Genomic DNA, 72089 nt, shown 5'->3' with positions numbered 1-72089 from the left:
GAATGGTGCTGTTTTAAACAAGCTTTTTTTTCTTTTTTTTTTACCACATTAACATGTATAGGTACTATTTTGAAGGGCTGAAGGTCTACCGGGTTTCCGTGGAGTTGGTGAAGCCTGCTTAAAATGGCATATGTGACATACAATACCATAACAAAGGACAAAGCTAGTCTACAATTGGGTCACCTCTCCCCCCTAAAACCTCACTCCCATTCTGGGTCACCACACCACTGCACCTGACTTGATTTAAACCCGTCCCCTCAGGTATGAGAGGTGAGTGCGCTAGCAAGGAGGCTAAAATGAATGGGTGCTAGAGTCACTGGTGCATCCTGGCACTGGTGAATGAGTGTGAGCTCACTGCTTGTCAAACCCTTGATCTTGGTGTTGGTGACACCTTGCTCTGCCAGTTGAGCCACAGGAGTGCTAGATGTCAGCAATCTGCAGAGCATGTCCAAGCCAGATCAGGGCCAGATCTAGGACTGGTTCATCCTCACCTGTGTAATAAACATGAGGCCCAGCAGGAGTCCAGGCAGGCAGACCAAAGCCACCAGCAGCTCCTTACGTCTGAGAGCCGAGGGAAGTTTCGGGCCCAGACTGTCCACAGCACAGGTCACCACCACCTGTAAGTGAGGAAACTGCCAAGACAACACAGTCTCAACACACACACAAACACACACACACACAATCCTTCTCCCTTTCCTTGTTCTTATCTGTCATTCTGTGTGTTTGTGTGTGTGCGTGAGTGTGTGTGCGTGCGTCGTACAGATAAGCAGCAACGATTGCAGCCCAGTGTCCAGTTCTTAACAGACGCAAAACACCATACATAAAAGTCCCAAACAATCATCCATGACATAGTACACTTGACACATGCGTGTATTTCTCTCTCTCTCTCTCTCTCTCTCTCTCTCGCTCTCTCGCTCTCTCTCGCTCTCTCTCTCTCTCACCTGGCTCCCCAGGGCAAGGAAGAAGAGCATAAGAAAGAAGAGAAAAGCCCAAAGCTGGGAAGCAGGCATGATGGCGAGGATCTCTGGATACACCACAAACGCCAGGCCAGGCCCTGTGATGGACAGCACATATCAGAATGCACACACTACAAACACAAGGTCCGGGCATCTCTGGGTAAACTACAATTGACAGGACATGCCCTGAAATGGACAGGACAGGAGATTTCAGATTTGAATTCGTAGGTTAGGCCATTATGATCTCTGGGTTAATTGCAAACACCGATCTAAGTACTGTGATGGACAGGAGATATTAGACACATACTTCAAATTGGCAGAACAGGTCCTGAGATGGAAAGGAGATATCAGAATGCACACACAACAAACACCAGTTCAGACTGTTGCGATGAATAGACGTTTGGGTTAACTACAAACACCAGGCCAGGATCATTTCACGTGCCAAGGCTGGTAAACTGAAACTACAAAGGTGTAGCCAAGCCTTTTTTGTCATTCAGATGGTGGAACAACAGAGAATATGTAGGCAACGTCTGGTGCTGAAAGCACTGCTTAGAGCAAGAGGGTTTCAGCCAGTCTCGATAGTCTATTACCTCACCTCCCAAGCTGTACAGAATCAGACTCATTGACTTTACCCCCGACTGCGAGCTCGTCCACAGGAAGGTCCCGTATGTGGGCCAAGTAGCCCATGGCGGAGAAGATGACGAAACCAGCAAAGACACTGGTGGCTGAGTTAGCCAGACAGACAATAACAGAGTCCCTGCAAGGAAAATCAATACATGGCAGATAAGGCAACAGCAGGAGAAGAGACCATTATTAGCTGTGAGCATATGCATGAAGTATACCTCAGTATATTATTGAATTTGTTGTAGCTAGCAAGGGATGTCATTACTCCAAAGCCAACTCCAGCAGAGAAGAGAACTTGAGAGGCAGCATCAATCCAAACCTGGCAGTGAGAGAGTTTGTATTGTGTGTGTTACTCCTCGATGTGTAATATTATAAATGAAGAACAATTGAGTCTGTATTTTATAAGATGCAGTCATTGAAAACTGTTAACATGTTAAAACAAGGCAATTGTAAGTTGCTTTTGATAAAATCGTCTGCCAAAATGAGTCAGTTTACCTGAATCTCCCCAAGTTTGTGCCACTTGGGGGTGAGGAAGAAGAGGATGCCCTCGGTGGCCCCGGGGAGGCGCACGTTGTTGATAAGCAGAACCAAGAGCACAGCATACGGAAATAAAGTTGTGAAGTATACCACCTGTGAACACAGAGAGACCGCAGAGACGCCACGTCAGGGCCAGACACAGGACAAGGCTGGGCAAGACTAGCTGCTACTGTTCTTTGTGGTAATTAAATGTGATTGGAGAGATATTTCTGCATGTTTACTCAAAATGGTGAAGGGTAAAGGTCCTGAAATAGTAATTTTGTCCTTTGTTGTGACTGTCAGAGCTTCACCTATTTACTGACTCATTATTGACCACAAAGACTCATTCATGCGGGGACTGTTTTTCATATAGCTAATGTGCTCTTGACAAAGACTATGAATGAATATAGTACACATAGTTCTAACCTTTCCAGTGAATCGTATTCCCTTGAAGATGCAGAGGTACTCAATAGCCCAGGCCAATACAAGTAGACCAGCTAGCTCCCAGCATATGTTCCCCACAACATTGATCCCTTCACTGATATCCAAGAGTCTGTGGCTAGAAAAGAGAAGGATTCAACACCATCTTTATATTATTTATCTCCTGTCTGTGACTGTAAGCTTAATGAGGACATTTGTGTTTATGAAAGTTGGTGCAATTTATCATCCTCGACTCTACTGGAATGGCCACAGTAATCCCGTTTATATCACAGCTAACTTGCCAAAGTAATTAATACATATGCTGTAAATGATGTTTAATGTAAACTTATGTTATTAGAAATCATAACTTAATACAGTGCAGAACTATTGTTTTATCTTTTGTTGACCTTGATGAAATATCATTACTAATCTCAACAGTTATATTATTATTCTAAATCATAAGAAAGTTTATACTTTTAATTTTGGTACTTAAGTAGAATATTCAGCCTTAAATCTGCTTCACAGAAAAGGAGAACATGAGCACATGTACAAAACAAATCAAGCTTTATTTAATCGAACTCGCCCAAAAACAAGTCAGAAGCCTGCCAAGTAGCCTACGTCTTTCAACCAGTAGACATTAATAGCACTTTCATAAGAATGCATAGTATAGTTATCAATCTTCATTGTAATTATAGCACACCAACAGGGACGTGCAGTCATAGGAGGCAGGGGAGGCAGAGCCTCACCTGTCATTTTGAAAAGTAAAAAAAAAAAAAAAAATTGATATTTATATATATATACAGTACTGTGCAAAAGTTTTAGGCAGGTGTGAAAAAATGCTGTAAACTAAGAATGCTTTCAAAAATGGAAGTGTTAACAGTTTATTTTCATCAATTCTTCATAAATTAACAAAATGCAGTGAAGGAACAGAAGAAAATTCTAAATTAAATCAATATTTGGTGTGACCACCCTTTGCCTTCAAAATAGCATCAATTCTTCCAGATACACTTGCGCAGTTTTTGAAGGAACACGGCTGGTAAATTGTTCCAAACATCTTAGAGAACTAACCACAGATCTTCTGTGGATGTAGGCTTCCTAAAATTCTTCTGTCTCTTCATGTAAACCCAGACAGACTCGATGATGTAGAGATTAGGGCTCTGTGGGGGTCATACCATCACTTGCAGGACTTTCTGTTCTTCTTTAAGCTGAAGATAGTTGTTAATGACATTGGCTGTATGTTTGGGGTTATGTTCCTGCTGCAGAATACATTTGGTGCCAATCATACGCCTCCCTGATGGTATTGCATGATGGATTAGTATCTGCCTGTATTTCTCAGCATTGAGGACACCATTCATCCTGACCAAATCTCCAACTCCACTTGCAGAAATGCAGCCCCAAACTGGAAAGGAACCTCTACCATGCTTCACTGTTGCCTGCAGACTCTCATTATTGTACCTCTCTCCAGCCTCCAGCGAACAAACTGCCTTCTTCTACAGCCAAATATTTCTAATTTTGACTCATCAGTCCAGAGCACCTTCTGCCATGTTTCTGCACCCTAGTTTCTATGTTTACGTGCTTAGTTCAGTCACTTGGCCTTGTTTCCTTGTCGGGGTAGAGCTTTTTGGCTGCAACTCTTCCATGAAGACCACTTCTGGCCAGACTTCCCTGGACAGTAAATGTCTGTACCTGGGTACCACTGGTTTCTGCCAGTTCTGAGCTGATGCCACTGCTTGAAATCTTCCGATTTCGAAGGTAAATAAGCTTGATGTGTTTTTCATCAGCTGCATTAAGTTTCCTTGGCTGAACACTGCGTCTACGATCCTCAACGTCTTCTTCAAAAGAGCTGGAACTGCACATTTTGAAACCCCTGTCTGCTTTGAAATCTTTGTCTGGGAGAGACCCTGCTGATGCAGTATAACTACGTTGTGTCTTGTTGCTGAGCTCAGTCTTACCATGTAAATGGATAAAAAATAAACATTTATTGTTTACATTTTTCAAAGCATTCTTAGTTCATAGCATTTTTTCACACCTGCCTAAAACTTTTGCACAGTACTGTATATAAATATATTATATATTTTTTAAATAAAAAAAATACATCGGTTGCTTGGTGCCCCTTGAGTCTTGGTGCCCCTGGGCAGTTGCCCAGTTGCCCATATGGTTAATCCGGCCATGCCTAGACTCAAACTGTGGCGATCTTACTCAAAGAACTGCTGGCTTGGGGAGCGCAGATGAGTGGTGTTGCTGTGGGCGCTAATCGAGCAGTTTTCCGGAATGTTCCAGGTGTTGTTGCAGGACTTCCAGGGCAGTGGGTTACTGAACGAGTGGAGCATGTAGAACAGGATCCAGGTCACGATGGTGTTGGTGTAGGTGCAGGTCAGGTATGATATTACCACGGGGGCGATGCCCACACCTGCGTGTAGAAACATTCACATGGTGAAGGTCTCATTCTAAGACATGAAAAATGACAGCAAAACCACTGATCATTCTTATAAAACAATTGGGTTCTATCGCGTAATTTAGCTGTTTCTGAGAGACGTTCCATGCTATAGGTTATTCATCAACATACCAACAGTTATGGGACTTTTCACAGCTAATAATAAATCACTCCGCGATGAAAACATTTGCGTTGATGATAACCGTTAATGCAAAATTCTTAAAATTCCAAACCAAGACGTTGACAATGGAACTATTTTTTGTTGCCACTTGGCCTGCGGCCTCGGTGGCTACGGTCGAACACCACCCGTGGGATTATCCCTTACCTAGCCTACTCCCACTCGTGCTATATTGCTTAATTATTTCTATGGCTTAATTATACGAGAGTGAAAAACAGATCACCCTAACATGACTGTTAAAGTAAAACTGGAGTAAAAGTTTCTGGAGCCGCCAGATAGGGGGCTACTTTCTGCTGGACTATTCAGTAACTTATTTACGGTCTTGCTTTGTCTTGTGTTGCACTTGTTTGATGTTTGACTGTGTAAGGAAAGTTGTTGACTCGCTAGTTTGTCAAACAAAGTGAGCACATTTCAACAAGTTAGCCACTAGCTGACATCTCGTTAGCGATGTTAGCAAGCTTGTTATAACAAGCTTGGACATTGATGCTAGTAATAAGTGCTCTCGTGTTGGCTCGTTTGTAATGTAATTGAGATAGCTATGTTGGTTGGCCTGCCAACAACTTTCCCAACATAGTCAAACATCAAGCAAGTGCAACACAAGACAAAGCAAGACAGCAAGAAAGTAGCCCCCTACCCTACCTGGTGGCTCCAGAAACTCCATAGTGTTTCTTGCTCATATTGAAGCTAAAGCAGTGTTTCAGTTTTGCATTTTCAGTGACCCACTATTTCCCACTCCCTTAATTCCCATATGAACTCATTCATTCTGTCATCCAGTGTGTGTGAACCTGTCTGTTACTCGTGCAGGGCAGCAGTGGCAATTGGTCTGTGGCCTGGCTCCAGGACTGCCCACCTTTCATGATGGGACATATCTGAGCAAACGCCTGCATAGGTCCCTTCTGTGTGTACTGGCCTACAACGTTCTCCAGAAACACCATTGGTATGGCACACAGGAACAGCATGATGAAGTATGGGATTAGAAAAGCACCTGGAGGAATCACAGACCCTTTTTTACAGAACAGCAAATTCTGCTAACATCTAAGCAATTCAGTTTAACCAATGTCTAAAACAGAAGCACCTGGGGGAAGAGAAGAGACTGCATCTTTTCACAGAGTTTCAAATTAGCTTATTTCCAGGAGATACTTTCCATATTTGATCTCAATATAGGTAAACACATATAGATTCTTACTAATAATGAGCAATTCAGTTTAACCAATGTCTGAGACAGAAGCACCTGGGAGAAAAGAAGAGACTGAATCTTTTCACAGAGCTTCAAATTAGCTTATTTCCAGGAGATAATTTCCATATTTGATCTCAATATAGATAGATAGATAAAGATTCTTACTCTGAAGAATAATGTACCGCTTAAGTACCCAAAGTAAGTTTCAGGTGAGGTAAGAAATGAAATTAGCTCCACAAATGTTCTCTTAGCTTCTTACCTCCTCCATTCCTGTAACAAATGTAAGGGAAACGCCACACGTTTCCGCTGCCGACCGCATATCCCACCGATGCCAGGATAAACTCTGCGCGGTGAGCCCAAACTCCTCTGAGTTCGGACGGATCTTTTTCCATGCTTAGGGGCAGGCTAGCAGTCGCATCCATGATTTAGCTCCTGTGGAATATTTTTATATGAGTTGTATGAAGCAATGTCTCGAGGAGTTTTAGTATGGTTAAATAGAACAAGTTTGACAGCATTTCTGCTCTCTCCGTAGTTCGGCAGGACTGACTACAAGCTGAGACCTGTATGCATGCGTCATACTCCAATATACCTGTTTGCGTCAAGCTCAGGTCCACCACTTTGTGGAAGTGATGACCATGTTTGGTTGGGAACCTACTGGCTCAGGAGTCAGTTAGTTTAGGTAAGATGTTGACGTCAATGTCCTCTTGCCCCCATTTAGACGTACGCATTGGCGAGGTGCTGGCGCCTTGCTTGGTAGACACTGGGTCCATGGTGTCCACCAGTGTTGAGTCTTTCTTTTTTAAAAGCATTTGGCGCCACTGGGTCAGGATCGTTGTAGGCCTTGCCACTTGCTACAGCCCTGCGCAGCCAACGGGCCTGCTATCCCCTATGTTGAGTACATAGAGTTAGATGCGGAGCTTGGTGACCAGGCTGTGTCAAACTGTGGGATCCTGGTCGTAAAGGCCCCCCAGGTCACGATTCCTGGTGTGCAAGGAATGAGTGTCCTTAGCAGGTGCTACCAGGGAGCTCTTTTTGGACAACACGACCCGTCACTTTTCTTTTAACAGCCCTTGATATCAATGGCCCCTACTCCCATCATTCAGGCATGTCAACAGTGTCGTCATGCTGAGACACAGCTGCAGGAGGGGTTGCAATGCGGCCCTGCTTCTCGTTCTGTCTTCGTGGTTTCGACCATGTAGTATGCCCTGGTGTGTTTATGACCTTGAGGGATCCATCGTCGGGGCAACGATGAAAGAGTGAGGGGTAGAATGTAGCAGTACGGATTTAAGTTGACGTCAATGCGCCGTCTGTTAACTTTTCCCTGTCTACCTAATTTTCCAGTAATTAGGTGGCACTCTTGTCAGTCTATACAGTCCCTATAAATCAACAACGAGGTGCAAACTGGGCATGCGTAATACTCCACGGTACCTGTTTGCGTCAAGCTCAGGTCCACCGGTTTGTGGTAGGTATGACCATGTCTGGTTGGGTCCTCCTCATTCCCAGCCTTGCACTGTCCCCGGTTTCACTCCCGGAATTGGCTTGTGCGTTATTTGTGCACTACGTGCAGGTATGTTTGGGTCCTTGCTTGGAATGAAAGATTACTTGGTTTAGTTAGCTACTCACCCACACTATACTTTTGTATGCAGCTAGCGGACGCATAGTAGCTGCTGCCCGTGTCGTCCTGTGTTCCGTGCTCTCATAGGCTTTGTAGGCTGTATTATTATTAGCTTTGTGTGGCGGTAACATTCTTCATCTCTCCCATAGGAATTGGCCTGGGTGGGTTGACGCCGCTGCTGTTTTGCTGGGAGTGTTTTGCTGCTAGCTTCCCTGTTTTGCTTACAGTGATTGAAACGTTTCGTCTCCCTTCACGTCTCGTCTCCCTTCCACGCAGCTGCAGTTTGATAGAGCTGCTCCTGCGTTGTGTTAATGTTGTTTGTTTCATATTGCTTTTCTGTTTATTTGTATCCATCTCCGGGTGGTTACCGTTGTTTTTTTTCGGTTTGTTACGTGTTCAATGTTCTGTTGGCTTTTCTGGGTGCCCGAGGTTAGGTAGTTCATCCTTCTCCACCCTAGCGGTTGTAATATCTCCCGTGTGGGTGATCTTGAGCTCATTTTGGTGTGTGTGTATGTGTGGATTCACCCCTTTATGTGCATTTGGTGTGAGCAGTGCACGGTTGCTGTGTCCCCCCTTGAGAAAAAACCCTGCTTCCTAAACTCCTGCCTGACTGGTAAGCCTCAGTCCAGTGTCTGTCTGTGTTGTGTTCATTAGTGTGCTTGCCCGAAGGGAAGCACAGTATTGTTATCGTCAAGTTTTCTTTATTTATTAGTGTGCTTGCCCGAAGGGAAGCACAGTATTGTTATCGTCAAGTTTTCTTTCTTTATTTATTAGTGTGCTTGCCCGAAGGGAAGCACAGTATTGTTATCGTCAAGTTTTCTTTATTTATTTATTTATTCTCCCCGTTTTTCTTGCAGCTAACTACTCCTCGCCCGATTGAGATAGAGACGCCATTCAAACACCGAAACGTCTGGCCCGATCCGGTGCAACCTGCTATATCTTTTCGTGGCGGTACTCCTTGCCACTCCTTTTTTATTCCTCTTTTTCATCACCTTTTTCTCTCATTCACTAACATGGTGGAAGGTTGAGCCATTGTGACGTCACCCACTCTAGTTGAGATTGGAGAAGGCGAAGCTCTCGGCCGCTCTGTATTCTCCTGTAACGGCCGTTGACGGCCAGCGACGACCAGCATACAATCATGGATGTAAACACTGGAAATGCTGTTGCTGAACTTCATCTACACACCTGATTTAATTCTTTAAGCCTTATTGAACATATTTTTATCTTAAAAGCTATATATTTGTATTTAACTATTTTGAGAAATGATCACGTTATTACGTGATGTGCCTTCGCTGCAGAACAGGATGGTATAAGAGAAAGAGAGCGGAGATTCTCCTAACTAGCTGGCTAAGGTAGCCATCCCATTTAAGCTATTCATATTACCGCTAAGCTATTTGTGACATTGGTAATTATACAGAATAATTTGTTACATTTTGATGGATTGTAACAATTAAGTAAGTAAGTAAGAAGAAATATAACATCATTTAATTAGTTCAAGGGGTTTTTAGTCACACACACACAGCAAACGTGTAAAGATGAGTTAGAAGGGGAGGGTCATTAGACAGCCTTCTGATTGGTTGGAGTTAGATTACAGGGGGTCATTTTATTGGGTGAGGAGTTCAACCACTCCTGAGGAAGATGGGAGTGTCTGTTTATGTTTTTAAATATGAGCCCGCGAACGCAGCTCTGCAGAATTGCTGCCGGTGGTTTTTCTCTAATTGTGGCTTAAAGATCTGCAATTAAATCGCACTGAAACCAGCATTTGTAATCCATCTTCTTATTGTGAATTAGTTTATAATACTAAGAATTGGCCACAAAATATTGGTGACCCCGACGTGATAGCAAAAAGATTGAAAACTGTGAGTTTCAGCCTTGATTCAACTTTGTCCGAGAGGCCTCGTATAAAAAAGTAAGTGAATTCTGCTTATTAATGGATGTAAGTTGAGTCGGAACTGAACTCTCTTCTGTTAGTCTTTGCTAAAACGAACACAGATTGGATTGTAGATGGGAAGTTTCAGTGGGGTTGTAGTTTTTTTATTCTTGGGTTTCTTTTGTTTGACGGTAAAAAAGGGAAAGTAATAGGCCTACAGCCACGGAGGCTGGTAGTAAGTCCTAAGCCAGGAAGGCTAAATCTCACGGGAGATAGGATTTTTTATTATCTAAGCGTTGTGTGAGTGTGTGACTGCGAGGGTTGAAAAAGGAACGTTTGTTTGGGATTTGTGTGATAGGGATATTTCACTGTTATGAGATAACTAAAGATCTCTGTAAAAAGCAGTGCTTAAAACTCAGCATATAGGAATTGCTGCAATAGTGTGCACGTGGGTGAATGAATGTATGTAGGCTATGTATTCCTAAACAGCAGTTAAATCGAACAAAGATGGGTTGAATGATACATCTTTGGGAAAGTTTATCTGGTAATTATATTAATATCACATCGCCATATTTTGCATTCAGCTTGATAAACTTACTGATGTGATTCAGGAGCCAAGTCATTTTGAATTGTTATTAGAATATCTGACCACATACGAACGCAGTGCGATTCTCTGTCCACTTTGACTATAGTGGTTGTGATACTTACTGGTTAAAGGGATTTTAAATTGTGCTGTTATCCTTATTGAAAGTATAGTATACAATTCGGATGAATTTGTTTCATTGTAATAAGAGGAATTGTGGGTTCCGTTGTTTCATGAGATAGAGGAGTTTGAATTTGTGGTATTAAAACACGAGAGACGTACTGTTTAACGTGTTTATTATTCTAATACATTGATATTAGTACCGGCGACGCATATTGACACTTTGTAGACACGAAGGAGATTTGTGTGTTGTTGGAAATAACAATACTAGGCTGGCTGTTATTTGTCTGTGAGGAGGTAAGCATTTTGTACACACGTGGGGTTAAAAACGGAGACTCGACTTGTAATGTTGGCTGAAGGCTTGATTTAGATTGGAATACTGTGAATAGTGTGGTTGGATTATTATTAGGAGATGTGGTAACTATATGTACTTTAAAAACGAAAGTTCATAGTTATATAAACTTTGTAGTTGGAGAATATATATTATTGCGAAGTGGGGTGTATTTGCATTTCTTTGTTGTCCACGTGGAGGTGTGTTGTATACTCCTTTGTTTAGGAAAGGTGGGATTTTGAATCCAAGGAAGCATTTCTTTGTGAGCCTGTGTTTCTGTAAGGGGGAAGGTGGTTCCTCAGATCTCACGTGCAGTTGTTAAAAGTTCAATTGATAGTTTTATTTTGAGATGGCTTCAGTGGAAGTAAAACATACGCCTTTAGAGGTAGTAATTGAATTATATCCATTAGATGGAAAGTTGGTAAGGCATCACTGTAAAAAATGGTCAAAGAGAACTGATAACCACAGCATTTCATGGCCTGATCAGGGTTAATTTGATATAAAGCTTTTAACTCAGATGGAGGGTAAAATCTTGGATTACAAAATTAAGGATAAAAGTAGAAAGAGGAAAATGAAAAGACAGAAGGAGTTATATACTTTAACATTGTTTATGACAGTTGCTAAAGAAAAGGAAATTAAGCACAGGCAAGATTTATCACAATCTACAGAAGGGACTGAAAGAGCTGAAGGTGATATGGGGGCTGGAGAAGAGTGGATGACCCGGGAATTGTTTGATCTGGAGGAATGCGTGAGCAAGACAGAGGACAGTTTGCCAGGCCACATGTCTGAGAGGAGTGAAAATGTTAATTTAGCAGTGGGGGTAGTTCCTCTGTTATCAGAAGATGTGAAGGGAGATGAGGATGATGGTCAGTTAACAGCAGGGGCACAGGAGATGCTTAGAATGGAATTGCATTTGGAGAAACAAAGAGCCGAAATGAGGAAGATCAAACACAAGGTTAAACAGTTAGAACATTTGGTGATGGAGAAGGAGAAGGAAGAGAGGGAGAGAGATTGTATGAAGTCACCAGTCAGGAAAGTGGATTTGATTATGCCTTTAATTACAAAGGGAACTGGTTCTCAATACCAGCCATTCGGGCACACAGATTTGGACGGTTTACTATTACGGCTTCCTACTTTACAAGAGGGAGCGGGGATGTGGATAAGAAAGTTTGAAGCGGAGATGATTGGGAAGCGTTTAGCTATAGGAGACATTAAGATGTTACTAAATCAGATTCTCAATAAAAAGACGGCTACCGAGGTGTTGGATAGAGTGGGACTAGGAAGCATTATGGGGGACTCACTGGTGAATGAGGCATCATTCGATAATTACAGAAACAATGTGTGGAGAGCTCTGAGAGTGGCGTACCCGAATAAGTTGTCTCTGTCAAGTTTGTCTATTAACAGGTTAAGATCAGATGAAACTCCCGCTGCATTTTTGGAAGGGGCTGAGGCGTACTGGCGTGTGCAAATGGAGACAGACGTACATATTGATAAGGGGATGCAGCAATTAATGAGGAAGGCCATTATTGAAGCACTTCCAGTGTTGGTGAGAGAAAAACTGGAGAAAAACGATCGGATTGCAATTATGTCAAAGGCTGAATTTAGAGATACTGTTACTCATTTTGTTAATGCACAGAGGAAGATTGATGCTGAGTTGAAAAAACAAGCTGGTGAAAGACAGAGGAAGTGGGTTCAGAACCAGTTGAAAGAGGAGGAAGGGATAAAAAAGGGTCAAGTACAGGCACTGCGAATAGGCATATTTGCCCAGGCACAGCGGACAACACCATTTTCACAAATAGTACATGATCCATCACCGCAAATACATAGGCAGCCATATTGGGAACGGCCACCTCAGCCTCATCTTAAGTGGGGAGATAGTCAGGTAAGACACAGAGGGGGTGGAGCAGGCAGCAGCAGCAGGCCAGGCATTGGAATGGGACAGAGAAAAAGAGATGAGCCCCGGAAGTGTTGGGTTTGTGGCCAAATGGGACATATTTCTAGACATTGTGTTAACAGACAGGAGGTGGGAGAACATAGAGACATTAAGCCACAGGTGGGTAAACCCGGTGGTTTTGGCTCCATGTATTAAGGGTCATTGTTAAATTCAGGTTTAATTCAGTTTGATGGGAGAGAGAAACAACACCAGGTTATTGATTTGAAAGAACCCATTTCATCTCAAGTTAAACAGATGTATTGGATAGGTTTATTTGGCTTAGAATGGGAAGAAAGGATTTGGAATGAGTGGGGACCTGTTATTTATAAGTGGCATGGGAGTCTCAGAAATCATTGTGTTCAAATACATTGTGCTGTTATGGTAAAAGATGTTATTGGTACAGGAGGGAATGATGAGTGCGATGAGAAATGGAGAGAGGCATTATATGGAAGGACGGTGGTTTGGCTAAAGGTTAAGTGTATAGTTGTGGGACCTGAAGGCGTGGCAGCATTGGTAAGATTGGACCCATCGTTGTACACTTTAGCCCGTGATGTTGGAAACATAACACCACACGTTACACTTAAAGTGGGTCTTGGGTTTAAGGAGAGCGATGTTGGTAAAATGATGATGAGAGCCATTGCCAGCATGTGGCTGCCTTTGAATGGATTAGGAAAAGGTGACGTGAAAGTGTCACAGGATAACACCTTAATGCAAATCAGACATTCAGGTCGCTTAACGGGGGAGCCTCAAGGAGTCAGAGTGATTGAGTGAGAGAGTCTGGGGAGTAATATACAATGAGTGAACTTTGCAGGAATCCATACTGTTTATATGATGGTCATGAAGGAATAGTTTTAGTTATTAAAATGTTAATTACATGGGTGTTGATTGAGGATTGTAGATTGGTAGAATGAAATTAGGGGTTTATCTTATTGGTATAGTGATTGGAATTGGATTATGAATAGGACTTAGTGGGAATAAAAAATAAATAATTGAATAATTGGATAAAGTATGGCTATATGAATATTGGATAATGAATTATAAGGGTTGGTGATTGCTCCTTGCTAGTGGTATGTTTTGAGTTTCACACATGGGATTATTAACAGTTTAAGAATATGAAATTAGGTTTACTGGGGAAATACATGTTAATGATGAAAGGCATATTGGGTTGAAAAATGAATTTTATATTGGATAAATGCTGGAAGTTGGATAGTTGCAGCTAGAATACAAGAATGTGATTCTAATTACAATATAAATATTGTGGTATATAGTTAGTTAGGTTAGGGGTTCTGGTTTAAAACTGTTTGATAATGATCTGTGTTGAAATCTCTTTGTTGCAGGCCAAACAGCAGGAGAGAGAGTGAAGGAGATTAGAATATGCGAGGGCATCGGGGGTTGTAGTAGAACGCTGTGGAACTGGTTGATGAGACAGAAGGGTTTATTTATAAGCAAGGATAGGAATTATATGAATTATGCTATGGTGTAAGAAGTTGATGTTAGAATATGAACTAGGAATAAAAGATGTAATAAATAAGGGGGTAACACATAAGATAAATCCTGAAATAACATTAAGAACAGGGAAATTAGATGTGCATTTAAAGATAGAAGAAAGTGGACAATGGGTAGACAAAGAAAGTAAGAATGAGAGGGTAATGTAAAGTAAGAATGGGAAGGTAAATGGAAAGTTAAAAGAGATATAGAGAAAGAGGAATAGGAGATGTAATGTTTCGCTTAGTTTTCACATACAGATGAGAGGAGTGACAGAGAGAGAAGCTGTGCGCAAGCACAGTGGAACCTGGAACCAGGTTGCGGGATGGATTGAAAATATTTAAGGTTGTTGTGAGGAAATATGTATGTGAAAATAACAGTGATTTTAAGTGTCTTACAGGATTGGTGAAAAGAATCTCAAGAAAGTGGAGAGACATGGTTTGTGTTTTCGTTGGTTGATGGGAAGTAGGGAAGAAATGGTTTGATTATTGATCCAGGTGTGAGTGGGGTACTTTAGTATTCGAGCCTACCAACGTCAGCCTTTGTAATTATAATGTAACTAAGGGGGGTGTGCCTTCATGCTTTGAAAGGCCATGTGTGCATGTTGTCTTGCTAAAACAGTGTCCTCAACAATTCAGTTATAGCCAAGCTTAGTAGTAAATTATATTCTGTACATATGTGATGACATTAGGTCAGGGGAATAGACCAAACATATTTCAAAAGGGTTAAAATGCAGGCGTGTTAAAATATGGAGTTGCTATTGTGGCCACATGGCAACTTCATACATGTTATCTGCCTTGTCTATTTACACACTTTTAGTTTTAAGTGTGTCAGGGGGGAGGATACAGAAAATTAGATTTATGGGTTTTTGGTCATTCATGTATGGGAAGTAAAATTTTGCATAATGCTACGGTTGTAGCATCTATATTGATGAATAAAGGAGTAAAGATCGACCTTGGGGCATGTTATGGGGTGTGAGTACAGGTAATACTCACATGTACAGGTAGTGTACTATATATGATAAGGTATAACTAACATAGACATTGCAGTAGAGTGATGGATATATTTATATGATGGGTAAAGGTATGTCTGATGACAGAACTGAAGCCAAGAGATGGTAAGTGTCATGAGCTGTGGGAGAGAAACTGTAGCTGAACTGATGGTAGTTTATTTGAGGAACTGAAGTTATGGTGAGTAGAGAATAATTATGGATAAGATGAAATGGTTTATAGTTATATGTAAGGTAACTAGGTAAACTACTGGGAAGTTTTTAAGTCTACAAGGAGCAGTCATGCTGGGACACGAGAGTTAATTGAAGGAGCATGTGAGTGGAAAAACTGAATGTTTGTCAGCTGCATATAACAGAGGTGTGAATGGAGAGGAAATGCAGCTGGAAGTGTGAATGTCAAGGAAGGAATGGGGGTGTGAGTGTGCGAAGGGAGTTACTGAAGAATGGTTCAGCACACTTGCAGGTAAGTATATGTTTTATGTGGAATCTTTGTTTGTGGAATCTTTGTTTTATTCAAGCAGTTTGGGAATAGTATAGTATAGCAATAATACATTTATGGGAAATAGGCAGTAAAGTAATGCAAGCTCTGGATATTGTACAACACACTTTTGAAGTATGTCTAGGAAATATGTGAAAATAATGTGTATAGATTGTTTTTAATCTTCGAAATTATGTATACACAGGTGGACGCATATGGACTGGTCCAGTCGGGAGACTGTTTATGGGTTAGGGTTCTTAAAACCGTGGAGCCTCCAGCCAATAGGGCTGGGAGGTAGAAGGATTAATTGTGTTGTACTGTGTCAACTGTTTTGCAGGGCGTAGGATCACTAGGCGGTGGGACGACCACGATTCAAAGGAGCTGATGCTCTATTGGGAACCATTTGGATGCAACTCGACCTGGCTGAGAGGTTGCCAAGGTCATGGATATGCTGCAGAGGATGGATGTGTCCCATCCTTGAGGGAAGGAGCCTGATGGGACATCTTCAGAGAGTGCTCTCTGGCGGAATCAGATGGAAGGCCTCATCAGTGGAACTTGAAGGAGATGCTTGTTGTGGGACATCTACAACAATTATACAACGGCGCAGAACATACATACATATTAGGACGGATCATCTGCATAATATTGCATTCACAACTGGAGCTGAATTGTTTATTCCTATATGTTTTTAAGTTTTGTTTGTATTGGTTTAATGAAGGATATTCTATAGACTTCGTGATACTGGTGTAGTTTTTTTCTGTTTGGTTTTCAGAAAAGTAGCAGAGAGAGGACAAGGAACGCAAGGGAGCCAGTGACATGATGCAAGGACCAGGCCATCATCATCATCGCCGTTGAGATTCATCTTACCGGTTGGACGGCAGTGACAGCAAGACATGAATGGGACTTTCATGTTATACACAACTGTATCAGAAATGAGAATAAGAGATGCATGATGTCACTCACAGCTCGCGAAAAGGGGTGTCGTCGTACGAAGACGAGGCAGCAAGAGAATTTCCCCAAGATATAAATTTGAAGATTGAAGAAAAAGGGGTTTTCGCTCTTGCCTGTGAGGTCAAGGAAATGCCATCTAGGATGTCAAGAATACCAGAAAGGACATTCATACACATAAGGACTGTTTCAAAGGCACAACACTGCATACATGACTGGATGTTTATTGTTTTGTATTGTATGTTTTTATGTGAACGTATATTGCCCACCTGAGACTGTAAACATTACTGTGTGCTCATTTAGGACTGCCCTAATGAGACCGATGTTTTGTATGGTGGTAATTATGGACTGTTTAAAATAATGCTAAAAATGGGTTTTGATTAATAGGAGTTAAAAGGTAATTGTTTCATAATATAGGGGATTGATAGTGTGTATTTGATAGAGTAATGGGGATATTGTTTAGTGTGTCTGGTCAGACACAAAGGGGGGAATTATGATGGATTGTAACAATTAAGTAAGTAAGTAAGAAGAAATATAACATCATTTAATTAGTTCAAGGGGTTTTTAGTCACACACACACAGCAAACGTGTAAAGATGAGTTAGAAGGGGAGGGTCATTAGACAGCCTTCTGATTGGTTGGAGTTAGATTACAGGGGGTCATTTTATTGGGTGAGGAGTTCAACCACTCCTGAGGAAGATGGGAGTGTCTGTTTATGTTTTTAAATATGAGCCCGCGAACGCAGCTCTGCAGAATTGCTGCCGGTGGTTTTTCTCTAATTGTGGCTTAAAGATCTGCAATTAAATCGCACTGAAACCAGCATTTGTAATCCATCTTCTTATTGTGAATTAGTTTATAATACTAAGAATTGGCCACAAAAATTTCACTCTCAATATTTCCTGCTACAAACTGCTTAGTATTCCACTTTGTAGCCTTCTCTAATCACTCGATTACCTCAGCCAGCCAGATCGGCAAAATGACAGCACCGAAACGTCCACGTATGTTTACCCTGAAGGGAGCAGTAGTGCTTTGCCAAATTGAGCCAGAGATTTTCGAGTCGAATGACAACGAAACTAATGTAAGTTGTAAAATGAATGTTGATGGATAACAACCTAAATCTGAGCCATAGTTGCCAACTCTGGCATCTACAACATTTCTGATTAGCTACGCTAATTTGACTCACAGAGCCTAGTTTGTGTTGATGTGCCGGTCAGTGTCTTTCAATAGAGAGTTAGCCTACACATAGCCTCTTACTCTATTAAACATTAAAGCAAATATGGCGATTATTATTTACCTTATCTGCTGGTAACCATAGAAGATCGTGAAGTAGGCCTACTAGTGATTTGAGTCCAAGCCCATATGTATTGTAGATGAGGTAATCCACTTGGTGCTAGCAAGCACATCAAAACTCCAGTCAAAACGATGGTCTGTCGACAACGCAGATTTCGCTAGGATGTTTATCCTACTTGTAACTTGTTGGTTGCTAGAAAGCTCTCTGAACATATGACCGGTCTTACTATACTGTTAGTACACAGAGTATTCCTATTTTATGGACTGCATGGCTTATGAACAAAGCTCATGTAAAGTGACATTTCTAGTAACGTAATCTTGGAATGTAGCCTGGCTCGCGTCGCTGTCATTCTTCCACACTGTCAGTGGACGAGCGTTGGCTCACTGTAGATTCACTTTGTTTGCGTTATTTCAGTTCAGTATTTATTTATATATTTAATTTTGCAATTAGGCTATATAGGCTGTCAAAAAGGTGTTGTATCGCTATGGCAGGGTTACATGAAGTAAATATGAATGTAATAGGCTACTTTGTGCTACTGAATAATGCAGCTGAGATAATAAAGTCTTTGGAAGATGTTTTGTGTCATGTCTATAGGTTTATGTCTGTAAATGTGAAATGGTTAGTAATAGTATTGTAGTGTGCTCAGTTTTCGAAAACTAGACTGAAACTAAGAAGGATAACTATGACTAAATGTGACTAAAACTAATATGCATTTTTGTCTTAAGACTGAATCTAAAATAGCTGCCAAAATGAACACTGATAGGGGACCCCTTAATCTGCAATGCATGGTTGCTAGCTCTAATCAGATGTACTACCGTAACGTAATACTAGCATCAATGTCCAAGAGTGTTAAAACAACCTTGCTAACATCGCTAACGGGATGTCTTGCTAGCGGGTGTTCATGACAAACTCAAGCCAACAAGATTCCTGAAACACAAGACAAGACAGACGTCCTCTTTTACCCTCACATGTCCTCCTTTCGAGACCTAAACGCGTCTGGGTAAAAGAGGAGAAAACAAATACATTCCCGTCCCCGTCAATCAACCGTAGCAAATGGCAATAATATGTTATAGGCGCAGCGTCGCTAAAGACAGTAGGCTAGCCCCTACACTTTGCCTATGTAACAGCAGTTCTAAGTTAACTGCAAAACATAAAACAGCCGAAGATAGCACTTACCTTTACTGGAGGTCGTACGTGTTAAGTTTAAAATCTCTAGCGAAACCGTTAGCTTACGCAAGCCACCTCCACACATCGTATCCAAGCTGTTATTGAATTAATTTAAACTGCAAGTTCAACCTCAACTTATCTGTCTGCAATACCGCTCTCGGCCTCTATGCAACTCGCCGCTCTCACACCTGGCAGGCATAGACAGTAGAGGAGAAGAAAACGCGTTAAGACGCAACACTGGGTATCGGTTTTTGGTATCGGTAATTTAAAACGAGTACGAGTACGAGTATTTTAACGAAGTATCGACCCGATACCCGATACTGGTATCGGTATCGATGCATCCCTAATATAAACCTAATTCCCAGTGACGTGCCACACCCAGTGCAATACTCCCCCTAGTGGCTAAAATAAGTAACACTAAAATAAACCTAACTAAAAGGTGGATAGAAATGGCTCCTACACACACCTTTCATTTTTTAGAGAAATGCTTTCTTTACTTTTATTATTTTCTACGTGGTAAATAACACTTTTTTTTGTTTAGTACATCATTCCATATATGTTATTTAATAGTTTAAATGTCTTCAGTATTAATCTACAATGTAGAAAATAATAAAAGTAAAGAAAACACTTCTCTAAAAAATGTAAAGTGTGTCCAAACTTTTGACTGGTACTGTACGATACTAGTAAACAATAGGTAACTTTGAACCACTATTCTGTAGGATTTCTATGAGATTGTATAGCTGGCAAAACCTGAGATTTTTCAGTTTCATGGTTTCTCCTCAATTCTGTATCACTGACTCTTTGTGCACCCCACCCCCCCTCCCCCTGCTTACTCACACAAACACAAATAGACATTGACTCAAGCACACACACACACACACACACACACACACACTACTACTGGCCATTGTTTTAAATTATAATGCATATCCTGAGACCTGTGCAAGGCTTACATCAACTGTTTCTCTGATGTTCATATGAATGCTTTTGTTGTAATTATAAAAGTCTTGAATAAATAATACGTTATTGCAATAGGTATTTGTTATAATGATAAATAAGTGATTGTCAATAATTGTGAATACATACAGTACATAATTATTATTAAATAAAGTAGATTTTGTTGATAAATACAGTTGTATTTATTTATATACTGAAGACCACATAATACATAATACTAAATACTTTGTCTATACTTATATGCACAACTTCCCTTAAAACCAACATTTGCACCTCTGCCATCCATCCCTCAAAATTCGCCATCCATCCCTCAAAATTTGCCACGCACCACCACCGCCGAATTGTACAAGATTATGGATGTTGGCAGGTATGGGAGGTGCTAATTAAAGGTTTAAAATAGTTGCGCGGAGGTTAACTGGCAGATCTTTTCCTGGAAATTCATCTCTTAATTGTGACTTAATTACTACAGAAAATCTGTTGGAACAACCAGTCCTGGTTTTGAGTGTCTAATTGTGAAAATTGTAAAGACTTAAAAATAGACGCAACACTCTTAGATGAGAAACAGCACAAAGGGGTTAATTTCCCTTGCAGACTCAGGATGAGGGAATGCTGAATGTTTTAGAATGAGATGGAACCCTTTAGGTGAAGAGACAAGGGGGGAAGTGTGTAGGAAGGAAGGATTCTCACAGATCAGGGTTGGGAGTTTCTGTGTGGACGTTGCCCCTCATTCTAAAATGCAAATGAGTGGTTTTGTAAGTTACAGTTTTAACAGAACAGGGCCAAGCTGAGTCATAGTTTTTTTTTTCAGAAACAAACAACAAAAACTATATTTAACCCACATAGAATAATATATTTATATATAAATGGAACTATATTTAACCAGTACAGAAGGCAGCCTAAAAATAGATTTTTATTTTTATTTTGATGGAACCCAGTTTTGACGAGGTTCCCCAACGTTTTTTTTTTTTATAATACTGTACTGAGGTTGAGTTGGGCGTGACTGCTGTCACTGTCAAATTACCATTCTGTCAACACTCTAGTCTCTTTGGTGTTGTCATGGAAGCAGGACTTTAATACACTTGCTCATTACCTCCAATTTCAAACAAAACACACAACTGTTCAGAGTCATCCAAATATCAAGTCATGCATTTAAGTATAATCACTGTGCATATAATTAAAAAAATACTACATTAAAATACTTGATCTGCCTTCATCTGAGGGCATCTCACAGTAGTCAGTGCTACCGTTCAACACTGCATCATGCAACTTAAATCAAATACAGCAAATAAACATAAAGTATCAATGCAGTTATAACTAACAGCAGATTTAGCTGGATTAAGTAGAGTGCTTCATAAAGGAACTAGTGCATATATCATTTCTACAGCTGCAGGGGAGTAAAGTTTACACATTAGCGTAAAACTCCTTATGGGAATTTCAGGCAAGCATGCAAACAAGTAAAGTCTTCCATAGTCCGTCCGTCCTTAGTTTTGGTAATATATTTTTCGTCCACAGTCCATAGTGGGAGGGATGTTAGCCAAGCATCTCTCCTGTATTTTAAATAGGAAAGTCCATAGTATCAGTTCCCCTCAACTCCCATCTCTCTTTATACAGAGGACAGCTCCCCCTAGTGGCTGGAATCCCATGCAACGCCTGGGTCCAGAAAAAGAGAGAAGGAGAGGAGTGCAGGGGAGAGTAGGAATGGAAGGTGTTTGCAGAGGTAGAACGCCACACTTCAGATGACATTCTCAAACAGCTGCATAGAACTCATGATGTTGCCATCCTGGGGAAAGACACACCACAGGAGAAGAACCAGCATCAGCTTTACAGGTGTGACGAACAGAGATGGATCTTTCAGTTTCTATTTCTTTCTCTGTGTATGTGTTTATGTGTGTGTCTATCCGATACTTGTATGGCCGTATGTATGAGCCTGAGAGAGAGAAAGAGAGGGACAAAGAGAGGATATATGGGGGAGGGAGAGAAAGGAAGAAAGAGAAATTGATGTGGCTGTTTCTTTTTTAAAACTGTACCTTCTGGCACGTTTCTATAAATTCATCGAAGGTCACGACTCCATCTCTGTTCTTGTCCATTTTCTGAAAAGAGGGGGCAGGAGAGGTGTACAGTTAAAATGACAATAACATAAACCGCCGGAGGTATTATATGGCAATCCAAGAAATGAATTCAGGCAGGCCTGAGTTCTTCGGCTCACTCACCTGGAAGAACTTCTCGACGTGTTCAAACGGAGTGTCGTCTTTGACGCTGGGGGTTGTGTACCTGCCCATCATGTCATATATGGACGTCATGATGGCCAGCATCTCCTGCAAAAACCGTCGGCATGGTTTTGTGAACTATATCAACACCACAGCTTCATCGTGCACTGGCCAACTGCAAGAACTGTTAACTGGTTACTGGGAAAATCCCTAAGGGCATCTGGCAATAACAGCATCAATGAAATAGTTCATTTAGTGCAATAGTTTCATTTCTACAGCCGCAGAGCATGCATGTAAATGTCCAAAGGATGCAAATGACTTTCAATGCAAATGAGATGCATTTTCCATGTCCTTAGGTTATAAAAGTAAGATAGACATAAACAGACAAACAGATTGAATGATGTCGTACTATTTTGTACCTCTTTGGTGATGTAGCCGTCCTTGTTGATGTCGTAAAGGTTAAAGGCCCACCTCAGCTTCTCATTCACTGAGCCTCTGAGGAGCACTGACAGACCTATCACAAAGTCCTGTCAGAGCACACACACACGCACGCACAAGAACACACAAACACACACACACACACACAGAAGCACACAAGCACACACGCAAACTCACACACATACAGGGAGAGAGAGATGCAATTGACTCATTGTGGTGTTAGAGGGTTTAAAAGAGCTAAGTTGATAAAGTTCAGGGAGGACAAATCATCTTGTGTGCTACCTCAAAGCGAATTGAGCCACTTCGGTCTGTGTCAAATGCGTTGAAAAGGAAGTGTGCGTACGTGGTGGCATCTGTTGACATTTCCAAAAGAGAAAAGAAATACTAGCATCACTTAGAGTTTAAGTGGACAGGCCCTTTCTCAATAATGTGCACTGGTAGCTATCAAGCACTTATATAACATCAAGAGCTAATATATTGATTCTAGACTTTGCTTTGACATGCCTGTGAGGTCTAATACCAAGATCCTCTTTTTGCATCAACGTTTGTATCAAATGAAAAAGAACAATTTGTGACTTTTACAAAACTGTGGCTCTGTACCTCCTTGGGGGAAGAACTGGGAGTAGATCATCTTGAAGGTTTCCTCATCCACCAGACCACTTGGGCATTCCTGAATGAACGACAACAAAGGAATGATACGGATCAAATCAGCCAGTGTGGCTGCATCCCAGAGGTGGTTACATTAATGCAGTTCGATTTCCAGGACATATCAACCCCCACTGCTTTCAAATGCACATCCTCCTTTTTGGGGCATGTCCTCCGTGTTGCCAGTCTCACATTTTTGAAGCCTCTGTAGAGCGACTGGAGCTCCTTCCGGGTAAATTTGGTCTGGGTCTGCAGCTGGTCTAGTCCCTCAGGCTGGTGTCTGACGGTGGCCATCTCCAGTTCACTCTCACTGATGTCTGTTTGGGGGGTGGGGGAAGAGGGGAAAGAGCCAAGGGGTGGAGGTGAGGAGTGGGGTGTGGCGAGAAAGTGATAAAGGGTTGAAGGAGGCAGATAAGATGTTTGACAGAGGGTTTAGAGGGAATGTGCAGAGTTGAGGAGAGGGATGGGGGCGCATTAGAGAGGGAAGGAGACAGACATGGTGAGTGAGAGGAACAGGTAGCAGGCAGCAGAGAGGACAGGGACAAGACGAGCCAGACAGGAGGTGGAGAAGAGTGGGCCCAGTCAAGACAACACACACACAAAAACAGACACTCACATACATAAAAAACAATGGGCCTCATTCTTGAACATTTTCTGAAGTTTCTTCTGAAATGTTTCTAACGAACTTCGGAAAAACAAAGTAAGAAAAAGGCCTCTGCCAAATTCATGAACGCTTGAAAATGTGTCCCTACCCAGCAGAATTGTTCTGAGCTGTGCTCCTCCGGAAGTGTTTTCTTAAATTGAAAGCGCGTTCTCGTGCACCTGGATTTGCATACATAAACGCCCCGCCAGCTCCTTATAAGGACTAAAAACTAAACTACTAAAAAACTACAAGATGCTAGGCCATCTTGTGGTTTTTTAAGGAATCGCATTTGAGAAAGCTCTCCATGTTAGAAGTGTTAAGGGCTGAATTTGTAAGAAATCGTTTTGCGACTTCTATTCTGAAGTTCAGAACAAATCCCAGATGGGAAAACCAAATGTTGTCCTAAATCCACCGGAAGTGGAGTTAAGAAGAAATTCCTTCTTAAATTCTTCTCGAGAATGAGGCCCAATGGTCATAATACTTCCGGGATGAAATGTCGATCTTTACAAAGTTTTGGTGTGCGCGCGTGTGTGTGTTTGTTTGTGTGTACTCACCATCTATGGGATGAAGACATTCAGATGAGCAAACATGGATAGGACGAGACCAAGATGCAAGATGGATTGAGGACAGCGATGATGGACAGACAGAGAGAGAGAGAGTGAGAGATAGACAGAGATAGATAGAAAAAGAGAGAGAGAAACAATGCATCAGACTAAACCACAACTGCATAGGAGTTTGTCTACACGTGTCACCAACAGAGAAGAGTTAAAAAGACAGTAAGTGCCATTTAATTTCCCCCAGAAGTGTCAACCACACAGCAACAATCAACAACTCCATTAACACATTGTAGATATGTAGGACAAGTGAGCATGTTAAATAAATGAACAGAGTGACCCCCTCTTCTGGTGTGCTAGCGCCACAGCTAAAGGACTTAGCCTCTAGCCTCTGTGGTGTTATGTTTGAAGGCTCTGTTGTGGTATTGCTAGGGTTGTAGGCTCAAGACAGTCTAGACAGGGTCACATGCGTTATACCAGGCAAGTTAAGTGTCACTTCCTCCATTCACTACTCCAAGGACACACATTCACCAGGGACCAAGCATAGCAGGCACTAAAAGCCTCAGTACTTGAAGATCGACTTGAAGATGTCACCTTTTACTTACCTTCCATAGAAAGAGGCTCCCACATCCCAAACTGCTTGAGTACCATGACAAACATTAGGCCTACCACAGCGATAGCAAAGACTTCCATACCCTGAATCACCATCGCTGATATCAATTGGTCAACCCCTCCACAGTAATACGAGAGACAAACCCCACAGAAGGTCAATGGTGAGATATCCTCTACTGAATAATAAGGACCAGGAGACCATGAGTGCAGCCATGAGGAGATCGGCAAAGTTTAGCACTCATTGGATGGAGGCAGGAACACGTTCGTGTACTCCTTCAGTCAACGCTAACGCACGCCTCACTCCATTTTGCCATGTTGTTTTGAATCATAGCAAGCTGAGAAAGAGATTTGCCCTCTCCTTGACAGCCATATCCTCACACGCACCGCCTCAGAATAAAAAAAAAGAAACGCACCACAGACGGATGGAGAAACAAGCTGAGTCGGCTTTTACACTCACTAAGCGAGACACTCTTAACTGACCACCATAAAAACTACATCACACACTCACAAGGAACAGGAAGCAGAGGGCGATACAGAGATAATAAGGGAGAGAGAGAGAACAAGATAACTTTTCTTTGATGACATAACAACTGTTTCTCACTTTTAACTCCTGGAGTATGTCTAAAAGTAGACAACAGAACTCCAGTTGTGATAATTCTGTTCTACTCTTGTAATTTGCACAGGCTCAGTGCTGCCGGCTCCACTTTCCCGGGACAGAGAGTCTCTCTCTCCATCCCTCTCCCTCTCTCTCTTTCTCTGTCAGTCTCTGTCTCTCTCTCTCTCTCTCTCTCTCTCTCCTTCTCTCTGTCAGCCTCTGTCGTTCTCTCTGTCAGCCTCTGTCGTTCTCACTCTCTCTCTCTGTCGCTCTCTGTCGCTCTCTCCCTCTGTCTACGCGACTCTCTCGCTCCTTCTCTGTCACCGTCTGCTCTGTCGCTCTTCCCTTCTCTCTTTCTCTTGGTCTCTCTCATTTCTCTCGCTCTCTCTCTGTCAAGAATTCTTCAAAAGAGCTGAGGAAAGACCCAGATAAACTTCAAACCCAATCTGAGTGGTCATGACATACTCAGGTGGAGAGCTCTGATAAATCATTCCATAGGACAGTGCTGAAAGACTATGGGATGTAAAACTGCACTGCTCACTGAAAACTTTTTTTTTCAATCCATAACGGCTGCTAGCCCAGCGTTAGAGCCTACTTTACTTAAAGTGCTCTCTTGTCCATTGCTTCCCCCATCAGCAGAAATTGAGCGGTGTCTCCGAGAGTCAATTAAGCACTCTGTGCTCTCTTCCGTATCATCTCTGACCTCTCCTCTCTCCTGAACAGGCGTCAAATGCAAACTGAACGGTCTACTGTGTTTTTGGCATCAGCCTAGCCTAGCCCAACAACTTAAGACCAGGCACACCATTTACAACCACATCAGGGTTATTAACCTCTTTGTTGATATCATGCCTTGTCCTTATGAGAAGTTGTAGTTTTCTTGACCCAGGAAGGTCGGGGCCATCGTATTAGTTTGATTAGTTTTAACATTAATTTGTTTTAATAAAGAATGACTACTAATACTACTTCAACTGCTAGCGCACATCAAATATTACTGCTGCTACTAATAATTGTTATAATCATAATCAGAACATGCATTTATTACATACAAAACACACAAAAAATTAGAAAGTGTTTAACATCTGCTGGCCAGAAGCTCTATTGAAGGTAAGCACCAGTGTGTGTAAATGGCCAAGCTGATTAAGACCCCGGTAGGAGGTGATGAGTTTGCAGTTATTAATGGAAAACAGTAAGTAGGACAGGAGACAGAAAGTGTAATGGACATAAATCAATAGTGAGGATCAGAGCTGAGGGGAAGCCTACAATGCTCCTCAGCAGAGCAGAGTAGAGAAGAGCTCAACTAGACCATGGGACAGAGAGGAGAACCTAACCCTACCCCTAGGAGCAGAGAGGAGACTCTAACCCTATCCCTAGGAGCAGAGAGGAGACTCTAACCCTATCCCTAGGAGCAGAGAGGAGACTCTAACCCTATCCCTAGGAGCAGAGAGGAGACTCTAACCCTACCCCTAGGAGCAGATAGGAGACTCTAACCCTACCCCTAGGAGCAGAGAGAAGAAACCTAAGCCTGACCCTACCCCTAGGAGCAGATAGGAGAATCTTTCCCTCACCCTCGCCCTCACTACCTTCAGGACATTCTGTGTGGATGGCTCAAATCTGCTTTCCCACAGTGGCCCTTTGGAAGACTAGCTAGATAACCTAAACAAATCCTGCACTGGGCCACTGCAGGTCAGCAGATTTGAGGAGAACCTCATGCTAACCCTCACTGCCTTCAGCACTGCCAGTGTGAGCATCTGTTGACTAGTTTGCTCACCCCATACAGGACGTTTGGCTCCATCAAAAGGCTGAACAAGGGTCTCTGTGGAGGAACTGCTATGTACAGATACAAATCTCAGTGTCGTCATTAATCAGCATTCAGCCACATGAAATATAAACTCATCAGAAACCCCTGGATGTGGACGGACACCCAGACATCTGAAATCAAGTAAAGAAAATGTATAAACTCATCATTCTTATATTAGCATATCATTTTGCTTGTTCTGATTAAGGGATTATGCAACACACCCTCCCACAGGACACGTTCTGACAGGACACTTAAAGGCAACACTCCTAATAGGTTTTTCAAAGACCACACTGGACCTTGCACTTGGATTTCCGCTGTCATCTCCTGGTAACTGGACCAGATCTTGCACATGTTCTGCAAATCATAAATCTGACCAGTAGATGGCAGCATCACTACTGTATGAGTGTGCTGTAAATTCCTCTGATGACGTGTGTGTGTGTGGTGCATAATCTCACATCCTCATAGACTCACTCTATTTTTAAACAAATTAAGGGAGGACGTCACTTCTGACAGATGATGACATAGACAGAGCTACTTAAATGAAATGTGTCAACTTACATCATTTTCAGAAAAAGTCATTGAACAAAAGCCTACTAGTTCCAGCTTTTCTATGCTCTATTTGGTAAATAGTCTGACTCAGAGTGACTGATTGAGTATAGTAAAAGCATATAAAATTATTTCAACACTGTGTGAGCTTACCTGGATATGTTTTCCTGGCTTACTCTTTGCTAACACCTTGATCTACACGTGCAATGGGTCAGGGACACACTGCAGTAGGGTCATTATGGCTTATGCTGTGGATGCAACTGTAAAAGGCCATTTCACCTGTACGAAGTGAAACATTAGTGCTGTTTAGCTTTGCTGTAGCATCAATACTTGCACCCCTTTCACACAGTCACACCAACTAACAGAAAACTCATAAATCAGAAGCAAAAACAACCCTCCAGCACAGTTGACAGTTTACAAATAGCTCTTGCCAGTCAGGACTTTCAGAGCAGAAAAGATGAACATGACTTCATTGGTAGGACTGTGCGGCTCCTAGCCTGGTGACACCAGCCTACGTATTTCCGCCTGAATTGATTTCAAGCTCATACTCAGTCTGGCCCAACCCCATTGACAATCGTCTCCAGAACTCAAAATTTTGCAGGACCAATCAGCGAACAGTTCAGAGCTGTGACGCAAAACTCGCCTTGGAGGAAAAGACACGAAAAGCTATCGGAAAAGTTGTCTCAACTCTCGAGAACATCAGAAAATTAAGAGAACAAGAGTATTTTCTTGTAAGTTTTATGATTGGAAAGGACGTCGTAGCTCTTCTCCCAACTGGCTTTGGGAAGAGTTTAATCTACCGAATGCTTACTAAACGTTGCTGATTGGTTAAGGGAACTCCAATGATTTTAAACCTCAAGATAAGCACCCGCCCATCTCGGAAACCAAAATGCATTGGGTTGGCCCAGACTGAAAGACGGAATGAAATGGAGTCACAGGCTGGTAATGGCCAGGCTATGCGGCTCCAGCCATCCGAACAGTCCAGTTTATACGGTGCCCATCCAAAAAGTCCAGTTTATACAGTGCCCATCCAAACAGTCCAGTTTATACGGTGCCCATCCAAACAGTCCAGTTTATACAGTGCCCATCCAAAAAGTCCAGATTATACAGTGCCCATCCAAAAAGTCCAGTTCATACAGTGCCCATCCAAACAGTCCACTTTATATGGTGCCCATCCAAACAGTCCAGGTTATATGGTGCCCATCCAAACAGATCAGATTATTGTGTGCCCGTCCAAACAGCTCAGATTATTGTGTGTCCATCCAAACAGCTCAGATTATTCTGTACCCATCCAAATATCTCAGATTATTCTGTACCCATCCAAATATCTCAGATTATTCTGTGCCCATCCAAATATCTCAGATTATTCTGTGCCCATGCAAACAATTTTGATTATTCTGTGCCCAACCAAACAGCTCAGATTAATGTCTGCCCATCCAAACAGCTGTGCCCATGCAAACAGATCTCAGTGATCAGGCTGGGAGCTGAAGCACCAGTGGGTTCTCATGACTGTGTAATCCTGCAGGAGGGGCACTGAGATGAATGCCAAATGAGTGCAGTCTCTCTGGAGAGCAGGATGGATGGCCCCACTCTCTCTCTCAAACACGCCCTGGTAGCTGGAGAGCTGTGACTATCCTTTAATTGTGTGAAGCTGCTTAGCAAAATAATTGCAAAACAAACTGTAAACAAAGTTTAGCTTTCCTGATAGTATAATGGCTATGGCTCTCTTCTAAGTGTGTTATGATGGTTAGCCAATATTTAAAAACCTACATTATTCGAATTTACCAACTTTCTTCCTGTTGATTTAGATCCTGTTGACCGCCTTAATGTCCATAAACATCTAAGAATCACAGAGAGCTGGAGGGCCATGCTGACTATGCAGTAACTGACTATGAGCCGGTTAATGTAACAGCCCCAGATGTGCTTGAGGTGTGTGTGTACCTGTGTATACGTATGTGTGTGTTAATATGTGTTTGAGGTGTGTGTGTACCTGTGAATATGTGTGTGTTAATATGTGTTTGAGGTGTGTGTGTGTGTGTACCTGTGTATATGTGTGTGTAAATATGTGTTTGAGGTGTGTGTGTGTGTGTGTGTGTGTACCTGTGTATATGTGTGTGTAAATATGTGTTTGAGGTGTGTGTGTACCTGTGAATATGTGTGTGTTAATATGTGTTTGAGGTGTGTGTGTGTGTGTGTGTGTACCTGTGTATATGTGTGTGTAAATATGTGTTTGAGGTGTGTGTGTACCTGTGAATATGTGTGTGTTAATATGTGTTTGAGGAGTGTGTGTGTGTGTGTACCTGTGTATATGTGTGTGTAAATATGTGTTTGAGGTGTGTGTGTGTGTGTGTACCTGTGTATATGTGTGTGTAAATATGTGTTTGAGGTGTGTGTGTACCTGTGAATATGTGTGTGTTAATATGTGTTTGAGGTGTGTGTGTGTACCTGTGTATATGTGTGTGTTAATATGTGTTTGAGGTGTGTGTGTACCTGTGAATATGTGTGTGTTAATATGTGTTTGAGGTGTGTGTGTGTACCTGTGTATATGTGTGTTTGAGGTGTTTGTGTACCTGTGTATATGTGTGTGTTAATATGTGTTTGAGGTGTGTGTGTACCTGTGTATATGTGTGTGTTAATATGTGTTTGAGGTGTGTGTGTGTGTACCTGTGTATATGTGTGTGTTAATATGTGTTTGAAGAGTGTGTGTACCTGTGAATATGTGTGTTTGAGGTGTGTGTACCTGTGTGTATGTGTGTGTTAATATGTGTTTGTAACTATGAGCCGGTTAATTTGACAGCCCCTGATGTGTTCGAGGAGGGGACCCCTAAATGGATTAGTGGAAGTAAACACAAGTCAATCAACCGCCATTTTCCCACTCTAATTCAAGGAGTGTTATTCATGGGTATCTTTGACTATTACTACAAAAAAGTGCCCTTGAAGATTCAATTCAATTCAATTCTATTCTATTTGTATAGCGCCATAACAATACAATTGCCTCTAGGCGCTTAACAGAGCCCGGAGCCTAAACCCCCTTAGTGCATGCACAATGGCAACAGGGGCAAGGAAAAACTCCCTGTTAGGCAGGAAGAAACCTTAGGCAGAACCACGGCACATAAGTGGTGACCCATCTGCTTGAGGTCGGCCGGGTGGAGACAGGAAGGTGGGAAGGGGGGAAGGGGGAGGGTTGTGTGGCAGAAGGGGAAAGGAAGCAACAGGGGTTATACACAGCCAGCATTTGGTCGCTGGGCATAGTAAGTATACAGACATCCGGTGGTAAACACATGATACAGGCAAGACCAGATTACTGTACCAATAGGGTTACTGTTACAGGGATCCCTATGCCTCTCATGCAGCGTATTGTTCCATTTCTTAGGCGGCTTCAATCATGTGTGTTCATTTGGACCATATCCATTGAGGATCCTGGTTACCCTGCACCTCCCCAACCCCCACCTCCACCACCACCCCTTCCCCAACCCCACTTCACCTCCCACCCACACCTGCACCCCAACCCCAGCCTCACCTCACTTCCCACCCCCACCCCAACCCCCACTCTTCTGCCATGCTCAGCTCTCAGCCACTGATGAGGACACTTGAGGCCTGAGGCAGGCTGCGATGCACTGACATGAGCTGAGATGCGCTCAGCTGAGACTATGGGGGCTGACGTTTGCCTGACTGAGCTGGCACCATCATTAACAATTAAGGCCGATAGAGGACAAGAAGCGAGGGATGGGGTGGAGGAAGAGGGAGGAGGGAGAGGGGTGTGAGAAGGCACACACACACACACACGCATCATCCACCGTCTACACGCACAGAGGGTTCCCGTCAATAATTTAAACCATCCGTGTTAAAGCAGGGCAGGTCTGATCACATGCCCTGCTGTACATGCTCTGGGTGCTCCACCCCTCCCATGCTCTCAGACATCCCCCTCTACACCCCACCCCTACTGCCCAACCAGGGCATGGCAGACTGCGCTGAACAGGACGCATGTCTCTGATGCAACATGTCACCCAGGCCCGATCAGGAGTCAGATCAGAGCCAGATCCGAGCCAGATCCGAGCCAGATCAGAGCCAGATCAGAGCCAGATCAGAGCCAGATCAGAGCCAGATCAAAGCAAAATCAGAGCTAGATCAGAGCCAGACCAGAGCCAGAACCATTCCAGAAATAAAGTCTCCAGAAGTAAAGGTCTGTTTGTTTCTGATGCAATGTGGTAGCGGAGAGGAGTAACCACATACTGAAATGGCAATCATCACCCACACGCCTGCTGGGTCGAGTGCTTCTGTTTGCATCCAGTATGTATGCAGTATGCCACATTGAGTATGCAAGAATGTAGTGTGCAGGAACCTTAAGGGGCCTCTTCCAGCTGTCAGCCTCCTTTGACCACCCAAGTGTGAGTGACATTTTGGTAAAGTGTTCTGAATTAAACATTTACACTACAAGGATGAGAGTATATATGAGAGCGAGAGGGAGGGAGAGAGAGAGAGGGATGAAAAGGGAGAGGGAGACAATAGGTAGAGAAAGAGAAGGGCGGAGAGACAAAACACAGTAAGACACAGAAAGAGACAGAGAGGGAAAAAAGAGAAATAAAGAAAGAGAAAATAAAGACAGAAAGGGAGAGAAAGAGAAAGAACGAGAAGGAGAAACAGCAACAATTTCTGCAGCTGTGCAGTACTGGGCTTCTCCCCTGTGTATGGTACTGTATCTTGAAGAGGAGGCTGTGGTAAGATGTAAATATAGACCTGATATGGAGAGGGGCATTAAAACTCATGCTTTCAACCCGACCACCAACTACAGGCAGGGCTGAAGTGTAGTGTGTGGGTCTGTGTATACGTGTGTGGGTTAATGTGTGTTTGTGTGTGTGTATGCACATGTGTGTGTTTCTATGTGTGTATGCGTGTGTGTGTGTTACCTGGTCCCTGTGGTGCAGTGCTAGAGATGATCCACTTGACCAGGCAGCATTTCATCAGTGACTTGCGGGATATCCGAGGCTTCTGCCACTTGCCGCCCTCCTTCTGGTCGTCCGGCGACGGCTCCTGGGCACTGGCATCAGCCAACAGTGTTCCATCAACGCCCTTCCCATCGGCCTGTGGAGAGAGGAGGACACTCTTTAAAAGCACGCCACACACACACACACACACACACACACACACACACACACACACACACACACACACACACACACACACTTATGTGCCAACTACCTCTGGGAGACATGAGACAGGAATGACATCAACATTAAAACTGATGAAGACAATGATGTCACAGTCCTGCAATCAATGGCTCTCAACATAAATAAATATTCACAACAACATCCATAAAACCTTTAGAGAGAAGCAACACACCGTGAAGGTTTATATGTAATACACCACCTAACACTGGCATAAGCGTGTGACTGTTTCCCCTCGGGCACATGTTTTACTTGTGTGAACCAGAGCATGAAGGACAGAAGGGAGTAAAGCACAGAGTGGACAGGGGGAATGGCAGACAGGGAGAATAACACACAGGGCACAATAAGACACAACCAAGGTAACAGATAAATCTGTAATGGGAGCAGATGTGGGACAGAGCCATGGCAGATACAGTTTCTACACGCGAGTCCAATAGAGAGACAATATCATGTGTCATGTGCGGTACACACTCAAGATAAGGGCAACTGGAGAAGGGTAAAGTGATTAAAGATTAGATGGCTGTGGGCCAGGCCCGGGCCAGATTAGAGCCAGATCTGAGACGGATATCTGTAGAGAGCGAGACGGAACGCCACGAGTGATGGAGGGGACACCTATCGTCCATGTCTAATCTAGTGTCATCTCTAGAGGTCTTTCTGGTAAACCACTCCGACCTCTCAGGCTCTCAACCCTGTACCTGACAGCAGAGGACGAATGTAGCGCTGATAACAGAGACTTGCTGTGTGTCTGGCTCACCATCAGACAGCAGACACACACACGCACACATGTTAGAATAAACAAGGGGACACACATACATGCATCCATACATCCATACATCCTTCCATCCATTCATCCATTCATCCATCCATCCATCCATCCATCAATACATACATACATACATACACACACACACACACACACAAGGATGGAGAGGGTGAAGGGATGTGGGAAAGATCCAGAAAGAACTAAGTGAGAGCAAAGCTGGGGAGGGAGATAACTGCTAATGCCTGATTGTGGTCTCTCAGGTAGGTTGTGTATGAAAGCTCTGTTTAAACACACACGTGTGTGTCTGTGAGAGCATATAACCACAGTGCACGATAAAAAGATTTACGGTAATTATTTGGTAGTGAATGTGAACTCAGTTTTTGATATAGTGTGTTGTTTTTTTGTGTTGGAGGTGGCTGTTTGAGATGAAATGACAAACTGTCATGGGAGAGACTTGGACTCCTCCTCTCCCCCATATCTGAATATGAAAAGGAAGCTAAGCATTGAAAACGCTTTCAATTATTCAAACTCCTTAAAAACAGCATCAATAAAATATCAGAGAGGACCAGCTCACGGAGGGCGAGGAACAGCCATGCATCACAGAAAAATAACTGATAGGAGAATGAGACTTAAAGACCACACACACACACACACACACACACACACACACCAAACACACTTACACCAAACACACACACACACACCCACACACACCCCCCACACACACACACACACACACACACACACACACACACAGTGTTCACACAAAATATTTATGTTAATCCTACATCTACCTGACCCAACAACGTCCAACACGACATACACACACATGCACAACCACACACACATACACGACGCACACACAAACACACAAACACACAACCACAAACACACACATACAATACATGGATTCACACCCATCTGATGTGCTCAGCCCTGTCAATCCCTGAGGGCTACCAGGGTTACCAAATTCCCCTCTCCACAAAGACGATGGTGTAAAACGAGAAGATGGAGAACAGAAAACAAAGGCAGCAAAAAGAGAGATGTGAGCCAGGGAGAGGAGAGAGAAGAGAGAAGGGACAAAAGATTGAGAGACTAAGGGAGAAGAAGAGACAGAGACATAAAAACACAGGCCCAGTTATGGCGTCCATTTGCATTGTTCTTTCTGTACCCTGACAACAAGACAAGAGGAATGAAGCCGAGAGAAGAGAAGAGAAGAGAAGAGAAGAGAAGAAAAGAAAAGAGAAGAGAAGAAAAGAAAAGAAAAGAGAAGCAGAGGGAGTTAGCACAGAAAATTAACCCAGTTACATAACAAGGCACAGTACACCACATCTGTGTGGCACTCAGGCACACATGCAGGGCACTTAGCACACACCCCTGGGCCTCACACACACACACGCCTGGGCCTCACACACACACACACACACACATAGACACACACACATAGACACACACACACTCACACATACACCTGGGCCTCATACACACACACACACATATACACACACACACTCACACACACACCTGGGCCTCACACACACACACACACAGACACAAACACACACACACACATTCACACACACACACCTGGGCCTCACACAACACACACACACAGACACACACACACACACACACACATTCACAAACGCACACACACACGCCTGGGCTTCACACACACAAACACACACAAACACACACACACACACACACACACACACACACACACACACACACACACACACACACACACACACACACACACACACACACACACACACACACACACACACACACACTGGGCCTCTTCTGTGTAGTAACACAGAGGGGGGTCTGCATAAGACCTCCAGGAGTTACCCCGCTGGGATGTTGTGCTTGAATCTTATAAACTCCCACAAGCCACCCCTGTGCGGATGATCGTGTGGTGGGCTTCAGTTTTGTGGTGGCCAGAAAAAGCCTCTGTAACAAATTTGTATGGGAGTTAATATGAAAAACAAATTATCTTTCTTTTCTATCCATTGTGAGTCATGTTGCATTAGGTTTGGCAGAATGACTGGAGATGGATGCTGAAACAAGGGTTCAAAATAGCCAGCTGTCAAAATAGCAGACTTTTAAAGCTTATGCCATTTCAGTACAAACTGACATCATCCTCACACAACAAGCTCTGACAGATAAAGTCGTTTTCTGTATATTGGTCAAACTCTGCCAGTGTTTTTGTGTTCCCCTCTGCTGACAGAAGATTTTTTGTCCGCTCCTTAATTTCCTTGAGGTAAACAGAGCCAGAAGTGCTTCCAGGAACCTGTAATCCACAGATGGCAGAGGTGTTCCAACAGGGCCTGATCCCAGGACCCTGCTGAGGGACACACTTTTCTTAGACGGCAGTCAGCAGGCAGCAAGGGCAGCACGGGCCAAACACAGTCCAAAGGCCTGCTGACTTTGGAGCCGCTTTAGGGCCATAGCAGGCCAGATCGGAGCCAGATCAAATATGTATGCATTAGAGCCAGATGTGGATTAGAGCTGGATTAGAGGATTAGGTGCAATCACTGCAAAATTCTCTGTGTGTTCATTCCCACTTGAAACAGCATGTTAAAGAATAGTGTACACAAACCTCTGCGAGACAAGAGACAGTAAGCACTGCCAACAGATATCTCTAGTATAGTGACTTAATCAATACTGGCACAGTCATAGTTAAAGTCTCATGCCAGTTAACCTAGCTGTCTAACAGTTGGCAGTTGCTAGGGCAACTCATTTGCTGCTAAATTAAATGTATGTATTTGGGGGCCAAGCAGAGAAGCTGCACAATGCTTCTACCTTTTCTTATTATAATTGTAACATTAATAACTAGCTGATAACATTTCATTCAAATGGAGCTCTGCTATTTAAACCGTTGAAAGCTATTTAAAAGTGTATTTAGTTGGTTAGCCAGCATAGCAACTAGGAAACCATGGCAACACCGTTTGAGGCAAAGCCTGAAACAAAGTTTAATAAAAGACCGTCATGGGTTCAAAGTAATCACAACCACTTGCAGATGATGTTAAATTACTTCACATACATTAAACAATCCTGAGAGAAATAATGGGGCATCAATGTGGTATAAGCTCTGATATCAATGTAGTGAATAAGGAACCACCCTTCCCTTGCCCTTCCTGAAGATAGGAATCTTCACACTCTCTGCCATGGCCATTCCCACATGACACCAATATGGTTAATTATTAATATTATATTATAATATGTATTAAAATAAATGCTGTATAGGCTACTAAATTATTACATAGTCACTCTGAGCTGCAAAATATCCTGCATTGCTGAAAGATTCCCGCCATTTTCCCCACACTACCTCATCACTGACATGAATCAAACTGATCTGAATTGACATGACAATTGACAGACTTTGGTTACTAGACAGGAGAATGGATCCTAGATAGTTCTGACACATCCATCCCATAATCCTCTGCTCTGTGGTCCGCTGTTGAACAGCAGCGTGCCGCTGTGCGTCTGAAGGATGGGCACACCTTCCATGGTGCCCAGGAGATGACATGAGAACCAGGACCTTACACACACGACAAGATTACACAAGAAGCAGGATCTCACACACACGTTGAGAAGGCACAGAAACCAGAGACGCTTTGGCATCCCACACAACCTAATCCCCTTAATTGTATTCAAAATATCTTGTCTGGCTGAGACTGACATGCAAAACATACAAAAATGAACCAAATAATTAGTGCTTTGTGTAAGTGAGGATAAATCTTGAGAGTGTGCTGTAAGATGTGTCTCCCTTTAAATGCTGTCTTCTGATCTGATAGTTCAGTGATACGAGGCGACTCCATTTATGCTATACATCAGAAACCTGAAAGTATGAGGGAGCCAGAACTGAAGGGTGCGAATGGATACAAGACCACCACCATCCCCCCAACTCCCCCACCCCACACCACACACACACACACACACACACAGCTGGAGTGTTACTAATGTCAAGATACATTTTTCTCATCTAGCCAGACACAAACACACACACACACAGACAAATATACCCGCACACATATTTTCTCGCTCTCTCACACTCACACACACTGCCAGACACACTCTGCCTCCATGCTGTCTGATAAAAATCAATTGCGCTCTTTGAGCACAGACGGGCCAGGGCAGGGGAGATGGGCATTGACCTTGACCAGATAAGCATCCCAGACACACACTCAAACAGACACACACACACACACACACACACACACACACACACCTCAGTCCACTGCGGGAGGCTGGCCTGCTGAGACTGGGCTCACGGAATACTATTTTGTTTAAAAGCATGGTGACTGACTGTATCAGCTGGTTGATTAAGACGCTGGCAGTACCAAGGTCATGGCATTAGCGCCCAGGAAGCGTACAGCACTCCCCTACACATCCAAAGCACAGGGCACATAGACTTGAGTGGGTACAACCCTGATCTTGGGTTCATTTCCCAAAAGTGTCGTTGCGCAATGACATTTGGTTAAAAAATGATCCGGATGCTATAATTTACCAAACACTATCAGTTATTTTGAATACTCTCCCTCTTAGTTCCTGTGGTGCTTGTTCAATGGTGCTTTGTAGAGAGTGAGCGTGCGTGTGCCAAAATAAAATGTAAATAAGCAGCTTTGTGGTGGCTTGTTTTACAAAAGCCTTCACCCGCTGCCCACCACATAACGCACAATTCATCTTAAATGAAAGAGAGAACAATGCATAGAGAAGGTGCACTAAGCACTGTCTTGTCCTCTCCCCTGTGGGTGTCTATATTCTGTTACCCCTGGGGCAGTTTTTTACAGTACATGTTTCGAACGATTTCACAATGGAGAGGAAATAAAAAGGCATAGATGAATTGTGTGATGAATTATTCAATATCACTCACAGCGCGGTTGGGCTTGAATCTTATCATACAGTCCTTGGGGCCACCCAGTGAGGATAAAATCTTCCTGGACTTAAGATATTCAGCGCCCAGAAAATCGTCAGAATTACATTTCATGGGAGTTGATATGAAGTATAAGTATCTTTTTTTTTCTTATCTGCTATGAGTCAGCTTCTATTAGCTTTGCAGCCTAAGCAGAGATGAGCAATGAATTGTGAAAGGGTTAAAAATAGCCGACTGACAGGCTGTAGGAGTCACAGCTTCCAGAGCTGTTGCCGGCTCCCAGTAGCTTGAAGGTCTCTATGGTGAAGGTGACAGCATCCGCAAACCCACACTACAAACCCGACACAGGTCTCTCTGTATCTAAGGTTGTTTTTGTGTCCATAACCAGGCATACTCCACAATTTCAGATAAACATGGGACTATGTTATGGTGAATTTTGCAGATCAGAAATGATCAACCAAAACAGCTGATAAGCTTTTCTCAGCAGAGCTAAGTATGACTGGCTCAAATCTTGAGTTGAAGTTCACTGACATAAAACCTAAAAGCCTCAGCATGTTTGGTGTAACTGAGCAGCTGTTAGGGACAGGATTCACAGGTGGAAACACTGAGAAGTGAACACAGAATGTGAAGCTCGGAGTGTTTGATTAGCAAAAGCATGTTTATGCAGCAGCGCTACCCTGCCTGCCTTGGTCTTCCACCCTGTTTGTGTCCTACTCCCTATTTCCGTCTTATACCCCATTCACTTACCCCAGTGTTACCACCAGCCTCTCTCCTCTACCCTGCCTCTATCTTTCCCACTCTCCCCAGTAATGGCTCCACCTGGAAGACCTCATTGCTCTGCCTCTCTCTTATACCCCCCCACCCCAACCCCCAGTGTTGCCTCTGCCTCATCGTCTTAACTGTTCTCCCTGTTTCTGTCTAACACCCGGCCCCTCTCCATCTCCTCCATGATCCACAGAGAGCACCTCCAGGAGCTCTTACATCATGGAGAAGATCTCCGTTACGTAACCCATAAGATCATCAGGGCTGCAGGGACTCATCGGCTGGCTGAAGACATGCCTGCTCCTGTACGGACTGGCTTAGGATATGCCTTTCTTTTACAGTACAGACTGGCTAAAGACATACCTGTGCAGTGTGGGATGGCTGGAACATTCCTGTTACTGTTATATATGGAATTGCTGAGCTATTGAGCCTATACTGTAAATTGCTGTGTGTGTGTGTGTGTGTGTGTGTGTGTGTGTGTGTGTGTGTGTGTGTGTGTGTGTGTGTGTGTGTGTGTGTGTCTGTCACTCAGAGCACTTGGGGATGGGTTGGTTTGGTCAAGACATATATTTTCACGTAATTTTATCTGGTTTTAGTGAAGTGCTAATGTTTGCAAATGTTGTTATTGTTCTTGTAATTCTCGTAAGAGATGTGTATGTGTGTGTCTGTTTGTGGGTAAGCAAAGGAGTTGAAAATAACAGAGAAAACTAGGGCACTGATTACTTTATTTTATGTTTTGGATTCTGGCAAATTTCTAGTGCTCTCCAGGTGGCATCTGACTTTAAAGTCATTTCTCAGCCTACCTCAAAGGGCAAATCCACATCAGTGCCAGGACATGTACTATGAATGGAAGAAATATTAAGCCTACACTAGCTTACTACCCCATTGATCTAGATAACTACCAATGTAACAGGAAACGAAACCTATTGTGTGATTCTGCATTAGCTGATTACACCACATCATAACATATACGTCAGAGAACTGCCCTGGCACAAAAAAGAATGTCATTAAGTATGTAGGTGAACAATTAAGTGGTTGCAACAGATATCTGGCTAGTTGATTGTGAGACGCATAGTGACAGTGCGGTAAATTTGACTTGTCTTCTCCAGTAATGTCACTGCTAAAGATTCTTATCGGTTTACACGAGGACACAATAAGTTATGCTATAGCTAACTACAAATTCATACTATTTTATTACTTCCAATGTTTAGTAAATTACTCACAAATGAACACTAACAGTAAGGTTAGACTTTTTGATTAGTATAAGTTATTGATTGTAAATTATTATATTTGGTTAACCAATGACATCAAAGTTCATGATAAACGAGGTGTGATTGTTTCACTGTAGCCTGCAGCATGTCTGCTGCTGCCATTAACTTTTCACTGGCACATTCAACCACACATTCATTTTCAACTTTTCTCCCATCAAGAAACAACTCATTTTTGAAACCAGCTTTGAGCTTCCAAAATGATGAATACAAAAGTAAATTGCTTCGACCCGGCGTAATAACAGTGCATGACATGCCCTGTATTGTTATTTATATACTGGTGTTCAGCTGTCATATTTACAGTAACTGAATTAAGATGAAGCTTTACAACTATAGTGAACAAAACATTTATTTACAAAATATAAAAATGTATTTAAGCGTTTACCTGCATTTCCTTGAAAGTGTTGGACGCTAAGCTGATGTAGATCTAGTTGTGTTCAAAAGCTCCAATGATCCAAAAGATCGATTACTGTCGACTCTATCTCGCGCTTTGCTCTCGATGTCAGTTCTACTGTCAAGGATCGTCCTCGCTTTTTCTTTATTTTCCGAGGGAGAGGGGGAGAGAGAGAGAGAGTGAGAACGAGAGACAGAAAGAGAGAGGAGGGGGCGTAGGATATGTTGGATTTCGCTCTTTGCTCACCCTCCGATGTTTCTGTGTATCTCAGAAGCGAAGCCTCGCAATCATCCCCCCGTTTAGGGTACCATTATTCCCCCCCCCCCCCCCCCCCCCCCCCCCTAACTCTAACTTCAACAAGCGGACTTACGGCTGGAATTGCCATTCAGAGACATAGCCTATTTAAGTAGCTTAGCAGTTAAGATGCTCCTGAATTGTCTTTTGATCTATATAAATGAGGCGTGACACCACAAAATCAGCCGATTTGATAAAACAATTAAAGTTGTTCTATTGGATGTTCTAAATCTAGAGACAATAAATTAACTTGACAATAAGTGGTCTTTTGTAAAAATTGGTGCTGCTAATCCAGAGAAATTAGCGACAATGTGTAAAGTGTAGGCCTAGGCTATATCTTAATGGGAAATCAAGTTTGGAGATAATAATCAACCGTGAACTTTAACACATGTAATTGAAATGAATGCATGACAATCGTCATTTCTAGTCATTCAAGCTTTATGAAACTTAACACAAAGATAGAACACAACCACGTTGCGATCAGAGTCAGTCGTATATTTGGCTCTTATGCAGTTTATTACACGCAGGGCCAACATTCAAGAGCAGAATACAGAACCCAACAGATCGGCATGGACATTAATTCATGGGCACACGTGGAGGGCAGCTAACGGTAGACAACACGTCACCAACACATAGGCAATCATAAACTCTCTGACTATGACTCTGATCACTAACAGAAAACACACACTAACAATAAACACGGAAGGAAACCTCAAGACATTTGAAATTAGAACACAAGCTTAGAATTAAACAACAAAATTAAATAGAAAAGTTAAAGACTAATTGTATCTGTTGTGTCCTAAGTAAGGTAGCCTATACAGATACTGAAATTATATTAAAGTTGTAGGCCAACTTCATATGGATTTGTTCATGAACTGAATTCTGAAAAGTATAGCAGTCATCCTCGGAGTTTACCTGGGTCATCACTTTTCAGGCCAGAAAGATCATGAATACTGCATGTGACATACCTTGAGCATCTTTATCCAGCCATATCCATGTGCTGCTCCCCTTATAAACCATAAAACCATACCAGGGCTTTGTGCTCCAGGAAGCAGATGGGCCTAAACAGTGTCATGCAAATGTTTGGGCATCCCTGGTCAAATGTTCTGTTACTGTGAATAGCTAAGCAAGTAAAATCAAAAAGGCATACATTTAAAGATTTTTTTACAGATAATGTTACTCGAAGAATTTGTTGGCATTTAATTGAATACATCTTTCCCTCTACCTGTGCAATGTTACCTGTGCCACTGGCTGTAACACAAGCCCAAAGCATGATCGTGCATGCTTAACAGTTGGAGAGGTGTTCTTTTCAAGAAATTCTTCACCCTTTTTTCTTGAACATACCTTTCCTCATTGCAGTCAACAAGTTCAATTTTAACATCGTCCACAGGTCTTGTTTCCAAAATGCATCAGGCGTGTTTAGATGTTCCTTGGCAAACTTCTGACGCTACATTTTGTGGTGAAGATGCAGGAAACGTTTAGTTTTGAGGACTCTCCCATTAAGGTCATATTTGTATATCGCTCCACAGTAGAACAATGCACCACCACTCATTACGGTCAGAGGGCGTTCCTTTTCCTTTTCTTCCTTTCTTTTTCAACTAATGTTGAAAAGAATGTTTAATCTTTAACGTTATGCATTTTGGAGGTCAGTTAATCTTCTACTCACTTAATTACTCAAAGGAACAGAAGTGTTGAGGGTTGCCCAAACCTTTGCATGCCTCTGTATGCTCCACCTGAACCAAGTTCACACTGTATCTCCTAGCATTTCACTTGGAGGCGCAGTAACCAGGAACAAAGGCAGAGAAAGCGTCTGTCCCATGGGGTGACAATAGTATGTACTCTAGGCTCTGGTGTTAACAAATGTCATACTGTGCAATTGTAAACAATTTATCCATAGAGTACTGAACTGCCACACACTGCTGGTCAAGATAAATTATCATTCTCTGATGTTCCTTAACAATTTACATTTAGGGATAGCTTTGGCCATAACTAGGGTGAGCAGATGCAAACAAACCAAATGTGGCTTGAGGAGTTTGTATGGGAAGCATTACCAATGCTGAGAGGTAACCTAAAACTTTGATACTGTCTATGTCTATGTCTATGAATAAAAAACATTTGTATTCTGCTCATCTCAAAAGCACACTATTTATGTGACGTAACATGTCTTGCTTGATATACTTTTTTACTGTATGTCTAATGTAAAGGAGTATTTATTGTTACAACAGGTTCTATTGCTCGTAGCTTGACTGTTCTCTCCCTTGTACGTCGCTTTGGACAAAAGCGTCTGCTATGTAAATGTAAAGTGCATGTTTTGTCCATAACAGGCCCATTAAAGGCAACTGTCCTGAAGCAAATTATGTGACCATTATGTTGCCTGGTAGCTTCAAACTTGACCTAAGTTTGTGTACGTTTTTGTGACTTAGTAGAGGAGTTCAATCAGCCCCACGTCTACACAGTTTAATTGACGGCCGTTACAGCCTTATGATGACCTCCTTCCCTGCGCTCTTCTCAGACTTTGGATGAAAGCCAGGCTTTCAGAAAAGCGTGGCTATGTTGTTTTTGTATGAGCGTGGTTGCCGCTCTTGAATGCTATTAAATCAAGTAGAAACTAAGCTGCAACGGCATTAACAGCTCATGTGCCAGGCAGGTAAAAGAACCTATCCATGTGTTTTTATAATTTCTGACAATTAAAAACCAAATGACCAATGAAAATGCAGGGCAAAAACTCTATACACAGGATGTGGGACAGAGGGTCAAGATGCCGTGCAATACAATGAAAAGCAGGTCTCACTATCCATACCCGAAGCACATATTATTTTGATAGGGACATCTCTGTTCAAAAAGAAATGTTTGCAAACAGTGACTCTTACTGTAAATCCTGTCCAAAGCGTGGGCCAAGTCTATGAAACATCCAGGGCTAATCTTTATGCAACAAAGGCAGGGCAAGTTCTCACGCACATCCCCTCTATTTAAGGATAAGATATTTTAAAAGGTCTAGGCACTAAACTTTGTTATTTCTTGACTAAGCTTTAAGATACACTTTGGACGGCTTGTTGAGTCTCACCTGCCTCTTAAAGCTGACGTGGGCTAGCAGAAAGGAACTGCAATTAACTTTTTAAAATGGAAAACTTAGCCAAAGGCCAAGAGCCACCTAGAATCCACTGTCCCCCATTAAACCCGGCTGTTTTTAAATTAACAGGATGGGTACTTATCTAAGTCTTAGCCCCTGGTGTACGGCCAACTTAATTGGTCCCTTCCATCTGCAGACCAGTTCACCACCTCATCATCAGGCCAAGCTGCAGATTTCTGCCCATTCCTCTCATTTGAGTCAGTTAAATGGGGTGTTTTTTTAATCTTGACAGACAGTAAGCTGAGGCAGAAGTTCCTCACAGACGGTAAGGGTTCATTGTTATGCATTCATGTAAGGGGTTTGAACAGTGTCCTCACATGCTGGGATCCTGAGGAGACCCTTGGCAGTCCTGACGGAGTGGAGACACGGCTGGAGAGGTCATACACTTACACATACACACTGACTTTATGTGGACGCTATCACGTATCAATCCATTAGAACCATTTTCAAATTAGCCCGATCAATAGACGGGCAGTGCGCGGGCAGGAGCCGAGGTTCCCCCCTCTAGTCTTACAGCGTCTTTAGAGGTGAGAAATGGAGAGGCACACAGGATGCAGCCACTCTTCCCCCCAAAATTAGCCCTGTCAGTGTTGTGATGCCTCTCATCAAAGTCTCAAAGACTCTGAGAGGTGTCTGCTTCCCTGTGCGAGAGAACCTTGGGAGAACCAGCTCCTCTTTTCAGTTCCAAACCGCCCAGCTAATTACATCTTGTACTGCCAGTCGTCTTTTCAGGCAGCAGCATTTGCATGTTTTGTTTGCTGAAATGATTACTATTCTCCAGGTTTGAAGGATAACTAACAGACTAGGGCTAAGGGGGCTGGTGGTAGTGAGGGGTTGTCAAGTTCGTCAGGAGCTAGTTTGTTGCTGTGGATACTGTTGCTAAGCAGTGATGAGAACTGTAAAGTTAAACAGAACCACCATGCAGGCATGGTAAAGGTGAAAGTAAAAAACAAGAAACCAGAGAGAGTGAGAGAGAGAGAGATAGAAAGAGAGAGAGAGAGAATAAAAAGCAGTGTGAGGAATGCCAGTTGCAGGAGTGATGCTATTTAATATCAATATTGATATCAAAAACAAATGTGACCAGTCACTTAGAAATAAAATAACAGTGCCAAAAGTCTTAAACAAACCAACGTAACATGCCTGACAAAATGCAGTGTTCCTAGGGTCTACGTATATGCACCATGCTAACCCACATGCTGTATGCATTGCCTGATGCATTATACTGAATAAAAAGCCTTTATTATTTCCCTGCTTGGCATGTTACAGTAGCACAGCAGCCAGAGAGGACAATGCTTAACGATGCAGGGTGTGCACGGGGGGGGGGCTGTTCTTGAGGGCCTCAGGGCCCTTATCTGCCTACAGGTCTATCTTGTTCCTGCAGACTCCACCGCTATTTTTAGCACAGGATGCTGCTGCTAGCGTCTAGCATCCCCGGTGGATTAAGCCGCTGGTAGGTTTAATTGAGGATCTCTGTACACGTGTGTGTCTCTGTGTGCGGGCGCATGTGTGTATGGGGGGAGGGGGGAAGCAAACAGTATTTTTATTGTTTATTCTGGAATGACTGTGAACAGAATGTTGACCAATCACTTCTATCTTTTGCCACCCTTTGTTCTTCTGGTTCCACACACTGGCATTTTTTTCAATTAAAAACTCAGCTATTTGTCAAGCAACCTCCCTGCATCTACTATTTTTTCTTTTTCTCTCTTTGTTTGTTTTCTTGCTTCCACCTTCAGCTCTCTTCTTTACACAGAACCATTTTATCTTTCTTCCATCGTGTCGCTCTCGACCTTTCCCCATGGCTTTCTCCCTCAGCCTGTCTCTGATGAGCAAAACAGTCTCAGGTAAAGTGTTTTTCTCCCTTTATCTCAGATTCTAATCGAGGGAATACAGGCAGAAGGGTTAGCGCTCGGATATGAAGTAATGGGAATACAACTCGTTATCTTTACCTTCTCTGGACTGTTTATCTTATCTAAAACACCTGCTAAATAAGTGCAGGTAAACAATAAGAGGATGAGAACTCAGGCTTCAGCTACTATGTGTGTTTGTGTGTGTGTGGCCGCGTGTGTGTGTGTGTGTGTGTATGTGTGTGTGTGTGTGTGTTGGTTGGCATGTTCACATGTCCGCCAACAGCCACATGAATTATTTGCAATAACACATGGCCACACTTCAAAAACACCAGGGGTGATTTTTAACCATGCTCATCTCAGAGAGGATGGTTTCCAGCGTATCTGTTCTGCTCCCCATCTTGGTCTCTTGCTATCTTAACTAATATCTCGGAAAGTATCTATTGACCTTGTTAAAGGCCGGCATTTCTGTGCGTGTGTTCGTATTTCCCAGTGTGTGTTGCAACCCACTATGTCTATTTTGTTTTGCTTCACTCCAGTTTACATAGTAAGGGTGCACAGAGTGCCCTTTGGTGTGTGTTTTTGAACCATGTGTGTGTGTGGGTGGATGGTGCAGGTGGGGGCTTAATGTCCATGACACAAAGGCTGAGTGTCTGGTAGAGGCCACTGCACAGACAGCTCTCCAGAACGCCAGGCAGGGAGTGATTTATGACCTCATAAGATCCTAGAGTCCTGTGATGGAATCTCTCCCTCTGCTCTCTCTGTCTTAGAGAAGAATACAGCAGTAGCCTTCAGTTTGTGATCTGCTCTTCTGCACACACACACTCACACACACACACACACACACACACTCACACACACACACACACACACACACACAGCCACACACACACACAAAGACACAGCCACAAACATGCACACACACACACACACACACACACACACACACACACACACACACAGACACAAACACAAACTCACCTCTGCGTCTCTTTCTGCAAAGTGGTATTCAGTAGCGGGTAAGGTTCTGGCAATGCCTCAAAGTGATTGCATTTCCAAGGTTGTGCAGTCGCGGGCAATTTTTGGGCAGTCTGAGGCTCTGTTCCTGTATAGTCAGGAAGTGCTTTGCTCTGCTATCGGGTGTCATTCTAAGGTTAGTGTTCTGGCTTGTAAAAATCACCTGCTATACAGTCAGCCTGATATATGGAGCTGAAAAACACAGAGAGGTTGCATGGGCATCTATCTGCCTCTCATAGAACAGCACAGGTGTCCTCAGTTTTACTTATGGAACCTTCCGCCTGACAACTGAAGCTTCCATGTTTTTAAATCCACGTTTAAAAAAAAGAATAATCTTTGGCACTAAGACTGAGATAGGTACCGCCAACCACCGGAACAAAGGGGTCTACAGTTTCACTTCTGGAACATCAGCCCCTAATAGGTTTAGGTAGCTCTTCTGAATCGTCTGCCTGACTGCAGATAAGCTACACTCTGTTTACATACGGCTGAAAGTGTATCCTTGTTATGCTGTGCTCACTGGTTTCTCACTGCTGAATCATTAGATGATCATTAGATGATCATTAGATATACACAGCAAGATCGACTGCAAGTACAACACAGTTACCCTATATTTTACTGCAGTGCTTGAACAATCAACCGTCAAGCATTCATATACTGAAAACTTAAAGCTATACTTGAGCAAGGTGCAATGTTAAGGTCATAAGTTCAATTTTAGTATCATGCCAACTAACAATATATATAAAAAATAGTTACTGTGGAGGAAATCATCTGCCAGATAAATGTACACAATAATGCGATCTGGATTGACAAAGTAACAAAAAAATAACCTCACAGTATAATAACCATAAATAGCAGAGTAGAAGCATACGTTTGGCTCCCTCTATTGGTCATGCAAAACCACTGCAAGGTCTTCTTGCACGACTTTGCCATGGGCAAAGGTGGGTATTTCCGTTATTGTCTGTAAGTATTGTTTTCCAAAACAATTGTACTTACATGAGTAATTTAAATGCAGAATACTTTTTACTTTTACTCGAGTACCTTCACGATCAGAAAAGGTATTTGTTGTACTCCGTTACATTAGGCTACACATCTCGCTAATTTTATGAAGTTGTTTTTATTCACACACGCAAAACTTCTAGGATGCAGTTTCGACTGCTTTGGCTACGAATGACGTCCACGTCGCATTAGCCTCTGCTTCGTACGTCAACGGCGCAGCTATATTAAACCATGGCATGGCACTTGACAGTTCTGCTATAGGGGAGAGTGGGGTAAGATGTGCCAGCGGGGAAGTTGTGCCACCCCTTATTTCTAGGGAACCATAGAAAAAATTGGTCAAGTGGTCACATATTTTTGAAGAGTCAGCCATTTAACTCATCCTGCAAAGAAGAGAGTCTCTTTGCATGAGAGTAAAGCACATTTAAGTTCAAAAAACTGTTTTTTGCTTTCCAAAGTAAAATTTCTATGATCACGGTTTTTTGATTGTTGTGTCTAAACGGGTTTAGACAAGTTTAAAAACAATTCACACGTGTTTTAGTGCTTTGGTAAGCTACACTATGAGTCTATATAGCTAGTATGAATTTAGCTCAAAACAGCTGGATGATGCATTTTTTCCAAAAAGGTGGGATTGGGGTGATTTGTGCCAAAGGGCCTGGGGTAAGTTGTGCCAGTGATCTATATAGAGAATTCCATTCAATTTGGTCTTCATTTGAATTTCATTTTTTTCTGAACATGTGTGTTCATGTAAATTACCTTTAAATAGAATTGGCTCAACTCAGCTTTGTTCTGATGTGTTCAGGAAGCTCTAGGCCTTGTTTAAGAAAATGTACCTTTGATGTGCTCATGTGGCGCAATAGGCTTGTAGAAAATCAGCTTTTGTTGTTGAAAAATAACTTTAAATAAACCTTAAATGAGTAATTTTGCATTGAATTTGTCTAGCTTTTATATAGCAACACAGTTTCTGAGATGCAAATATACTGTTTTACTTCAATAATCAATGGCACAATTTACCCCAATGTATTCTCTTTAATGGCACAACTTACCCCGCACCGGGGGCAAGTTGTGCCACGAGACTACTTTTTTTCAGAAAGCTATATTTCTTTAATACTATATTTCAGATCCAAATTGATTGTTCCCAAAGATGCACAACATCCTGAAATATATGTACATATTTTAGTTTGAAGCATTGCTGTCATGGCCTCGCTTATAAGTCACTTTAGGTAAAAACTGGCACATCTTACCCTACTCTCCCCTATGGAGGTCAATCACACAATATTAGTCTCTGAGTGGAAATCTGCACAGGATGGGTAAATCTTAGCACTTTCTAGACGTATGGGGATTACCTTTTACGTAAAGTTGCACAGTTGGTTTTTGCTCAAAGACAACATTAAGTTGAGAGCTAGCCAGTGGCACGGGAAGGGGGTTGCTGAGGACGCTGCAGCACCCCATATAGCTCCAGGCCCGGAAAAATAAATAAGCTATTACTCATTATTATGTATTAAAGGCACCCAGTGCAACTTTCGAGGCTTAAAAATAAACATTCAATTTCTAGTCTTTTTTACACGTAGTAAGTTTCAATGACTCCATACCATTACATACCGACATTCAAGCAGCAAAGATGAGACGTCGTTGTGTGGTGAGAACTGATAGAAAATCGATAACAACAACAATCACCGCCATTTTCTTTATTTTTTGTAACCTACAATAAATAAAGCAGGCTTCCAGTCAATGGAAAAATGGCTTCTCCCCACCGGCGATTGTTGTTGTTTACGATTTTCTATCCGTTCTCACCACACAACGACGTCTCATCTTTGCTCCTTGAATGTCGATATAGGTATGGAGTTATTGAAACTTTCTTCTTGTAAAAAAGACTAGAAATTGAATGTTTATTTTTCATTGAATGTTTACATAAAGTTGCACTGGGTGCCTTTAAATATATATTTATTTTATAGCAATAAGCCAAAAAAATAAATTAACATAGACCAAACTTTCGAACTCTTTATTGTGGATTCACAGTTGTGAATGTTAGAGTTGTGAATGTTAATGACGTTTACAATTTATGCCGAGATCTGGAACATGCAATCGATCGTGTTGTATGTTTTGTTGTTGTTGTTCATTTATTTTTTCGATCTGTTTACATGTTTAGATTCTCGTTGGCGATAGGCAATAATTGTAAGTGATGATCCCAGTTTTGTAGGGGGGGACAATGTATGGTAACATTTCAAAGAGTAATTCCTGGGGGGTGCATGAAAAAGTTGCTATCTGGCCCTATTCAGATCTGCACGCTGCATGCTGAATCCGGGGTATGTTCCACGTGCTTCGTTACTGCACTTTACGTGAATAAATATTGCACACTTTACTGGAAAAAAGATTGCGCACTTTACTGGAATAAAGTCAGATTGCTGCATCAACCACAAAAGAAACTCCCTTTCTCTTACGAACACAGATTGCTACATCATCAAGAAACTTCCTTTTTCCCAAAAAAGCGCTGGCGGGCCAGAATTGGTCCTGGGGCTGGCTGCTGACGACTCATGGTGTAGGCTACTGGGCTGATTGACTGAAACAGGGAGCTGACAGTAGCCCCATGTTTACAATTATTGTTGGGGGATCTCCGCCTATGGTCACGTCACATATTTCAGTAGAGCCCACAGCACCCCCGGCATGAAAGAGGTTCCAGCCAGTGGTCAAGTTGTAAAAAAAAGCCAGGGGGGATGGTTGATCTGTGATCCTGCTAGGGGGGTCCTTCTCACTCAGTTCGCTCCTCGTTTGAAACCCTTTATTTAAAATGCAGCATATGCGTGTTGTTAAATAATAATAATAAATAAAACATAATAAAGGCAGTGCACGTTTGCTTTATATGCCTTAATATTAGGATTGTTGTCAAATTCAGATTGTGTTTGCGGGGCGGGATTTTTAAGAAATTCCAATCAGACAATTTGACCGTTACTATCGCTGACGCTAACTGACGTGACATACAGTCCCGCTCAGCAGTATTGGCACCCCTAGTGAATATGAGCAAACAGGCTATGAAAAAATATGTCTTTGCTGTTTATCCTCTTGGTATTCCACTCAAAAAATTGAGAGAATTTTTTTTTTTTTACATTAAATAAATATAATTCTTCAAAACATGTGTGCACAGGTATTGGCACCCCTTAATTAAATGTTTTGTGCAGCCTCCCTTTGCCAAGATAACAGCTCTGAGTCTTCTCCTATAATGCCTGATAAGGTTGGTGAACACATGGCACGGGATCTGACACCATTCTTACATACAGTATCTCTCCAGATCCTTCAGATTCTGAGGTCAACGCTTGTAGACTCGGCTTCAGCTCATCCCACAGATTTTCTTTGGGGTTTAGGTCGGGGGACTGTGATGGCCATGGCAAAACCTTTATTCTGCAGCCAGTGAACCATTTTTGTGTTGATTTTGAGGTATGCTTCGGATCATTGTCCTGCTGGAAGGTCCAACCATGGCCCATTTTAAGCTTACTAGAGGGGGCTGTTAGGTTTTCATTTAATATCTGCTGGTATTTGATCGAGTCCATGATACCATGTATCCTAACAAGATGTCCAGGGTCTTTCTGTCTACGCCAAACCCACCTTTGTTGTTTTTGCCAAAGAGCTTTATTTTGGTCTCATCTGACCATTTAACTCAGTCCCATTGAAAGTCTGAATTCCATTTGGCAAACTGTAGGCACTCTAGTTTGTTGTTGATTGACAGCAGAGGCTTTTTTCTGGCAACCCTTCAAAACAACCTGTGGTGATGTAGGTGGCGTCTGATGGTAGTAACTAATGTCTGCAATTCTCCAGCTGTGATCCTTGGAGGTTATTTTGCCAGTTGAACCATCCTCCTCACGGTGCGTGGGGTCAATGTACACACACGTCGTCTTTCAGGCTGATTCTTAACATCACCTGACGCTTTAAACTTCTTTATTATTTCCATGATAGTGGAAATGGGTATTTTCAACTGGTACGAGATTTTCTTGTGTCCATTTCTTGATTTGTGCAGCTCAACAACTTTTTATTGCACATCGTCACTGTGTTCTTGGGTCTTTCCCATTGTGATGAATGACTAATGGAATTTGGCCTGTGTCATCTCATATTTGTACATCAGTGGAACAGGAAGTCATGGTTAACCTCTTAAGAGTTCATAATTAAACAGGTGAACTTAAAAATGTAAAACATGACTGGAAATATACTTCAGTTAGATTTCAATTATAAGATTTTTCTAGGGGTGCCAATAATAGTGGTACACATGTTTTTGTAAAAATTATTTATTTAATCTCAACCGTTGTTTTCTCTTACAATAATTTTACTTCAATGTAAAGGTAAGATTTTTGTGAATATTTTGAGTGAAACACCAAGAGGATAAACAGCACAGACATATTTTTTCATACCCTGTTTGCTCATATTCACTAGGGGTGCCAATACTGCTGAGCAGGACTGTATGTGCATACATAAAAAATGTAGAATGTTGAAAATTAAATAGTGGCAATATTTCCACATTAATTGATCAAATAACAGGGGATGGGAAGGGGGGATGGCCGTTTCATAAGGGGGATGGTTTTGACCATTTTAATACCTAAGGGGGATGCCATCCCCCCCCATCTCGACTACTGATTCCAGCGCGCCTGGAGCTAGCTCACCAATAGGCCAGCATTATGTAACCACTTACACGGTATTGCCTTTGCTATTGAGGTAGATTCAAATGTATAACGTGGTATAATGTTGAATTACCTTGATACAAGTTACTTTACCTGAAAAACGTGGCGTTAATGTATTGTAGTCAGTTGTTTGTGTGTGGGTGGAATGTGATTTAGAACTTGACTGTGCAGATGACTTATGTTGTTTATTCGACAGCCATTTTACATTTACACATTTGTAATACAAATCATGAAGTTAATCACTACTTGAGTAGTCAGGGCAAAAACCCCATGGCTCCAGTGAAAGAGCACAAGAAGTGCAGAGATCATACTTATTGTATGGACTTCACCCAAACGACAAGCCTCAACAAATAAATATAAACAAAAAAGGCTCACCATTACTTAACCAGCCTCCATCATAAAACAAGTGCGAAGTGGCTGCTTAATGAGAACCTGGCTACAGGCACACTGAACTCAAGTCACATTGTTTTACTTTAATATTAAGTATATTTTTTACTCTCAAGAAAGTATTGACACATTGCTGAAGCCCAGGTGAAAGTGTATTCATTACAAAAGGTTTATTAGAGGATAACCAACAGAGCCCAATCAGAATATTTACAGAGTGGAGTATCTACACAGCGGAATGAACTTCTGGACAGTTGGACGAGCGACCCATACTCATGGAGAACGGGAGGAAAGTGAAAGAAAGGGGTTGAAACCGAACAGCTGGCTCTACAAAATCATCTCTTAATGGTCCTTCTCCTGGGTTAAAATGTGACACGGCACATCGTAATTAGAATCCAAATCTCAAAATCATACACACATGGTAAAACACAGCTCATAATGCTCACCCTTTACGTGAAAAGATGTTACCTTCAAAAGTGCTAAAAGCAGCATATTACCATTATTGGATCTTGAACAGTAACAAGTTTTTTGTATGGTTTGGTTTGGTTTCAATTCACTTCCCCAGGGTAACTATGTAAGCAATGCATTTTGGGTTCAGAACGTGATGCAACTGGCAATTTACGGCCTTCCTTCCAGTAGATTTAGGACGATTCCTCATCGATCTTAGGGGCCAGGTAGTATTTGACGTGGCCCATATCTGCAATCTTGTACTCCACCACTGTAATACAGAAGAGAAAAGTACAATCTCTAGTTTAGAATGATTGTATGGAACTATGTTCAATTCAAAACTATTTTCACAACCATCACCCACACAACATCAGTAGTTCTTGAGGAGGCCCTTACCTAGGGGGATATCTGCAGACATGCTGAGGGTGACTGTCTTTGACAGGGGAGTGGCCTTGGTGAAGAAGTTGAGGTAGTTCAGGGCAAAGATAAGAGAGACTGGCTCATTCATCTCAATGGTCACCTGTAACATACATATACACAGACAGATTAACCACACTGGCCCACTTCCCCCTTCCGTGTTGCAAGAGCAAAATGTGAATTTTGGACATGTTTAGGTGACCTATACGTTTGTTTTCTACACCCACCGCCTCATCCTCCTTGTCCACGCTGCTGGTCTGGGACAGCTTGACGTTGCCTGTGCCCAGCTCTCCACTGGCTGAGAACTTGACACCATCCTTGGCACAGGAGATCATGACAGCGTCTCCAATCTGTGACAGGTCACGGCAGATCCTGGCAAACTCGCCGGAGGGCATCTTCACCACACAGCTGTACTCCTGCTCCTAAAAAACAAAAATATATATTTTCCAGTTACACGTATAACTTCTAGAATTGAGGCATTTCACTGTTCATGTCAGATTAGGAGTCAATGCATATTAAACTCTCAAACTACTTCATTAAATTCCTATAGCAACAAAACTTGAGAATACTTACTGGGATACCGAGTTGCTCCACATCTAAATCCATCAGTTTCATCTCATAATCTGACACTTTCTCCTGGTCTGTGAAAAGTATCAAAAGTGTTACAATATGCAGAATAGAGGGGGGAAATGCAAACACAGTGTTGCAGAATTACAGATATCTCAATCAAGAAGGGTGAAAAGTTTATTATTTTTTTAACCATAAAATTAACCTTTTGGAAATAATGATGTTGAAACAAGACAAAAACTCACTGAGTGTCTCAAAGACCAGGGCCAGGGAGTCGGCATTGTCCTCGGCGCGAAGGGTAATAATGTCTTCATTTCCAGCACACTTCAGGATTTTGGACATACTGGAACATAAGGAGAAGCTCTCATTTTGAGTTTATGATAATAGAAATTCCTATACGTACACAATGTAATATAAAATTGACTTTTTCTTGTCGTCGGATTTAAAATGTTGCACATTATGAACAAATTGTATTCATGCAACTGTTTCTATTGACAACTCGGCGAATCTGAGTTTCCCGCCAAGAGCATGCTGCGCGCCGAAATGACGTCAGCAGGATGGAGTATCAAATCTATTATGTTCATGAATCAATCTGCATTACAGCAAATATGTCTCAATCTACCAAATACAACCAATCAGCCCTGGCCCACCAGTAGTGCAGTATCAAATGTTTCTTCCGAGGAGCCACTTCAAAAAGTCAATCGTGTCAAAGTCTGACAATTCTGATGGTGCCCATCTTACAGGCTAGAGAGTTACAACAAGTGCAGTTGTTACGCAGTTTGCTAACATTAGCTATCTAGCCATTTTAGCAGTTTCCCAGACTAGCGCGGGCATGCCCATCCGCCATCACAATTCCATTAAAAGACAATACTTCAGTACAGAAGATCAAGAATAGACAATTAATACATACCTGCTCAAATTAACTCCCATTGCAAGATTGCGGTCACAGCGGTATGAGTCGAATCCATCACTTCGAAGAGTCAGTTGCACAAGGGAGACGTGAGAGGAGTCCATACTCTGTAGTGAAATGCCAGATGAGCTGACATCCCAACAGGCTTCTGTGATTAAGTCTTTCAGAGCCTCCAAAACCTTTTTCAGGATTGAGCCTTGAACAAGTCGTGCCTCAAACATTTTGACTGGTAGTTTTATTCTCTACGAACTAGGCTGACTTGAGTTATCGAAAAACGTAACCTTATAGACTCAGAGATATCACAGTAGGCTGACCTTCTAAATATATAATTACGATACTTGGTAAAAGTGTAGAAACCGTATAATCAAACAAAGTAACGTTTTACAGATGCCAAAGCCTAGTTGATTCTTTGCAGTGCTATCCCTCGCGCCGCTGAGCTCTGAAATGTAAAAGCGCGCGTTTACCACTTCTTTTTCACTGAATCCCGGGTTGATTTCCATACGCAACTTCCTCTTGACACAAGGCTCCTCCTGTCAGGAAACTACATTTTCTACAGCAGCCATTTTGGCTCTCTGAATACCTTAACCGAGGAGTTTTCAAACCAGTGGTCCCCTTGTGGTCCGTGAAGGCATTGCAGGTAGTCCCTGACAATATATTCAATAACGTAGTTTCACGGAGGGAATCACTATTTTGCTAACAACAGTGATCTTTCTTGCGTCCGAATGGTGGGCCCTGGGTCACAATCAGTTGAAAACCCAAAATAAAAAGTGGGCAATGACAAAATAGTGCCACTGGGTGTCACTGCAACCTCAAGATGCACAGCAAAGTAAACACTCATACCGTGCGTTAGGACAGACAGAATTCTTTTCTATTTTTTATTTCACCAGTAGATAATAGCAAAATCAAAGTCCTTGTACCACCCGTTTGGCTTAAATTGAAATCCATGAAGGCTGTACTTGATGGAGCCAAGGGTAATTTAAGAAACTGTGAGAAAAGTAAGTAGTAGGCCTACTTATGGATTGCAGAAAAGCTGGGGGCAGAGAAAGAATGTTATGGGTCCTAAATCAGCGACGATATGTTATATCACTCAGTATAGTGTGTGTCATCAGTCAGGGATGAGTGGACTAGTTGACACGTTTCATGCCCTTTCATAGTGGGAACCTAACAGCAATTTACACCTTTGTGACGTCAGGAGTAGCCTACATTCGGCATCAGCATCACACGCTAATATTGCCTTTTGCTTAGAGAGATCAACCCTTGGTAGCGGGTAGGAGAGTATTCATTCAGTTCATAGAAATTCATGTTCACACAGATAAGAATTATACAACAATGGAAACTGAGTTTAGTTTTGATGTTTTGATGTTTGATGTTTGATGTTTTGATATTTGTGTTATTTAATTTCGTGTATGAGTATGATGACATGAACTGAAATATGACTTTAAGAAGCCTTTTATTAATATGAATATAAATAATGTAAAACTTTAAACTGCTAGTTCCATTTCATTTCATGCTAATTGCTAGCAGCTGTTATAAATGTGCCAACATTGTAATTTTATTGGTAATTTAATGCACTTGTTGTGGTTGGAAGTGAATATCAACCTTATTGTTATTATTGTAAAAGCATGGTCGCATACACTCTTTTGCCTTTATTCTACACATTGTAACACAAATCACTACTTTTGCAAAGACTACAAATTGTAGACGGCCTTTGAGTCGTACACCAGGCTTTGGACTCAGGCTTTGGACTTTCCTTGTTGTTTTCTCTCACTCTCATTACTTTGTCTCTTAAACCTGTTGCTCAGACCCAGTGGCCAGCAGTCCTAGTCATCCTCCCCCTTGCGAACCATTCTCCATACGGCATGGACGACCTGCTGTGGCAGCAGTGTGTGACGCAACTGATGAGCGAGGGCCAGTGTGTGGACTGCGCCGTGGTGAAGCTGCAGAGCGGGGCGGTGCTGGCCGCGGCCGAGGAGGGCACCCTTCAGCACCTGAGCCGGCGTGAGCTGCGCCGCCTGCTGGCCGCGGACCGCCAACGCCTGCAGACACACGGGTTGAGCCTGGGCGGCATGCCACTGGCGCTGCTAAGGGACGAGCTGGGCAGCGGTGGGCAGCGGAGCATGGACCTGCGCACCAAGCAGCGGCCCAGCCAGGGAGTGGCTGTCTGCCGCACCCGGGCCCACCTCCTGCTGCTCATGGGGAGATGTGGTGTGGGCAGTGGCCTACTGAACCACAGGGCGCACCAGATGGCAGCATGCCTCCTCAATGCTGGCGCTTAGAGAGGAACTGGGTATACATTAACACATCAAACCCTGAGACAGAGGGAGAGAAAGAGGGAGGGCGAGAGAGAAAGAGAGAGGGATGTAGGAAGAGAGGGCGAGAGAGTGGGAGAGAGGGCAGTAGGCTGCACAGAGAAAGAGAGAGAAGAGAGCGAGACAACTGGGTGGGAATTCCCAGCAGATATAAACGGTAACAAGTTGGTTTCAAGGCCAAAATTACTGGGATTATGGGATGGTGTGTGTGTGATTTACACAGTGGAGGAGGCCTGCTGGAAAGGCAGCTCATTCCGCTGAGGATTATAATCCAACTCAGAAGGGAAAAATGTGGAGCGCACCACAAACTCCCACACGCCTCGCAACTGAACGAAATAAACAACCTCTTAGGATGAGACATGTACTCATTGTGTTACCCCCCCCCGCCCCCCTTCCAAAACACCACTCACAAGCACAAACTCACTCTTTTTCTCATAGAAACATTTAAAGATGCATTTTATAAGGTCATTTTGTTTTGCATAGATGTGTGATCTAGTTTATGTTTGTTTGTGGGTTTTTGAAGCGAGCCTCTCTTGCAGTGAGGACAGTGTGTAGTTCACCACCACCAAGGATCCTCACAAAGAGTCAGGATATGCGGGATGGAGAGGGAACAATAGTCAGGAGGAAAGGAGCCAGTAGCCCAGGAGGATGTGGAGAACTTTGTTTTCCAGGCCTGAGCCTGTGTTCAACTGATTGCGGTCTCAAGGGAGGTATCTGGCATAAATATGAGTCTATAGCCACGCCGTTTGTTGTTCAAGATCCCTCAAGGCTGTTCAGACGTGCGAGGCAGTCTGTCGTCTGGCAGACCTCTGGTTTGAAAAGCAAACTTCAAAAGATCCTGAGAATTTGCCGAGTCAGAGAAGAAAAAAAAAATCCACTCAATTTGTCACGACAGCCTCCTAAAAGTCTATGCTTGGTTTGAATATGTCTAAGGACGTGGATCCCTAAAATAAGGGTTGGGTTTTTCTGACAATCATCACCTCACCCCTGGTCTATACAGTATAATAGGTGAGTAAGTGGCGAGGAAAGTAGGGCACATCTGTTTAGACTCACATGGCTCCAGTGTACACTCACACAGACTGGGTCACACACGAGAGCTTAACACATGTCCATACTGTGTGTGTGTGTGTGTTAGTAAGTACAGTAGAGAGAGTGTTTATACTGGCCTCGCTACAGCCTAGACCCCACGGCAGTGACCACTCTTTTCTTCCCTAAATAAACAGTCCAAGGATAGTATCTCTAGGGCCTGCCTTGGTTTCCTGACACTGAGCCTGACGTCAACTAGGGGGGAGTTGAAGCAAGCAACCCACTCCCCCTTCTTACACTCTTACACTGGGATGAAGTTAGAGCCAAAGAAGGCCCGCCCCCTTGTCCCCCCCCCCCCTCCCCTTTCCTTTCCCACAATCAACAGGAAGCCTAAGCCAGGAGAGAGCAGAGAGCAGAGAGGCGAGCCAAATTAGAGGGTGAGAGGGAGCGAGGGACCGAGAGAAAGGAGGGGAAACAGGACGGCTAAACTTCACCCAAGTCGTCAGAGGGAGAAGGGGATTGCCGTGCACAGACAGACTTGGACTAAAACAGAAAGCAGAAACTTTCAGTCAGAAGCTGTGCTTTCGAGGAGAACAGCAGTCAGAAGTCTGTACTATAGACTGAGGGGATCAAATTGAGCAGGAAATAGCAGAGCAAAAAAAAGAAGAGAATAAAAAGCAGATGTGAGATGGCCGCCCAGATGCCCAAGTCGTCGGCTCAACGTTTGAGTCGGGACCTGACGTGCTCCATCTGCCTGGAGATCTTCAAGCAGCCCGTGTCACTGCCGTGCGACCACACCTTCTGTGAGGCCTGCATCTCGGGCTACTGGGGTCGGCCGCGGGGCCACACTCAGGGCCAAGGCCAGGGCAGCCAGGGTGCATGCACCGGCTCCTGTCCCCAATGCCGCAAGCTCTTCCCCGGCCAGACCTTCCGTCGCAACCGCATCGTGGCCAACATCGTGGAAAGCTACTGCCAAGGCCTGGAGGAAAGCGGAGGGACACTGGGCTCCAGTGGCGGGGGTGGTGGGGGCATCGGAGGAGGGGGTGTCAGGGGCATGGACCCTAAACCTGCCCCCCTGTGCGGCAGGCACAGGGAGGAGCTGAAGCTGTACTGCGAAGAGGACCAGGAGCTGGTGTGTCTGGTGTGCGGCCTGTCGCAGGACCACCGCAGTCACTCACTGGTGGGTGTGCAGGAGGCTCAGCAGAGACACAGGGTAAGACACCGGCACTGATTCAGCTCTCTGCTATTCGTCATGGCATTAGCCTCCAGAATGTTCCTCTTGAAAGTATCTCTGTGGTCTGTCTACTTAGCCTCCAGAATGTACCTATGATCTCTATGGTCTACTTTCCCTCTCTCTTCTGTTCTTTGTTCACCTCTTTTCTACCCTCTCTCTCTCTGTCTCACTTTAATACACGCCTTTATTAATGACATTCCAGAGCTGTTTCCATGCACAGTTGCCCATGAGCGGGCCCAGTAGACGTTGTTGATGTAAAGCACATTGAGTTGCACATGTGCATGAAATGTGCTATACAAATAAAATGGCCTTGCCTTGCCTTGCCTAGACTACCACTGATGCCATGACTGCATTGTCTCTCTTGCCAGACTTCTCTAAACAGTGCCATGAGTGCCCTCCAGGGGGAGCTCAACACCGCCTTGGAGTGCGAGAGAGAGGCAGAGCAAGAGGTCAAGAAACTAAAGGTGAGAACAAAATAACACCATAACTTTTTCCCAGAAGAGAGATATTTTATCCTCCTTCTGTGTCCCTGGTCATCAGCCCAGGTCCTGCAGTGATACTGGATCACATGAAGGGGTTTGGTGCCAGGTGTGAGGGGGCCAGGGCTGAAGCTCAACAACTCTTGTGAATTTCACAAGCTGTCAGCCCTTTGCTCTCCTAATGATTACATTCACAGCATTTCTCAACATGTCCCTACACTTCTAGTAGGCACACACCTGGGAAACTCACTCAATGACTGCTGCTTAGTGACTCACTCACTACCCCCACTCTCTCAATATGTCACTAACACACACATGCAATCACACACGCACACACACACACATACACACAAACACACCCAAGCACATGCATACACACACACACACACACACACACACACACAGACACACACTTGAAACACACAAACACATATTCACTCTCTTACTATTCTATCTAAAGGAGCACACATTTCTCATACCTTTGACAGGAACACACACTCACTCTGTGTCTCCTCCACAGGAACACCCACTCAAACACACACACATTCACACAAACATACCTTCTCTCTCCCCCCGTTCTTACAGGAGCACACTGCAGACCTGAAGCAGCGCATTGAGGCCCAGTTCAGTGACCTGCACCAGTTCCTGTACCAGGAGGAGAAGCTGCTGCAGGTGAAGCTGAAGACGGAGGAGCGGCGCGAGCTGATCCGGCTGGACGAGCACAAGGCTGTGCTCAGCGTGGAGATCTCACGCCTGCGCAGCGCCCTCGCTGACATCCAGGACAAGCTCCGCGAGCAGGACCCCTTCGCCCTACTCAAGGTGAGACCCGCAGCCAACCAACCCTGAGCTGTAAGAGAGGTGTTTTAATGCAACTTCACTCACATTTAATAGAGTTCTATTTTAGAATACAATAGAGTACTTCACTTACATAGAATAGAGTACTATTCTAGAATTACAATAGGGTACAACTTCACTTACATAGAATAGCGCTTGGACAGAATAAACACTGAGAGAAAATCCAGCAACACATACAAAAAATATTACAGTTGATTTAATAGCAAAGTTTGTAAACGAGGAGAGAGTCTAAGACCAGAGGGTACAGCTGCTTTGCTGTGCTGATTAGCACTTATTAAATCTGAACTCCTTCTACCTGAGGAAGCTGAGAGTGTGTGGTTATGATGAGTAGGTGTGAGGAAGGAAGGAAGGAAGAGAAATGGATGAAAGATAGGAAATTCATTAGTGAAAACTATTTTGATTCAGAAGGTAAGATTTGAGATGGTGTGTTTACCACAGAACACCAGTATATAGCTTGACAGGACCTTAGGACAAGAAATCAACTGAGACCTTGTTAGTCCTATGTTAACCATATCCAAATCCTAAAAGTTTAATTGTATTAAAATCCTCTGACGCGTAATCTTCTGACTGATCCATTATGTCTCTTTAGGGTTGTTTGAACCAGACCTTTCAAAATAGACAATCAGAGTTGCGATCTTTGAGTGTTGCCTCTGCTCTGAGATTTCTGAGACAGACTCCATATGATTGAAGGATTTAGTATGAAAACAGGCTAATCTCACAGTCTGGACCTTTGGACAAAAGTAGACCGGAGATTTAAAAATGTCACAAAGACACAGATGACATTAACATCTGACAATGTCCTCCGCTTTTTATTCGACTTTTAGCTGTGCCTGCATGAAGGGACAAAGTTTGCCAGTATGAAAGTGGATGTTCTGAGTTGTGAGGGCAGGGGAGGGCAGCTCTTCATGTGCTAATTGCAGTTTACAAGCAACAAGCTTTAATTAGTGCGGTCAGGATGATGTGGAGTGAGATTATTGGATGATATCCACCAGGCCACAGCAGGCACACGCCCCGTAGGGAGAGAGCAGGATGTGAGCTCATTCCCATCAGAGCCGGGAGAGATAATGATTTAAATAGGCTGAATATACACTCACACACAGACAAAGACACACATACTCAGACAAAGACACACACACACACACACACACACACACACACACACACACACACAGACACACACACACACACAGACACACACACACACACATACACACACACACACACACACACACACACACACACACACAGATGGGGATTTCCCGTAGGCTGGGAGTAGGAGAAAGAGAGCTGGAGTGCCGGTGAAGTGCTCTTAGACGCTGATGTAATGTGGAAAAGTTTTCCCTTCGTCTGCTACACTCCTGCCAAGCTAATCAGACTCTCTCTCTCTTCCTCTCCTTTCCCCTCTCTCTTTATCCCTAACTCTCTTTTTCTCTCTCTCTCTGTTTCACCATCCATCTCTCTCCCTCTCTCTTTTTCTCTCTCTCTCTCTCTCTCTCTCCATCTGCCTCTCTCTCTGTCTCACCATTAATCTCTCTCTCTGTTTCTCTCTTTTGTGTCTCACCCTCTCCCCTCCTCTCTCTCTCCGTTTCCTGTCTCCTCTGCAGAACATGAAGACACTGCTCCAGAGGTGAGACATTCTGTGTTTTTGCACTGGATCCTATTACATTTTAATTATTTATTTTGGAGGGGGAATAAACTTCATTGTTCCTTTCGCTCATTCTTTCCCTCCCCTCGCCACCTCTCTCTCTGTCTCTCTCCTATTCTCTCCTCCCTGCTCTCCCCTACTCTCTCTCCCTCTCTCTTTCTGCCGCTGTGGTCCCTCCTGACGCCCACAGGCAGCCAATGAAGTTTGAGAAGCCCACCCACACCGCGCCGAGCCTGTGTGAGGGGCGCTTCGCTGGCCCACTGCAGTACCGCGTGTGGAAGTCTCTGAAAGGCAGCATCTACCCAGGTGAGAGCTGGGCTCACAGCCAAAGCCCGCTGGGGCAGGGTTCATGCTCCATAATCACCTGATCTATATTTGGACAGCTGTGCTAACGTGGGTTCACTAGTGGGGGCGATACCAATCTTCTGCTTCATGGAGTGTGAATAGACATAGAGGTGTGAGGTGCTGTATCCTACTCTAATTGGCTCTGATGAGATCTCAAGTCAAATGTGCAAAATCTCTTATTGATGCATTGTGAATTTGTGCGTGTGTATGTGTGTGTGTGTGTGTGTGTGTGTGTGTGTGTGTGTGTGTGTGTATGTGTGTGTTTGTTTGTTTCTCACTCTCTCTCCTCAGTGCCCTCAGCCATTACCTTTAACTCCAGCACAGCGAACCCCTGGCTCGGCTTGACATCCTCTCTGACGTGCGTGCGCTACCAGACCTTCAACAGCAGTGTGCAGGACAACCCTGAGCGCTTCAACGCGGCCCTCTCGCTGCTGGGCAGCCAGGGCTTCACGCACGGACGTCACTACTGGGAGATCGAGGTCTACAGCAGCACTGTGTGGACGGTTGGTGTGGCGCGCGAGTCCGTACCCAGGAAAGGGGTTATCAAGGCTCTGCCCGCCAATGGCTTCTGGACGCTCTCACTGTCCTACGGCATCCAGTACATGGCAGGCACGTCTCCTCCCACGGTGCTCTCTCTGGAAGAGCCTATGGCCAGGATCGGGGTGTACGTGGACTACAAGCGAGGCCTGGTGTCCTTTTACAACGCTGAGAGCATGACGCACCTGTATACCTTCCACGAGACTTTCACAGAGACCCTGTATCCTTACTTCAACCTTGGCTTCCTGGACAAGGTGCACGAGAACGAGCCTCTCAAAGTGTTCCTTCCTAAGATCTAAGCCTTAAACCTGCACACTATATTTCTTAGTATTAAACGAAAGTAGTGTGCCAATCACAAATGATCAATATGTCCCACACACAGAGGATAAACATAGAGGTGCTAGATTGGGATGGTGCTCCGTGTCACTCGTCTCTGTCTCTGAGCTGTCAGAGACTTTGCTGCGTTTCAAGGTTTTTAGGAGGAGCTTCAGCCTGGATATATTCAAATAATCCTGTTCACTGTGCATTTAAAGTGTAAAAATTATGATTTTGTAGTGGTAAAAAAGATTTGGAGGCTGAAAACGTGGGCTTTTGTCCTGTGCTGATGACATGTCACAGTCTCCTCATTAGAAGAACGCTCTATAGAGGGAGATGTCATTAATTTTCTTATAAATAACTTAGGGGCAGGTGCCCTCAACTATGAGTGTGAAGATGGGAAGGGAGGGAAAAAAGGGGAACATGAGAAAGTATCAAAGTCTCCTCATTAGAAAAACAACATATGTTGAAGGGGAACATGAGAAAGTATCCTCATTAGAAGAAGGCTCTATAGAGGGAGATGTCATTCATTTTCTTCTAAATTACTTAGAGGCAGGCAGGTTACCTCGACTATGAGTGTGGAGATGGGAAAGGAGGAATAACAACATGAGAAAGTATCTGAGGGAAGGATGATTAGGAAGGATGACTTATCTCACACATCTCACATATGGTTCTCAATAATAGTGGTCTGAAATGACTATATTTCTCAGTATTAAAGGAAAGAAGTGTACCATTCACAAATGCATGAAATATAATGTGTTAAGTTAAAGATAATAGGGGGAAATTACCTTTGAGGAATTCAGTTGACTGGTAGATCCAGTTTTGCATGTAGAGAAATTAGCTACTGATTTAATAATTATGTACCTTAAGATAACTCTGCTCTGAAAAAAGGACGTGTATCAAAGATAATTTGTCCCACATAAAGAGGATGAACAGAGAGATGCTAGAGGGAGTTGTGCTTTGTATCAACTTTAGGCTTCAAGTATCTTTATGCTTAAGTCATACAACATAATGTGACAAATGTGATGTAACGTATGAACAATCGGATTCTTTTTAACGGTTCTTTGGTACCAACGAAGTGAACTGAATTGTGCTTGATAGCCGTTCTTTTTATCATGGTGCCCTAATCTCACTGCCTACCCTAAATCCAACCCACTCCCCTCCCTTTATGCGTGAACAGCGAGAACCAGCCAGTCACAAGATTCACACATTTTTAGGTTAGGTTCCTTAAAGGCAGAATGAGTAGGATTTGTCGGTTGCTGTTTGTAAACACACCATTCCATGGAGAGAGTAAGTGCAGTGAATCTGCTGTGGTGGTCGAGCGAGCTAAAGAGCGAATGAAAAGAGGGGGCGGCGTTAGCGAGAACAAAGCTGTGAATAAAACACAGCCAAACCTCTGCACAACCCTGCGGGGAGCATTTCAGTGTGAATGAAGCCAAAGCAACCCTTCATCCTCCTCCTGTCTACTAAACCTAGTCCACCAATGCAAAGTTAAATTACATTGGTGGGATGGCTAAGTGTGAATGTGATCCATTATCCTAGTGATTATATATCACAGATACACTTAGTAACCCCCACCCGTAATGTAAAAGTATTTATTATTCCAGTAGTTACTGACTCAGATAATTGTACTATTAGCACCCCAGCCTTGTTTTATATGCTTTTTACTGCCTTTACTTAAAGGCTTTTAACAGTATCATTACACAAGGCAGTGAGGTAGGCTACAGGATGATTATTATTTCAGTTCCCATGCTGTCTTCAAAATGTCAAATTAAAAAAAAATCTTTCCGTCTGACTACAAAAGATCACAGTATATGCCACCTTCATCATGTCAAATAACCGCCACCTGGGTGTTTTTTTTTTGTTCATGTGTACTTTTGAGGGCTTTGCAAGACCAAGGTGTTTCACATCAAAAGCACCACCTCCAATCTGAAAGAACCCTTGAGAGTCCTCTTTTGAGTCCTCTTTTGGGGCAGTATGGACCCCATACTGCTGGTTGCATGGCTTCTAAAGGACACTGGTTGCATTGCTTCTATCCTTAGAAGGTTCACACACAACATTTATTTACATTCGGAAGCACTTCAGTCTCCCTTTCCCTGAAAGACCTCTATTTCACTGTATGGAGTCGTGGAGTGAATCATAATGCAGAAGCCACTTGAATAATACCCCCCCCCCCCCCCAAACATAGAAACACTATCTATTTTAGGCTTTATGTCATCACAGATGTTACATGAAAAACACCTTTAACTCACAGGCTGGCAGGCGCTGGTTTATGGAATATGTCGCCCCGTAGATACACTAACCCTTCAGAGAATAGCGAGAACCTCTGATTCTAGACCTTTTTTTGAATGCAGACAGAATAAAATCTCATTCCAATCATTTTCAAAGGTAATGCTTTTTTCGTTACCGGAGGTATTTGATACTGCCAATTGTTTTTTATTATTCCGAGTGAAATTGTGCATCCATATTTATGTATTATCAAACATGACTAAATTCACTTCTTAAGATGAATAACTTTTTGAATGCATTTTACAATGGTGTGAAATACCAGGCTTTAGTGATTATTCGGTGAAAAAATGTTATCCTGAGAAATACCACCATGTGTTGCTTGTATTTTCACATTAATAAAATTTCAAATATATCAGACCTTAATGATTGGTCCTGGATTCGTCCAAGAAAGAGTGCACATTGACCACTCTGTGACTTACATAGCTTTTAACATCTCACCCAAAATGCTGCTAATTAGCTTCAGGGCATACCTTAGTCATTAAACCACTGACTCTGAAAAGCAAGCCTGGTCTGTGTGGCAGATCCAGCAGCCAACCTGGCCAAGAAAAAAAAAGGTCAGGTGCCTGTTGAGAATGTGGATGTGGAGATGTGGAGAGAGACAAGTAACAACTAAATCTCATCATGAGTCATCAGCAGAGGAGAGAAATTAGTTTCACACCACCCACACAACCACCAGAGGGGTCGAGAGCTCATTAACTCCTCCACCATTTGAGCAACACTGTCTAGATTTCTTTTTTTTTGTAATTCAAGTTTTTATTTAGAAGTTGGTGCTTGACATAACATCATTATACACTTTACATTGTACATTATGAGACATTTTTACAAAAATGAAAAAATAAAAAATACATTACAAATAAGACCAGTACATGTTGATACATAACTAGGAATACTATTACATATTACAATTGTTATTATTTTTTATGTTTGTTTGTATGTATGTATGTAATGAATTAATTTATTGATTGATGTTAGGGACACTCAGAGGAAGGTAGTGTAATGTGAGCCCAGAACGAGATCCAAATTGGTGCTCTTTTACTATTACTATTGTTTACCCTGTTGAGCATAAGCTCGTATGAAGCCGTTTTGGTCATTATATTAACCCACTCTTTTATGTCAGGAGGTCTAGGTGTTTTCCATAGATTGAGAATAGTCCTGGCAGCTGTTGTAATCCCTGCCATTATAACGGAAAAAGCTGTGCTGGATATGTTAGGTATTTGTCTTCTGTCCCCTAATAGGCATAATCTGGGAGATAGAGGTATGTCACTTCCAAACCAGTTACTCAAGTTGTCTACCACTATTTTCCAGAATGGTTGAATAACAGGGCACTCCCAGATGCAGTGAAGCAGAGTACCTATGTCTTTCTGACATTTCCAGCATAAATTATTGTTTAGTATACCTGCTCTGTTAAGTCTTTGTGGTGTCCAATAATACCTGTGTGTTATCTTGTATTGTGTAAATTTCCCTCTAGCTTCCCGAATGTATTTCCCATTGTTAGATATAATTCCCAGCCATTCCTCATCATCCATCAGACATCCCAGGTCTTTCTCCCATATAATTTTCAGGTTCTGACAGCAATCACTGAGTAATTGGTTGGTGGTTCTGTAAAATATAGAGGCTCGGTGACATTCCCCAGGTAGCGTGAGATAGTCTGTGATGTGATTTCCATCCTTATATTGAATCCTGGACTTAAGACAGTCCCTGATCTGCAGATATTTCCAAAAGTTATCCTTTCCTTTAAGATTGTATTTTATTTTTAAGTCAGAGAATGACATGAACACCCCCTCCTCATATAGATCGGTAATATGACATATTCCATTAAGATGCCATTCCTTCCAGTATATTGATGCCTTTCCAATGCGGATCATGGGGTTATGCCACAGAGAGGAATACATTTGTTTGCAGTGAGATAATTTGTGCATTTTATGTATTTTGGTCCAGATCTCTTTTGAGTGAGACAAAATAGGGTTCAATACATTATGTGAAGACTGGGATAATTTATCAATAGGAGTAAAAGGGAATGACAGTTTGTTTTCAATAGTAGTCCACTCTAGCTGGTTGTCTTTGTTCCAGTGTTTGGCTAATTTGGCCATTTCAAAGGAGGCATAGTATAGTCTCGGGTCTGGCAGTCCCAAGCCCCCTCTGTCCCTAGGAGAGCACATTTTGCTAAGTTTGATTCTGGGTCTTTTCCTGTCCCATAAGAATTCTCTAATTATTCTATCATACTGTTTAAAGATCTGAGGGGATATAGTTATTGGCAACATCATAAGCACATAATTAAGCTGCGGTGCGACCACCATTTTTACCACATTGATCTTTCCCCATAATGTAAGCCTGAGTTTCCCCCATTTATCCAAGTTTGTTTTAATTTTTTGCATCAGTGGTTCTAAATTTAATGTAGGCATTTCCTCCACTTCACTGCTTAGTTTGATTCCCAGGTATTTCATCCCTTTTGATACCCATTTATACTGTCTAGATTTCTAAATGAGCCATGAGAGGAAAAAATCAGGTTCTAAGGTTTCTAGGTAGGGTGATAAGGCTTTAGGCTTTGGGGTAGGTCTAAAAGATTTCGGTGTTGGGTAAAATGGTGTTGGGGGTAAGGTTAAAAGATTTGGGGGTGGGGTAATGAGGTATGGGGTCCAGGTAAAGGGTTTGGGGGTACCAAAACCACCATGAGATAGCATATGGAAGACTGAAACAACTTTCAAAAGACCGAAAGACAAACCAACCAAGGTTTTTTTGAGAACCAGTTAAAGGCTTTATGAGCACTCTAGAGTCCTGTCAGACGGATTAAGAACTGTGAATGACAGTTCACGTTAAATAAGTGATCAATTAAGTGTTTGACATGTCATCTTGGATCTCAACTCCAACTGAATGCTTCACAAACTGAAGTTTGAAATTAAGTAAGAAAATGTTTGAAATTTGCACAGAGAGTGCAAAAGTTACTTGAAAAACAATACATCAAATTAAATTCACATGGGGATTGGGTTTTTTGCTCATTATGTGCATGTCCATGGGTAGCTGAGTTGTCAAACAGAGGGATGATTGCTCCACATTAATGCGTCTTAAATATTTTACAAAAAATCCTACAAGCCCACCCCAGAGAGGCAGCTTTGGCTTGTCACCCACTATTCTTTGTCTTCACCTAATCAATTAACTCGATCAGTAAACTTAGATCTCAGACATCGAGTGAAGGTCATTACCGCTGAGCACACACACCATCAGAGGGAGGACAGTAAGTGGCCAGGAGTGCTGAAGCTCCTAGTCGATGTGTCTAAAGCAAAGAGTTGGGATTGAGACGCCATTAAATTAAGGGAAGAAAAGGAGGTCAAGGTGTAGCCAAGGTGCTGAAGATGAACTCAAGGTGTGTCTGTGGAAGAGATCCCAAATAACAACCTTCTTCCTGAAGAGCACCAGGTGAGCGTTGCTAACACAGACTGGTGTGGTATACAAGCGCTGTACAAACTTAATCGCATTACTAGGCGCCAAAAACCATAGCAAAAGCCATTGTGGAATACTGAGTATGCACAAGAGGAGAAGGCTCACACTGCAGTCTGCCAGTAGCTGGAGGATGGGCAAAGGATGGGCATTTGCCAAGTGGAGGCTTTCTAGAATGGGCCAGGAAATATGGGTTCCTTTAAAGGTGAAAATAGCAGATTGTACACAGGAGGATTACATCTTACAATCAGAATAACAATATGTCCTCCCGTAATGTAAAAGTATTTATTATTCCAGTAGTTACTGACTCAGATAATTGTACTATTAGCACCCCAGCCTTGTTTTATATGCTTTTTACTGCCTTTACTTAAAGGCTTTTAACAGTATCATTATATGAGGCAGTGAGGTAGGCTACAGGATGATTATTATTTGAGTTCCCATGCTGTCTTCAAAATGTAAAATTAAACAAAAATCTGTCCGTCTGACTACAAAAGATCACAGTATTACACAATGCCACCTTCATCATGTCAAATAACCGCCACCTGGGTGTTTTTTTGGTTCAAGTGTACTTCTGAGGGCTTTGCAAGATCAAGGTGTTTCACATCAAAAGCACCTCCTCCAATCTGAAAGAACACTTGAGAGTCCTCTTTTGAGTGGGGCAGTATGGACCCCATAGGACATTGGTTGCATTGCTTTATTCACATTCGGAAGCACTTCAGTCTCCCTTTCCCTGAAAGGCCTCTATTTCTCTGATGGAGTCGTGGAGTGAATCATAATGCAGAAGCCACTTGAATAATACCCCCCCAAACATAGAAACACTATCTATTTTAGGCTTTATGTCATCACAGATGTTACATGAAAAACACCTTTAACTCACAGGCTGGCAGGCGCTGGTTTATGGAAAATGCCGCCCCGTAGATACACCTACACATACACACGTGTCGAGTGTGTTGCCACACACAAACACACTCACATACACACCCACCTATCTATGCATACTCCCACAATGCCAAAGTGCAAAGGATCACACGTTTAGATGTGTTCATTTAAACACTTTATCCACAGTGGCTTGTGGCTCAATATTTGTGGGACTGTAACTCATGATCTTCTTGGTGTTATTAGCACCTTGCTCTATCAGTTGTGAGGAAGTGAGCAAAGTCCATCCCACAGTCTGCAGGCTCACTGGTTGCATGGCTTCTAAAGGACCCTGGTTGCATGGTTGCATGGCTTCTAAAGGACACTGGTTGCCTGGCTTCTAAAGGACACTGGTTGCATGGCTTCTAAAGGACACTGGTTGCATGGCTTCTAAAGAACACTGCACAGCCATGAAGCAGGGATTCAGAATTTCAGCATTTGTAAATAGCTGAGGAATACGGCACTGTTGAATAAATTATCTTAGGGAAGAGGGGTCAGCATAAGAGATCTGTGTGATCACGATCACATTCCCAGGGCTCAGCTAAACATAGCACAAAAAGTAAGGAAATGTATTTCTTAGTTGTAACAATACATATTGCTGGAAAGCCTGTTTATTGAATGAGCAGCAGAGCTGAGTATGTGGGTTGCGCCCATGAAAAATATGCAAATCTTCCC

General features: G+C 42.9%; 5 protein-coding genes across 6 annotated transcripts in view; 2 read left to right on the top strand and 3 right to left on the bottom strand.

The window, feature by feature from the left end:
• LOC308372311 (sodium- and chloride-dependent betaine transporter-like) overlaps window positions 1-6697 on the bottom strand; it is a gene marked incomplete at both ends in the record, with an annotated part of 9168 nt that extends 2471 nt beyond the window's left edge. The window contains 9 exons of the mRNA XM_080847468.1: window positions 492-617; window positions 942-1054; window positions 1589-1713; window positions 1846-1874; window positions 2076-2210; window positions 2523-2655; window positions 4716-4926; window positions 5979-6113; window positions 6565-6697. Of these exons, the coding sequence (XP_080703594.1) occupies window positions 492-617; window positions 942-1054; window positions 1589-1713; window positions 1846-1874; window positions 2076-2210; window positions 2523-2655; window positions 4716-4926; window positions 5979-6113; window positions 6565-6697 (1140 nt within the window). The remainder of the gene's footprint in view (window positions 1-491; window positions 618-941; window positions 1055-1588; window positions 1714-1845; window positions 1875-2075; window positions 2211-2522; window positions 2656-4715; window positions 4927-5978; window positions 6114-6564) is intronic.
• A 15126-nt stretch (window positions 6698-21823) lies between these two features.
• Window positions 21824-33208, bottom strand: LOC308371975 (calsenilin-like; the record flags this gene model as incomplete). Of its 2 annotated transcripts, none has more annotated exons than XM_080847053.1 (8): window positions 21824-21871; window positions 22119-22181; window positions 22302-22406; window positions 22718-22825; window positions 23019-23089; window positions 23337-23406; window positions 23574-23698; window positions 33037-33208. In XM_080847053.1, 8 exons carry the CDS (start codon window positions 33089-33091, stop codon window positions 21824-21826), a joined length of 645 nt encoding a protein of 214 aa, XP_080703179.1. The 2 variants fall into 2 exon arrangements, with proteins under 2 accessions (XP_080703179.1, XP_080703178.1); XM_080847052.1 differs by lacking the exon at window positions 33037-33208 and adding an exon at window positions 25184-25286.
• Window positions 33209-53840: 20632 nt separating this feature from the next.
• pcna (proliferating cell nuclear antigen) lies at window positions 53841-56467 on the bottom strand. Its single transcript, XM_080847289.1, has 6 exons — window positions 56031-56467; window positions 55366-55463; window positions 55127-55194; window positions 54781-54975; window positions 54533-54656; window positions 53841-54407 (listed from the first exon to the last, which is right to left on the bottom strand). The coding sequence occupies exons 1-6, from the start codon at window positions 56249-56251 to the stop codon at window positions 54331-54333; spliced, it is 783 nt and encodes a 260-aa protein (XP_080703415.1). The 5' UTR covers window positions 56252-56467; the 3' UTR covers window positions 53841-54330.
• Window positions 56468-57889: 1422 nt separating this feature from the next.
• On the top strand, window positions 57890-58306 carry LOC308372695 (profilin-1-like; the record flags this gene model as incomplete). The annotated part of the gene is made up of 1 exon (XM_080847970.1): window positions 57890-58306. One exon carries the CDS (start codon window positions 57890-57892, stop codon window positions 58304-58306), a length of 417 nt encoding a protein of 138 aa, XP_080704096.1.
• Window positions 58307-60053: 1747 nt separating this feature from the next.
• trim69 (tripartite motif containing 69) lies at window positions 60054-64812 on the top strand (the record flags this gene model as incomplete). The annotated part of the gene is made up of 6 exons (XM_080848169.1): window positions 60054-60578; window positions 60968-61063; window positions 61664-61897; window positions 63538-63560; window positions 63769-63884; window positions 64215-64812. The coding sequence occupies 6 exons, from the start codon at window positions 60054-60056 to the stop codon at window positions 64757-64759; spliced, it is 1539 nt and encodes a 512-aa protein (XP_080704295.1). The 3' UTR covers window positions 64760-64812.
• Between the last annotated feature and the right edge of the window lie 7277 nt (window positions 64813-72089).

Source organism: Sprattus sprattus (assembly GCF_963457725.1).
Source record: "Sprattus sprattus genome assembly, chromosome: 11".
Taxonomy (NCBI): domain Eukaryota; kingdom Metazoa; phylum Chordata; class Actinopteri; order Clupeiformes; family Clupeidae; genus Sprattus; species Sprattus sprattus.
The sequence above is the reverse complement of the archived record's forward strand: the minus strand, read 5'-3'. Positions and strand labels throughout refer to the sequence as shown.

Excerpts from the sequence above, each read along its gene's own strand:
- pcna (XM_080847289.1), bottom strand. The coding sequence starts at position 56,251 with ATGTTTGAGGCACGACTTGTTCAAGGCTCAATCCTGAAAAAGGTTTTG. Across the intron at positions 55,464-56,030 it reads ATGGGAGTTAATTTGAGCAG|TATGTCCAAAATCCTGAAGT; the intron begins GTATGTATTAAT and ends CTTATGTTCCAG. Across the intron at positions 54,408-54,532 it reads GTCTGCAGATATCCCCCTAG|TGGTGGAGTACAAGATTGCA; the intron begins GTAAGGGCCTCC and ends TCTGTATTACAG.